This window comes from Rhamphochromis longiceps, linkage group LG17 (genome assembly GCF_057381845.1).
Source record: "Rhamphochromis longiceps isolate RC_006_pf linkage group LG17, R_longiceps_female_GT1.1, whole genome shotgun sequence".
NCBI lineage: Eukaryota > Metazoa > Chordata > Actinopteri > Cichliformes > Cichlidae > Rhamphochromis > Rhamphochromis longiceps.
Window position 1 is genome coordinate 12,831,641 of NC_140573.1, and position 72,089 is coordinate 12,903,729.

At 40.0% G+C, this 72,089-nt stretch overlaps 1 long non-coding RNA gene across 1 annotated transcript; it reads right to left on the minus strand.

Moving 5' to 3' along the window:
• Positions 1-22,811: 22,811 nt before the first annotated feature.
• On the minus strand, positions 22,812-23,755 carry LOC146649379 (uncharacterized). The gene is made up of 2 exons (XR_014908367.1): positions 23,664-23,755; positions 22,812-23,060 (listed from the first exon to the last, which is right to left on the minus strand). It is a non-coding gene; the product is annotated as an uncharacterized LOC146649379 (long non-coding RNA).
• Positions 23,756-72,089: the final 48,334 nt, after the last annotated feature.

Genomic DNA, 72,089 nt, shown 5'->3' on the forward strand with positions numbered 1-72,089 from the left:
GGCATGGTTGGCTGACACCGCGACTCTATGTGGTGGGAGCGTGATAGGGGTTCGGTGTCAGCAGTGTTACGTTGTTGTTGAAAAAGATGGTGAATAAATGCCTGTGGTGAACCACTACTGCCTCCTGCTGGATTATTCGGGGATTACCAGTCTGCTGCTGAGACGCTCGGGGTCATGCGGTGTACGAGGCACGAGCGCTCTCCATTCGTTGCGAAGTTTAGCGATAGCTGCTAGCGCCCCGCTAGCCGTTTAGCTAGTGAGCAGTTTAGCCAGTCAGCTCCCCAAACCCACAGTCGTTACAATATATATATATATATATATATATATATATATATATATATATATATATATATATATATATATATATATATATATATAAATATGTCACATGGAAAATCTTGCCATTTTTTCAATCTAGAATAACAGTTGCAGTGTTACTTACATTTATTTTTTTACCAAAGTTCACTCTTAAAAAAGCTGAGTCTCACACGATGTCTGTGGCAATTTAAAGCGGCTTGCTGGAGGGTTTAGTTTTTGTTTCTTCCTTTGACCAGACAGGAGTGTGTCAGCAGCAGACTCTGCATTTTTACTAAAACTCTTAACAGCTTATGTTACAACCCTCCAGAAAAATAATCACATAGGAATCCTGACTTCCAGTGTGGGGCAGCAAGGGCAAGCACCTGATTCAAACGTGCAGGTGACCAATTCTGTGCCTAGCAGAATTTCTATTTATCCCCTTCGTATATTTTATTTATATTGTCTCTGTATTTATATATATATATATGTGTGTGTGTGTGTGTGTGTGTATATGTATATATATATATAATATATATATATATATATAATATTCTGTAACTCTGAAACTTCTGTCGGTGCTGTGCTTTTTTGGAAATCGAATTTCCCAGAGGAACCCACCCGAGGGATTAATAAAGTTCTATCTAATCTAATCTAATCTAATCTAAGGGATAAGGCCTCTGGCTCTCAGCAATGCACCATTCTACTCTAGATCTGTTTAGGCAGCACTTGGCAGGCTAATCATGTTGGCATTTGAAAACAAGGGTTCACATCAGCAGCCATCTTTGAACTAAAGGGAGGGAGTTTGCTAAGGACTTTTTCAAATGGGAAAACTGCCATCCCTATTTTTCATATCGTGCCCAATAAAATACCAAAAAGCTAAAGCCATCTGTGGTGTCAACATTGCTGGCACTCACAATGGAGGCTAACTAACAGAAATGTTTTTAATTCCATCTAGAATAATATGAAAACAAAATCCATGAGTGTAGGATGCAAACAACAAGTGTTAAAAATCCCCACTATTATGTAAAAATTTAACACAATTTCAAGAAAACATGTAGAAAGAAAAACATTTTTTTGACACTGACAAAGTTTAAGTAATCATATTTCTCTAGTTTCCAGGTATCTGGGACAAGAAAGTCAGAAACTGTTAGATTATGATCTATAGTGATCTTAGAGAATAATGTTCGCACAGCACACAGAAGGACTGGTGTTTTCTTTAATGAACGAGGCAATGCCATTAGGAAAAAAAGAGACTTATGAGTCTCTTCATACAGTTGTGTTGAAAGTGACTTATCTTTTCAAAAGAAAAGAATGGATTGACTGGTGATTGAAAAGCGTAAGCATGAGCGAGCTCATTGGTAGAGATGTAGATAGCAGTGGTGAGTTACAATCCAAAGTCATTTTGAGGTCAGGCAATCAGTTCAATACATTATGGACGGGGTCAAAGAAGAGATCTAGGGCGTTCTTTTCATACATAGAGCGTGTTCACTTAAGCGGCTCTGGTGAGTAGGCCTATTCCAACATATCTAGGCTTTCACTGGTCCTATGCATGCTGGGAAAGGCTCATGCTGGCAAATTGCTGTAGCATCTTCTATGGAGAATCAAATATGAGTCATGCTTTTACTGTGACACTGACACAGAAAATGGTTGGAACATTTATGGGTGTAAGGCACATGTGGGAAAAGGACAAAAAAGATAAAAGGCATGCAGACTGTAGCCAGCAATCACATCTTCAGGTCCACACAATCCAACACACTTTCATAGTTACTGCTTGCGGGAAAAGAAGCAATAATACAAGTATAAATTGTGTAGTAATCTTTATAATACTTTTTAAATGAGTACAATGAGTGATTGACAGCTAAAAGGGGCAAAATAAGAGCGTTTAGAAAAGAACTTTGAGAGATATGGGGGAAAAAAAGAAAATCAAAGAAGGACGCTTAGAGAGAGGTTGGGTCATTGATCAAACAGCCATCAGTTTAATCATTTTTCTGACTTTTTCACCTATTCTATAGACTTCTTTCCTCTCATCATTTTCAGCATACCTAAGCCCACAAACATTCTCTCCTATCTCCTTTTCATCAGGGAATATCCTCTAAGTCTAATTGCCAAAACAGTTTCTTTTTTCCATCATAAGCTCTTAGCAGTCTAAATTTAAACAGATTCCAGCAGCAAACAGTTGGTATGTGGCCAAAAACCTTTGGTAGCACTAAGCTGTAGATACAAAAAAAAGTTGAGGGATTTGTTCAGTTTTCGAGATGAAACATTTCAGATTTGATGCCAGCAACATGCAGAACTGTGTCTGTTTTTAATGCCTTTAAAGATCACAGCCACAGGCTACTGGTTTTTTGAGCATATCCCTTGTATACAGATGTGTGAAAATACATAATATACTGCAGCTGTTGCAGTTCACAAACTACTTGCTATTTTAGAGGCACCGTTGCTAAATTGTTTGAAAACTTATTGATTTTTTATTTTATTCATTTTTCTATTTTTTCCATTAGTATTACACTAATGCTGTCCTTTTTTGTCACAGACTTTTATAATAAGCATTTTCTTTTAAGTTGTAATGTTTAATATGCTGTCTTCATACCATTTTCATATACGATTTATTGCATTCTGTGTTTACATTTTGCACAGTGTGCACACCGTGCACACTGTGCACACAATATTTTAGGAGGAAAATAACAGTGCCTAACTGAAAGTTATAATAATGAATTTGTTCTTATAGCCCTGTGTGATCCCACCTCTCTCCCTGTGGTAGATGGGATATGGATCCAGATCCTTGCAACCCAGAATTGGAAAAGCAGAGAAACTAGCTGGACGGATGATGGATAGATGGATAGATGTTTTCTGTTATGCTGATATTATCTATATCTAGTTGATAGCTTTTGTGTTTTGCTTTTCCACAACCGTCTGGATGATTAAAAGAAGGTACTGTGTGGATTTTTCTTCCCTTCTTTTTTGTGTGCGTTTTGTTATTTTACTCTTACACTAGCAGCATTATTTGTGTTTTTGTCACAGACCTGAGCGGAATGAAATGAAGTCGGTTGAGCATGAGCAGAGGCCTCCCGTAAATAATACAAATAAATTGATAACAACAAAAAGGTTACTTGTAAGTAAGATACATAGAGCGAAACAAGAGTGATGGAATATTTGTTAGGGCAGTACATTTGGTTTATACTGTGAATTGAACTGCAATTCTAACTTTAGTATAAATGGATACAAAACCTCTCATAATGACTTCAATTTAAAACACCAGCACTTTTCAGCAAACAAGCATTTAACACGGGAGCTCTGATGAAGTAATTTTCTGCATCGTTTGAGACAGAATAAATCACTGAGTGGAAGTTGTTGAGTTGCTGATGAGGACTGAGTCAAAACTGCAGCTCACCAACTATCATCGGGCTCATCTCACTTTCTGATTTGATCAAACTCTCTGTCAGCTGTTGTTGTTACTTTAAACACTTCTGATAGTCCCTTATATGTTAAGAGTATTAGTTGAATACTCTGACTTTATTAGGGCTTCTTAATTTTTTTTTATCAATAATTGTTTGCTGGCAAAAGAAATAAGTGCTGACATGTTTCAGACAGATGGGAGCAGATTCTAAAATTTCTTGATTAAAAACAGCATTGACAGACATTCTTCCCTGATTGCTCAATTTTTGAGGAGCAGATGGATGCAATAGAAGCCATAGCTCACTGTAGCTCTCACATAAAAATCATTTCAAAGGTAATTTTTTTACCCAGCAACCCAGTGAATCTAAAATTAGCATTTCTAACTTTTTGAACAATATTTTCCATAATATTAGATTGGTATTGTACACGTCTGCAAACCACAGATAAAAATCTTTGTCTTTTTCTCCACCTCAATGAATGAATGAATGGAAATCTTATTGATGATTCTCGTGTTTGGTTTGGCAAAGATTTTATGCCAGATGCCTTTCCTGATGCTAGCCCATCTATCTGGGCTTACAGCACTAGGAATACACTGGCGTGTGTTTGGTGGTGGTTGGTGTTTTTAATGAGTAAAGGAAAGCAGGGGTTCATTTTATATTGGAGTAATTCACTTTACGCTGAATTTCTTGTGCCAGCCGTATCTACTTATCTTCAAATCAAAGTCAGAGATTTGGTGGATTATATGTAACAGGAACCTAAACAACAGCAAAACAACAAAGGAATGTAGTCGCTACCATTAAAACAAAGCTACCAAATCTATCACACCCATGTACTGCACGCACCCTTTTTAAAAAAGTTTCATACACACATCTGTTGAATTACACTGTGTATCAAAAGGTCATGGCATGCTATATAGGAATAAAAAAACATGATGAAAGTTAAGTAAAAGGAAGCAGTGTCAGAAACCTGAGCAATATAACAATGAGGAGAATTTGCTCTGGTCCAACAGAATGGGACCTCTAGATCAGAACTGTACTCATTTATTTGTTTTTTCTTGTGGCACTTTGACCTACAACTTGCTGCACTAAATGGAAACAACGCACATAGAGTCACATTGTTTACATTATTAACCTCCTAAGACCCGAACTCTTCCACGAAATGCATTTTTAATTTCTCTTTGATATTTGGGCTGATTGGGGCCCAATAAATATAAAATCAAAGAATTACTAGATGTTTTTTAACCTTATTTTTGTTTTTAAGAAAAATAAGAGCCACATATGAGGATATCCGTTTAAAATTTTGATAGAATAGTAGCAGTATAATGTCCTCGTGAGTGGATATCGGGCCCATGTAGAGCAAAATTGAGTATTGTAGTATAAATAACCCAAAATGTGATGTCCACATATGTGGACACCAGGTCCTAGGAGGTTAACACACATAAGTAGTGTTAGTTAAAAAATAAAGATTCATTCGGAAGACTTTTATATCGTAGAGAGACATTAACTTGAGTAGACTATATAAATAATGTAGGTCCTATGATGTTCACTCTTGCATATTAAATGTAACCTACTCTGTTCAGAGGGCTCCACAGAGTGATCAGTGCCATTGGTTGGGTTATGTCCTTGGAAAGAACAAAGTGTCAGACATGTTATAAGGACAAGCCATCAAAGATCCTGACTAGAAATCCATGGGATTTGTTTTTGTTTTTTACAGTTTTTTTTGTTTAATGACACAGAATAATGCAAGGGATTTAAATATTTTCAGCATTAGGTTGAGTGTGTGTATATGTGTGAGAGGGGTGCTGATGATTACAAACATATGTTTTCAACATTGAAATAAAAGAGCTCTCTCTCTCTCAGTCTCTCTCTCTCTCTGTTAAACCATATTGCAAATATGGCTGCAGAGTGGCAAATCTTCCTTTTAGAAGGACTTCTAGAAGTTTAAAGGCTATTTTGTCAGATACAACCTATTTCATTGCATCAGTGTTCAGGTAATGGAGATTATTAACAATCTGGATTACTGACAATCTGGGTAGGAAGTATGACTTGGTGGTTTGATAGGGTTGCCAAAGCAGATCACCTGATTTCATCTCACCCTATCTCTAGCATCCTTCTCTGCTGCACCAACCCTCTGAATGGCCTCTTTCCCTACATCCTTGAATCTCTCATTCACACACATGTATTCTGTCTTTGTTTCTACTGACTTTCAATCCTCTTCTCTCTAAGGCATGCCTCCACCTGCCCAGGCTTGCTTCAACTGCTCCTTACTCTCATTGCATATTACAAAGTCGTCTATGAATATCATAGTCCATGTTGATTCCTGCCTGACCTCATCTGTCAGCATGTCCATCACCACTGCAGACAAGAAGGGACTCAGAGCCAAGCCCTGATCTAATCCTAACTCCACCTGAAACCCATCTGTCATTTCTACCCTAACCCACTGTCCTGTTACATGTTCTGCACATACTTCTCTGACACTCCAGACTTCCTCATGCTGTACCATAGCTCCTCTCTTGGTATCCTATGTCACGTTTCTGCTAGATCTAGAAAGACACAGCGCAACTCCTTTTAACCCCTCTACTTCTTCATCAATACTTTCATAGCAAACATCAGATCTGTAGTGCTCTTGATCAGCATGAAGCCATGCTACTGCTCACTGATAATCACTTCGGTTCACCTAGCTTCAACAATTCTTTCCAAAGGCTGGTGTGGCACATCAGCTTTATACATCTGTAGTTACTTCAGATTCAATTTAATTCAATTCAATTCAATTTATATAGCGCCAAATCACAACATAAGTCGCCTCAAGGCGCTTCATAGATACAGAGAAAAAAAAACAACAATCATATGACCCCCTATGAGCAAGCACTTTGGCAACAGTGGGAAGGAAAAACTCCCTTTTAACAGGAAGAAACCTCCGGCAGAACCAGGCTCAGGGAGGGGCGGCCATCTGCTGTGACCGGTTGGGGTGAGAGAAGGAAGACAGGATAAAAGACATGCTGTGGAAGAGAGACAGAGGTTAATAACAGATATGATTCAATGCAGAGAGGTCTGTTAATAAATAGTGAGTGAGAAAGGTGACTGGAAAGGGAAAACTCAATGCATCATGGGAATCCCCCGGCAGCCTATGTCTATTGCAGCATAACTAAGGGAGGATTCAGGGTCACCTGGTCCAGCCCTAACTATATGCTTTAGCAAAAAGGAAAGTTTTAAGCCTAATCTTAAAAGTAGAGATAGTGTCTGTCTCCTGAATCCAAACTGGAAGCTGGTTCCACAGAAGAGGGGCCTGAAAACTGAAGGCTCTCCCTCCCATTCTACTTTTAAATACTCTAGGAACAACAAGTAGGCCTGCAGAGCAAGAGCGAGGTGCTCTAATAGGGTGATATGGTACTACAAGATCTGCACATCATCCTTGTTCTTGAAAACATTTCTCAGGCATCCTCTAACTTCAAGTCCACTGCCCTCCGCTCTAAACATCTCCATACCTCAACAGGTACCTCATCTTGACCAACTGCTTTTCCACTCTTCATCTTCTTCATAGTTGATCTCACTTCCTCCTTACTAACCCTTTGCACTTTCTGATTGACTAACTCTCTTCTACTCATCCTTCTTTTTATCTCATTTTATCTAAATAGCTAATTTTCCATCATCTCAACACTCTCTCTTTACTTGTTAGCACATTTCCAATTCTGTCCTTAATCACCTAACCCACTGCACATTCTTTCCAGCTTGATCTCCCTTCCTAGCTAATTGTTCTAAGTCATTTTCTTCATCTAGAAGAACTACAGCACTTTCCCAGTCATCTGGTAAGTTCTTCCCTATTACCCAGAGCAGGTCTTGACTCCTTCCTTAACTGTGGGAAACATTCTTCCTATGTCCACCATTTAATTGTTATCTTTAGCATGAATTGCTTTTTCTTGTTGATTTCCAAATTTATCCTACAGACTACCATCTGAAGTTAGGCCCCAGTCACATAGGCCTAGAAACTGGTTGGTGACCAGTTGGTAGGAAAAGTAGGTATTACCCAGCTAGCTGCAGGCAGTTGCTGGAGATTGATGGTAGTCACTGTAAAATCGATTTTTAAAGCCTAAGTCATCCATGTCTACAGATTGGGCACCAATAACCAAGGAAAAAAATGTATTCCTCAACCACTTGGCGAGTGGCGTCTGGAGGTTTCTTGCTGTAAGAAGGTGAAAATGGTAAAAAAAATATGCTGCTGTTCCATTTGATTCAGTAACAGATTGCCATCATCACCTGTACTTTGCGTGTAACATGCTGATTTGTGTCCACAGACGTCTCACCTTTTAACTTTGCTAGGTAGTGAAATTGACTGGAAACAAAACATGTTATTTTTGGTGGTAAGGCACAATGTTAATTTGATGAATGTTCCCTCTTTTTAGTGTGTGGTGCACTTTACAATGTTCACACGCAGACAAAATGAGTGAAACTTATGAACTTGTTGGAAAAGTCACAGATTTCAAGTTGATAAGGGGTAATATTTTGCAATAATGCAGCTCTCAGACTAGTGCACGCCACCTGAGCTGTCAGATTTATAAACAAAATCGTTTTAAGAGTCTGTCTTTATATCAAAAAGATATTGAAACTGTACTTCAACTGATAGTACTTTCAAACAGTCATCAAATCTGTTATTTCAGTTAGCAGACTACTCACACCCTGTTACTGCTTAAATTTGACCTGCTAATTTGTTCATGGTTGAATGTTGGTCACTACTCCTTAAATTGGTGCATTGTTAGTAGGTCAACTACACAACTTTTCACTTCTATTGGCATATTTTCCTTATTACAACCAGTGTTGGTCAAGTTACTTGAAAAAAGTAATCAGTAACTAATTACTGATTACTTCCCCCAAAAAGTAATCCCGTTACTTTACTGATTACTTATTTTCAAAAGTAATTAATTACTTAGTTACTTTTTAAAAACACGATTTACAACCTGAATAGGTGATAAAGCGATAGATCTTTCAGCCCAATTCTACTTTTTCTACTTAATCCATCATACAAAATGTAATCAAATGGAAAAGTCTCTTTTTTTAAACTTGTTTTATCAGTTTTAATCTTTTAACTTTATGCATCAAGCAAAAATTTAATTATATGCAACATTCTCTGACTTGAATAAATTAGTTTAACATTTAAACCCTTTTTCCTGCACATTCCAGCACATAAAATAAAATATTTTTTGTGTTTACACTCACTCTTTCAAATAGATGCAAGTAAAACACAGCAGAAAATAAATAAAGTCAAAGACTCAGCGGTCCTGTTGCTCTATTTTCACCTGTAAAGCAGGACTGCGGTAGGCGGAGGTTTACGCTGGTGCAGGTGTGCCGCGGTCAATGGAAGAATCCGCGAGCTTCTCTGTGAATTTCCCATTACATCATAGCGCACTCGGTGCTTGCTTGGAGGTTTAGGGGTTTTTTTCACTGTAAAAAGAAGTTTTCTTCCCACGCACAGCGGACGCTAATGTTTTTGTCACTTTTTATGGAATCAAACTCAAAGTAAGGTCAGTACTTCCACGCTTTAAACGCTGCACGCTCATATTCTCTCCCACAATCGATATGTGATCCATTGTTGATCTGCACACAGCTGTTGTCACGAACGGCGCACTCGCTTACGTCACTGTCGTGAGACATTCTCGCAAAAAATCACAGTTTTAGTAACGCAGTAACGCAGCGTTCCTACGGGAAAGTAACGGTAATCTAATTACCGTTTTTGCAATAGTAATCCCTTACTTTACTCGTTACTTGAAAAAAGTAATCAGATTACAGTAACGCAGTAACGCGTTACTGCCCATCTCTGATTACAACATCATGCTAATTTAACCTGATTAGTAAATCTGGCTCTATGGGAGTGCAACATGTAGTATGTAGGGGTTAGTTGATGAGAAGTCCGGGATCTTTAAGAAGCCTGTCCAGTGGTGGTTTTAGCAAGATACACCAGTCTATGCTATGGTTTTTCTTTCTTCTAATTTTATGCATTTTGTCACACTAGTCATGAGCTATCTCTTTATTGGCCAGCTGCTGCTGAGAATGGTTATAGGCACAGTAGTCCTTTTTAGTGACCCCTCTATTCTGACCTAGATGCAAGGTCACAAAATATATTCCGTGTGGTCTCTACCAAAACAGGGTCAGGATAGGTAGTGGATGCAGGCTTTGTGTGCAGAATACAGCCAACAAACAGAGAGAGCGATAGTCCCTCTTGTCAGCAAACAACCCCAGAAATTGTGGACTGCATCACGATATACAACCCTCCTGGAAAGACTATATATGTTGAGATAAAAAGAACGACTTTTGTTCCTTTGTTTAATTATTTATTTTAATTGTATTTTTAAAATGATATTTTTACTAGGACTAATAATATGTTTGTTACCCACATGCAATAAAAATTTAGATAACTCACAAATTTACATACCCTTGTTTTGAACTTGCTTTTTTCGAAATATATTATCAATCTGGGTTTATGGTATACAGAGACCACATATTGTCTGGATAAACTTGAAACAAATCTACAGTTGCTTTAATGTTTAAACTTGGCAAGACTCACTTAAATGTAGATGAAAAGCCCGTTTTGGACAGCCTTTTTAAATTAAGGTTATTTCTGCACTTGTGATCCTTTTCTTGGCATGAAAGTGGTGAGCATAGACTCATGGGAGAAAATGATTTTCCTCATCCTGCTAAACTATCTTGTCTCTACTTGAGAAAATAAAAACATAAAGGATTTATGATGAGAAACCTCAGATGACATGTGGTTGGTTTGTTTGATCTGTTGTACCAAGTGTGAAATAAATAAATAAATGAAATGACATGCCTGTGTGTAGATTCAAGAAAAAACCTTGTTAACCCTTGAAACACCATCATTCTAAGTCACAGCTGCATACAAACAGAATTTGACTGCACTAAACAATCAAATGTCTCTTGCCTTTATTGAATCAGTCTTGTTCAACTGGAAAAGGAGAGCTTCTATGCTAATCAAATCTCCAAAAGCTACTTGGAGTTAATTGTTCCAATAGACGAGATGAGATTGGAAGTGTGGGTTGTAGGGTGCCCCTCCCTCCTGATAAAGGCATAAAAAGTCTGATTACTGACAAAGTTTTCTCTTGTCAACAAAGATCAGGAACCTTTCCTTGATCTTGAGAATTAGAAGATGCATCATAGCTTTGTTAAAAGGCTACAGTCACATTCCCAAATTCTGCTATGAGACAAACTCTACAAATGGATGAAATTCAGGACAGTTAGAGCTCTCTGTGGGAGTGGGCATCCTGCAAAGATCACACCAAGGACACACTGTATAACCTTGAAAGAGATGGAAAAACAACCCAAAGGCAGCAAAAAAAAAAAAAAAAAACACCTGCAAATAAATATCTACACAGTTCATGTGTAGATATTTCAAACACAAATGGTCTGAAATATGGTTTTGCATTATTTACTTGCACATTTTTCATACATGCTAACATATTTAATTATTTGACTAGAAAGTTTCTATTGTAGTGTGATATACGGTAGTTATGTCTTAATGATTTGGCAGTATTATTGAAAAGCTTAGGAATCTGGGCATTCATACACTGAAGGGTTACATCCCAGTTTTTGTATTTTGAATATTTTGAACATTTGTTTAGGACCGTACTTGTGAGAAATGTTCCTGCAGAACTCTTCATACAGAAGTGATAGCAAAACAATTTTGTTGTAAATGCCTTTTTCTCAGGTGTGGCAGAAAAGAAGTAATTTGTGAAATGTCTATCTATACTCAAAGTGACTAGTACCACAGAATATACACAGCTTCATGTTGTAAATCTTTTGTAAACTACACATTACCCAAGTTCTCCGGTGGGTTGTATCAGTAACATGACATGATGTGTCACATTTACTGGCGGCCAATTAAAATGTCAGGTTGTCGCAGCTTTGACGTTTTAAAAAAAGGGACTGGTTTTTCAGAAAGTCACCAAAAACCTGCAAAATATTTTAATGGAAACAGCTGTCATTGGGAAGTAACTTTCCACCACCTCAACAGACCTGAGCAGAGGTCTAATCACTCAGAATTACTGAAAATACCTGTGTGGGGGTGCAGTGCCCATTAGTACTGGAAGTCACTTTCTCAACTCAAGGCACAGTTCACTTTGTAAAGTGCATGCCACACTTTTTTTGATAGTTAGCTTAAACATTTAAAAGTGTGCTAGAAACTCAAAATCAATATTCAGACAGGCAATTTAAAATTTTGCCTAAGAGTTCAGGGGCTCTGCGCTTTGGTCTGCCATATTTTGACCCATTAGACAAGTTATTAAGAATATATAGGTATATATTTTGTCATGATTGCTGCACTATTTGTAGTTGTCATTTCAAAATGCTGTGGCAGATTCTAACTTCATAGTGTATGGGCTGATGTACTGTTATTATAAGATTTAAATCAATAAATGTGCAACTTTTTAAAATTGTGGTGTAGCTTTTTTATGTAACACGAGTTTACTCAAGTTTGTGAAAAGTTGAACTCCATCAGTAACCACAACCTACAGCTACAGTTTCTATGCTAATGTCAGCTGAAGGTGCTATAAATGTGTTTTTGTTCTAGTGTGGCGCTCTGCTGCTTTAGGAATTCACTTCTGTTTCCCTCTCTGCAAGTCTCCTGACAACAGAGTCCATTAGTACGACATGGCTGGTTGAGAGAGCCATGTCCAGATATTATGCAAAATGGCCAAATGGTTGATGTGATTACAGCAGTATAATGAAGGGCTTATCCATCTTGCGGCTTGAAGTTACTAGCATCCCACAGACTAGACATCTCGCAGAATTAAAATCTGAAATAAATTGCTTTCAACCTGGGAACCAATCAGTCAGTCTGCTGACTTAGCTAGTAGTGGCAATGGGTACTTTTTCTGTGCTTCCAGTGTAGCCAGTAGCTATCTGTGTCAAGATTTTCAGTTTTCTCTGCGGGTCATTGTAAACTCACTCTTTTCCTCTCCTCACTATATGCCTGAATGCAACCATAGCCAAATGAAATTGGTCTATAGAACTTTGACTACCAGCAGATTAGAAATGGAAACCAGAAATCGTCCAGTACCCTTACCAACAGATTCTGCAAATATCAATATAATGACAACAATACACTAAACTTTAGGAATCACCAGTTAAAAAAGTCCAGGTACAGCTTAGTAATAAAAAAATGAAAAGGAAACAGTGGATGAACCATTGATTTCTTGTAAGTACTTTGCAATATCAGAAAGAAAAAACCTTTAGACTAACATCAGTTCATCTATAGGAATTAAAAAGCAAATCCTTCTCCTCACTTACAAGGCTTTGTATAATCAGGCCTCAGCTTATCTTAAAGACTTCATAGTAGACCCTAACAGACCCCAATAGAGCACCATGTTTTCTTACTTGTTGCCCCTAGAATATTTGAAAGTAGAATGGGAGGGAGAGCCTTCAGCTTCCAGGCCTGTCTTCTGCAAAGCCAGCTCCCAGTTTGGACTCAGGAGATAAGCACTCTCAGTTCTTTCAAGATTATGCTTAAAACTTTCATTTTTAATAAAGTTTGTAGTTAGTGCATCATGGAAAGGTCCCAGCAGCCTATTGCAGCTAAAGGAGGTTTCACCTGATCCAGCCCTGAGTGTTTCTTCTTCAATCACCCTTTTTTACTCTCTCTGTGTTTATACTCCTCCACCCATAACCGGTCGCAGCAGATGGCTGCCCCTCCCTGAAGCTGGTCCTGCCAGAGGTTTGTTCCTTTTAAAAGAGATTTTTTCTTTCCCACTGTTGCTCTTGCGCATAAGAGGTCATCTGATTGTTGGTATTTTCTCTTTATTATTGTAAGGTTTTTACCTTACACGGTAAAGCTCTTTGAGGAAACAGCTGTTGAAATTTGGCGCTATATGACTGAAATTGAATTGAATTACTTTGAAAAATGTCATACCTGGAGAAAATATATTAGTTAATATAGTCTGTAATTAGTACATTTACCCTAATTATAACTGAGAGAATAAAATATTAACAAGTAAAACTCTTCCTCAACAAGCAGTTTTACATGGGTTTGTGCTACTGTTTAATTTTTTTTTTTTTTTTTGTGTCCCGTTTGGATCTTTAGCCATCAGAATTGTTGTCTTAAGGCCAAGAAAGATGCCAAGCGGATTTATTTTACCAAGTGGATCATCATGGCCTTGCCATATTGGTCCATTTGATTGACCTTTATTATAATTATGAATTTATTTTATTTTCAGTTGCTACAAACGGGACAGACATGACTGGGGGACAGGACAGGGAGAAAGAATGAAAGAAAGAGAGGGAGAGAAAGAAAACCAAAGGGGAGAAGAGACGGTGAGAAGGGGGGAAAGAAAGAAAAAAAAAAAAAACAAAACAAACAAAACACCTGGGTCACCTGTATGGAGAAAAAAAAGAAGAGAAAGCAAACAACAAAGAGCAACATAATAAAAAAAAAAACGGCACCATCACAATAAACTAGCTAGCAGTAGATATCAGTAGATACTAAATAATAAACGATATTGTGCAGCACGCAAGATAGACAGCGTACAATGTGCTTTGAGGCAGCAGCCAAGAAAGCTGTAGTCCGCGTCTGTGAATACCCGTGTGTACACCTGTGTGCATACCTGTGTGCATCAGCATGCTTGTATTCCAAAGGTTTGTCCATGTAATGATCTGCTAGAGGGTGTGGGGGAGCCACAGCCCCGTCCTCCAGGGTATGAAGCAGGTATGGAGGAGATCAAAACTCCAGACATCCAGAGGCCCCCAGAACACAAGAGACCAAGGAAGACCAACAGAGGGGCAGCCGCGCCACTGTCCCAGAAAGAGCTGAGGAGAGTCCCAGATGAGGGCTCACTCAGCAGCCGCGGAGCAGAAGCCAGGGGGAGTTGCAGTGACGCGCCCGTGAGCTCCACCGGCAGCCAGCTGTGCCTGAGTGACCGAGCCCCAGGCCGAGAGGCCGGGGGCACCCCACCTCCGAAGTGGCCCGAGCGAGCCCCAGGCTCCAGGCCCCGATAAGCGGCCGCCAAGGAGTGAGCCGGTGTGTACCCGGACGCCCACCCCCAGACACAAAGAACCACCAACGCACCGATGTCTGAGGGAGTCCGCCACTGGCAGGGGAAGTGGTGGTGGGTGGAGATAGGCCTCCAAACCTTGGAGGGCCCGAGATGTCCCCAGAGAGGTGGCGCCTGACACCCAACCTGACACATAGACACAGACATACAGGCACACACAGACACAAACATCCATTCCCACCCTCATGCTGTCATATGCACTTACTCCACACTCAACCAACGTGGAGACAGACATAAAGAGACGCTGTACACATGATCACACTCCCCAAGCGTACTCTACGAACCGGGTCTAGGTACCCTTGCCCCTGGAGGGGGGAACTGCACCCAGACCCAGGTGGTGTTACCCTTTTCCCTGCGGTGGGGAGAGGCAGACCGCCCCGACTCCGTAGCAGCAGGGAGGCCCCACACCCCAGACCGCAGTCGGACGGCCAACTCCTCCTAGCCCCCCCGCTCCAGCAGGCCGCAGAGAATGGGGGTGAGAGAAGACTCCAAACCTCCCTCCACCCGCTCATTGTAGTGTTGATGCATGTGTGTTCTAAGGTGCATTTAAAACCCAGGAGGGCATGGAGCTACCTGCCAGAGAGCAGCAGGTAAGCGCATAGTCCCTCCTGCTAGCCCTCAATGTCTACGTGTATTTAAAATTGAGAGGTGGGCAACGACGCCAGGGGTGAGGTGTACACCCTGATGGTAACTTGGATTCCGTGTATCGTGCCCACCCCCAAGATCCTATATGTATGTGTAATGAGAGTGTGAGTAATGTGAATGTCTAAGTTGTGGGATAAAATTGAGGCAGAGGCAGCCAGAAGGGGACGGGGGGGTGCTACTGTTTAATTGCGTGGCATTTGAAAAGCCAGACTGAAAGTGTGGGTCTTTAAAGCTTTGCTTAGTATATATGATGTATAATTTTCTGGCCAATTTGTTCTTTTTTGTTTTTCGGATGTGATTTGGAAGGAGCCCGTGCTTTTCTTCTACCCAAACATGTCAGCTGTTGTTGTTTTTCACTGATTTTTTACTGCATCTTGAAGAAGCAAGGGAGCAGCTAATCAGCAAAATCACCTGTTGTCATGACTGTTTGGAAGGAACCCCTTTCAGTCCATAGCTCGTTATTGGCCTCCACTGTGCTGTAACAACTGCCAGTGGAGAGCACCAAAACAGTCATTAATTTACAAAAATGCTACATAGTTTCCCTTCAAAGTCTCTTAAATATCCAGTCTGATATTATTATTGTAAAAAATGTATTCACATATTAATACTTCCATCTGTTAACTGCCATAATTTGTTCTTAATGAGTATCATCAGTCATGTACAAGCTTGAGTGAGTCACTTTTAAAATGATGGATCCCCTTTTGAATTTACACAAGATGAGAATCATATTGCTGTTTACTACACCACACAACAAATGAGGACATTTCATAACAAGAACCTTCTCAATACTCATTTCCTTGCAGTACATGTGGGCCTATTGAACATTTGTTGGGCATTTTCAGGAAGGATGAGTGTTTATAAAGATGTTCTTTAATAGCGTCTGAATCGGCACACGCTACGCTCTGCTGTCAGCATGTATGCACTTAAATTGTTGTTACATACTCTTTGGGATAAAACTCTAAACAGATTTCACCCTGTTTATTATATTCAGATGTCACTGACACACTTCACCAACCAATTACAACAAACATCAGCATTTTGAATAAAACTTTGACCTAAATGAAAACACTGAATTTATATACCATATAGTTTTCAGAAAAAAAAACTGCCAAAGAAAGGTGATGGCAATTGATATTACAGAGCACAGTATCTTGCGGCAATTTTCATCTAAACAGAGAAATAATTGAATTTCCCCTTTTCTTTGTGGGATGTGTGATGTCAGTGGCACTTAGAGTCAGTAAAATCAGATGCCAGAGATATATGCTTCACCTGGGGCGTCTTTAGTGATTCCTGTTACATCGTCCCAGTAACACAGGCATTGGAGTAGAAGGCTTGGCTGGTAGATTTATGCTGCTCCTCAGTCCATTAAAGTCTCCTTTTTATGTGTCCATTTGGCACAGCGGCCACTCTGCTCACCTCATTTAGACTGGATGCTGTTAGGACAGTGTGAGGCCCACACTGACTCAGGTAGACAAAGAGGGAGGCGGATGGATGGTATCGCAGTTAGAGAAATCAGCCTTGCACATAAGCAGACATAAGCATGGAAGATGCTGTAGCTGGACTTGGTATTATGCACGTCTTCATGCTGTTGAAAAATACAAGCTGTGTTTATGCATTTATATTATTTTAGTGCATGAATATTTTACAGCTTTGTTTATTTTTCTTGCCTGCTTAACAGTGTGTCATGCATTGCAAGAGTGTGTGCAGCTGCAGTGGAGCCCATATATTTTGATTAATGCTGTATGAGTTAATTTCACACATGGTAGCAAGAGAAGACTTTTTTAATTTCGTGGACTTGAAGCGACAGAAATCCTGTAATGTAACATCAATAAGCATGCTTGGTTCTACTAAAGTAGCTTCTCAAATGGTTTCCTGCAATTTCCCCTCTCTGATGGAGAAATGAACATTTTTAATGTTCTCAAGAACAAGAATGTTTGTGTTTATCTTTTTAACTTTACTGAAACATGGACAACATCCTTTTGCATGCCATTGACAGGACAGCAAAGAGAAAAACGGGCTTCGTAGTGATGTCCCCATTTCAGAGTCAATCAATAAACTTTATATAAAATATCAATGTTGCTACCCATGTGTTTCTGTCCTCTGTGGTCACTTATCAAGTCAGACGTGACCACATTTAAATGAGTGGGTAAAATTCACAAAGTTTGCAACTAACATAAGAAAGCTTTTTTAGCTGCAACAATAAAGTCTATTGGTGTACTGCACAGATACAGATGCCTGCTAATTAGTAGCAGACAAAAAACTTGTGTGCAGTTTGGAGTGCAAACATCTTTGATGGACTGTCTCATAAAGCAGGAGATATTATTTGTGAGGGAATTCCATTAAATATTACTCCACCAAAGCACACACATGCTAAAGAACTTCAGGTCAAACAAATGAATAAGTATATATATATATATATATATATATATATATATATATATATATATATGTGTGTGTGTGTGTGTGTGTGTGTGTGTGTGTGTGTGTGTGTGTATAAATATACACTAGGCTCTGAACTTGTTAAATTCTGAGCTGACACTGAAAAGAATAAATAAATCAAGCGTTGGATGCTCAAATGGCCATCTGAGGAGCTGCACTTAAAGGAATTTACACATTGCCTTTCAGCTGCAGAGGTTTAGTTATCTGCTGTATGAGCATTGTTCAGGCTTTTTGTTTTGTCAGCTCAGTACTTACGGCACCATATTGCTATGTTTGAATGAACCTTTCCAACACAAAATTTGACTGCACTGTTGACTTGAAAGCCTTCTCGTGCTTGAATAAATCTGATTCATTCAGCTTTGGTTCACTTTGTGTTTTGTTTTTTTCTTGCAGTCAATTACCTTCTCCAACAAATAGACCTACATTGCATTTTTCTACCAACCATGACAAAGGACTTCTCAGTGCCTCCTATTCACACACTCGCACATGCTGATTGGGCCAGCACAGAGCAATTTACGTTTCAGTGTTTTTGCTCACGAACACTTTGATGTGCAGTCAGCAGGAGCTTGGGATCGAACCACCAACTGCCGACCCAGTCCCTACCTTTCATACCTTTAGGAAGCCAGACGGTGTATTTGAGGACATCTGTGCTAAAGGATTCCAATAACAACAACAACAACTGGGAAATGCTCTAGCATTTATGTGGTTTTTTTTTCTAGACACAACCTTGGCTGCATTTAAAGTAAAAATTGGTTCTTCTGGTTTTTCACTCATCCTATTCGGCACCAGGATGTAGAATTGTTTAATGGATGGATGGATGCTTTTTCTCTGTAGCTTCTTAATTTATGGTTGATAATGAAGAAAAGCTTTGAGTCGTATCTATAAGTCCTGCCTAGTTCAGCTTTTAGGTTTAAGAATCCTCATTTTATCTGATGTCATGACCTGACCTGATGCCTCCGTGCCGTTCAGCAGGCTCCCCCCTCTACCCTAGTAACAAATCATACAATCTTGTCAAGTCAACACACCTCTCACCACACCTCCAGATGGGACAATCTACTATGGCTTCACTCTAAAGGCAGACCTCAAGCTGCTTTTTGTACACCACTCTCCTTTTCTTTCCCTCCTTTATTTCACTTTCTCTATCGTATTCTGGTGGTTTTTCAAAATAATTGTCAGCTTTAAACTTTCAATAATTGCAGTCATTATGCATATCTTTGCATCTACGCAGTAAACTGCCATAATCAATCCACATGAAAAGCTATAATCACTGCTGATATCTTTTAAAATGTGAATTTTGCCTCTACAGTTTGTCATTTGCATTTAAATAATAACAGTGACGCAGCTGCGCATTTGCCTCAGCAAGGAAGGTTGGACAAGCAACATCATTATTCTGTGTAAGTGGGATCCTATGGCAGCAAACACATCTTTGAGCTCCTGTGCTACACCCATTAGCCATTCAGTGACAGTTGCTTGTTTGTGCAGAATTTTCCATGCTCAAACAAGTCACGGAGCACACAGGAACAGCTCGAAGTGAAAAGGTGGAACTGCCATCTACAGTATGAATATAACATCTCGGTTTGTAAAGAAGCTATTGCGCACAGACAGTTTCATAAGGGTGAAATGATAGACATCCATAGCATAATTGCTTTTTAGAAGGGCACTTGGCAGTAGTAGTTTGGAAGGAAGGAGGCAGAAGTACAATAATGATGAAATATCAATGAGATGATGAAAAAGTAATCATTCTGCTGGAGAAGCACAGAGCTCAAAAGATCCAAGTGCCAACACTCAGAAATCAATAAGTCTGATCCAATGTGGGACAATTTACACACGACACATCACTCATCACTCCATATTGGAAAGCCCACTGCCAGATTGCCCTTCGGGAGAGATCATCACTGCTTGACAAGAATAATGCAGCACAATGTAGAGAGCCCAAAGTACATAGAAAGCCAACTTTTCATATTCAATTCATTCATGCTCCAAAGAGTGATCTAGCTTGTTTTATGCTTTGATTCATCTGGCCTGATTCTACAGTTGAGATGAATTCAGCCAATCTGCCATTTAACCCAAATTTAATTCACGTCAACAAAAAAGTCATTTATTGTTCCATCTGAAACTGAGAAATAGTACTCGTATGCTCGTTTACGTATTCACAACTTTATTTTTCCCAAAAACATATTTTTTCTTTGCTGAAAGACTTCTTTTTACCCTCACTTCATTTTCAATTGTGTCATCCACTTTTCAAAATCCAAGTCAGCTCTAAGTAGTCAGCTGGTAGTCAGCAAAAACACGGCATAAACCTTTCTAAGAACTGTGGGTGGCTACTGAAACCACACATACATTTGAACATAAATGGTGAACAGAAGAGATTCTTGTTCTTGATTTAAGGGCATGTCAGGCTATGTGGTAGCAGCCTGTGCCTAAGTGTTACAGTACATAGTGACATAGATATGTTATCAAGGAAAGCCTGGACTTACAGTATAACCTGGGAATAATAAAAATGCAACTCCCTTTGAAAATACAAATATTCTTGATTTAATAAAGCTGCATAAGCAACGCCAGCTGTGGGCTCAAGGCTGGAGCCAAACAAAAACTCCCTGATAACGACTGTGTTGAGTCTGTTCCTTCCCATTCCATGCAAGGCCACCAGGGTTGGCTGGAAGACTGTTGAACTATGGACATGCAAACACATACATCACATACATATACTGATACTGATAAGCACTCACTGACGCATCACCCTCCCTACCCCGGATCCTACCCGGGATCCAACACCACCTCCAACGCTTACCTCCTCTCTTATGTGGACATCGGGTCAGCTGGAAGCGCAGTCGAAGATTGCAGCCTTTCGATGTTTTTTTCCTCGCTACCTAGCCTGACCTGTCTCCCCAATGTGATGTTTGTGTATTGTATGTACGGACAAGGTCTGTCATCTCGGTTGTGGGCAAAAGACCTGCAACTGACAAATAAAGGCTATCTCATCTCATCTCAAAAAGACCCTGTGAGCACTATTGATTCATTAAATGACTCAGAAATGCATTTTAAAACAAGTTATTGAGCAGAAGGCGTCTGCTAAATAAGTAACTTCTTAGCTCTGTCTTCTGTCCTGTCATGGAATATTTCCCCAAATTAAAGTCAGGGAAGCCTAAGCTTATTGCTCTCAGAAGCTGAATACTAAAGGACTTAATACATCAAGACCACATTTGTTTCAATGCCAGAGTCAGAATCAAGACATCATGTTTCATACTGAATACAATTATTAGAATTGAGTGAAGTAGAATAGACTGAGTAAATACTCTGTATGTTTCTTTCATTTTTTAAATTATTCCATAAAAGTGAATGTGTTTAAACCTTTCCTCATTTTGAAATGGAGTTTGCACAGCCGATAATTTGAAGTATATGTTTTCAGTCTTATTTTTTATCTTAGTGTGCAGCAAAATCTCGAGTGTTAAATTGACACTAGAGAGTGTCTATATGGGTCCACTCTTCTGAGTGTTAAATACAACACTGTTGAGTGTTAAATGAACACTTTTGACAGTGTTATATTTTTAAAAGTAACCTAGTCAGTTTTGAAGATTAACAATGACTAACACTGAGCAGTGCTGATTTTCTAACACTGGAATAATTTTAACATTTTGAGTTATTTTCAAATTGAGCTTTCAACATCAGATAGTTTGTATTTTCACTTCAATATAAAGTTTAAATGACTTTCAAGTCATTGCATTCTGTCCTCCATTCTTGCATTAGCATTAACACAGCTTACCAAGTTTTTTTCTTTTTAAACTGAGTTGTACATTAATTAAATAAGTCCCTTGTGTGCGTGTATTGGCTACCCCAAAACTCATTATTGTAAGTACAATGCTCAGTGACATAAATCATCTTCTTGTAGGGTTAACAAGCAGTAGAAAAACAAGAACTGCAGACAATTTGCAGCAAAGCTTTTATTAGTTTGGCAATATAAGCAGAGCTGTACAGAAGTACTCTGTATACATATCTGCAGTGCCAAACTATTTCTGTCAGAATGTTCAACACAGCATTTTAGTATTTTAAAAACCTTTGCCAAAGACAGGGCCCTCTTCTCTGACAAGCCAACAACACGCAACATGCAAATTTCAGAACAGGAGAGCATGCTGAATATACATTTTCTCTTTGACTATACACAAATCTGCAACACCTGTCTTCACGGTGGAAAGTCTGAAAAGGCGGTCTTCCCCTAGTGACTACATGTGTCTCCTGTTTCATTGTCTGTAGCATTCACTCCGTAACACTCAGATCTCCCTTACACACATGCCTGCATACACGTACGCACACACACATGCATGGTTTTCTTCTGCTGAGCTCCCAAATACAGAGTGTGCTGGGGCTAGATGGCAATGCCAGTAACCAGGCCTGACAGATATTCCTCTGTGGCCATTTCAGAGAAGAGAATGGGCACAGAGCCCGAAGCACCTGCTAGCAGGCTGCTACGTCACAGCAGTTGTCACAAACAAACATATTTCCCGGCTGAATCCAAATGTATGTGGGAAGGCGTGTATTTGTGCTGACCTTCTTAACAAACCTTACCTAGCAAAATTGGCTCAGTGGCACTCTTCAGTGGAGGGACAGTAATTGCGTCACAAATGTCCCAGCAATTGGAGCTTATTTATTTGGTTAACTACACAGCAAATCCATCATGTCCAAATTAACACTGTCGGATTTGATTTCAACACTATTAAAGTGTCTATATGGGTCCACACCAGAGAGTGTTAATTTAACTCTTTTTGGAGAGTTGGTACGTTAACTCTGATTTAGTGTTAAACACCAAATCTGTCTGGAGTTGATAATTTAACACTTGGTGTTAAGAGTTTATATATTAACTCTCAAAGAGTATTTTAGTTTAACTACGTAAGAGTTATCTTCTAATTCATTCTAAAAAGTGGGAATTTTACTGTTCTGAACTTCTAGAAATTTCTTTTGGAAATAAACATTTACTAAAAAGATGCAATGGTTTTTGAAAAACATTTATTCTGAACTGTGCACCACAATTTCAAAACATTTTCTGAAAGATGTAACAGTATACATGTTCTCACTTTCATTAGAATTTTGTTTATCAAAAGGTCTGACATGGTAAATGCAAATAACAGCATTCTCATCACTTATTTCTTCAATACAATATGCATGTCCTTCATTCATCCCTTTGTGGAACTTCAACGCACTTCTGCTCTCCCCCATATTCCATCTTCACAAGCATATCCTGTGCGGAGATCGAATAAAAATGAGTTGACACTAATTAATGGCACAAATAATCCAGTAAACAATTGCAGCACAGTAAAAAAAAGAAAAAAAGAAAAAAAAAAGGAATCCTTTTTGAGCCATTACTTGTGTAAAGTATTTTCCCAAAAGACAAGGACGCAGGCAACAGGTAATACTGAACTAAATGTAAAACCTCAACCTTTTTCATTTTTACCTAAACCGTGTGCACAAAACTCTGGAGGGATCTATGCTAACGTAGAATCCAGTCAGGACGTCAGCTACTGCTGTTTGCTCGGTTTTTTTTTTTATTTTTATGGGCGATCGTTTTCAGGCTTCAAGTAGCACCATTATACCAACATTTCACATTCTAGACATTGTTTTAGGTGTATTTGACCAAAAGTTTGACTGAAAATTCACATGCAAGCTTTTTTTCAAGGCTGTGGTATTTGCCCGCAAACAATACCTTTCAGCTAGCTAAAACAGAATATTATGCTATCACCGAGCAACATGGCTAATGCCTTTCACACAGCTTTGTCTCAACTCCAAAGAGCCACAGAAGTAAAAGCTAATAACAATTGAAACAATCTTTGAAAAAGTGACTTACCAAGCATGGCAAACAACTCAAATATGTAGCAAATGTTCTGAAACGGCTTCACTTCAGCTTCGATTGGAGCCGTGCTGGGGGCGGAGTCTGTGAATTTACTCTGTTGGTGTCATAGCCCCTGTAGGAGTTCAGAGTTAAGAGGTCAAGAGTTAATGTTTCCATTGTAACACCTCCAGATTTGACAGAGAAACACTCCTTTTTAACACTCGATTTTAACTACTATCATTTTACACCTCAGAGTTACATTAAAAGAATGTGACTCTGCTTAGAGTAAAATTAACTCTACTTTTGCAAGGAGACTATTAACACCAAAACATTTAACACTTTTGAATTTGCTGTGTACTTGCACAAATAACAAGTTAAGGATGGTGTCATTTTGCTCCTAATGAAATGGGGTTGCAGATGGGCACAAGTTTCTCAGATCTTTTAATAAAGTCTAAATTTACCAAAATGCATCCTAGCCAATCGATAATTTAATCTCTCAAAGTTAGGCAATGCACCAAAACACTTCATATATCTCTCAAAATAAGCTTGTTTGACCATAACGCAGGCAAAAACGATCAGTCAGATAACTTAAGGATGACTCACTTGCTTGGTCATATACCCCATGACATAAACTTTATTATATCAGTTACTACTTATGGCATCCAGTAAAGCAACCATGAAAATATTTCAAATATCTGTAGTGCATGCAAATGCAGGGCTATGGTGATAGCCCTGCAAGATAATCAGCATCAGTAAAATAATCGTGATAACAATTAATTAAATAGTCATGATAATCATTATCATGAATATTTTAATAACCACTGGAATCATCTTTGTCACAATATCTTTTTTTAAATTGCACTGCCACTTAAACAGAACACTGCTTTTACATCTTTGAATATGGGTGAATAAGGAAAGCGAGTTTAGTTTTTTGTACGAGCATTTACAGTGGATCTCTCAGAGAACAATAAAAAAACATTGTTTAAAAAAAACTGTGCCAAAACAAAAACATTAGATTGGCGGGTTACAGTCTTCAACTTTAAATTCCACTTCATCCTATAAATGAATCTTTAAACAGAAATCTTTGCAGACTCAAAGATCACCAACCCTGGCCTGCTTAAAAAAAGTTTATCGTCAATATTGGCTCAAGAGTTTATACATAATGTATTATTTTTTAAAGCGGAAATAAACCAAATTTGGTTTCATTCTTTTTTAAAGAGTTTTTTAACAGGTTTTAAGAGAAGTGTTGAATAAATATGTTGTTTTGCAGGTGGTGGAGAATAAACCAGAATTTTATTTATGCATTCTGGAAAAAGTGGCTATTGCAATTTGTGTTAACAGTAATACAAAAATATTCAGTTTTGGTCCATATATACTTATGTATTGTGGACTATTCTGAGTCATAAACTTACCCTTCTACTAATCCATTTACTTAAGAGGAGATTTTTGTGTGATTATGTAAGATCTATACTGCTGAAAGAAAGTGATGAGCTAAATATTAAATGTACCGTACATTGAATTAGACTATTATATTCCAACTTTCCTCTAATTTCAAAGATTCATCAAAAAGTAAAAACAGCTGGGTGATCATTTGCAAAGGAATGATCTATTTGAAGAGTTTCTTTCAGAGTTCAGAATTCATCATAGTACAGAAACAGCACTAATTAAGGTTACAAATGACATTTTTATTGCCTCTGACACTGAAATCACTTATGTGCTTGGCCTGTTAGACCTCAGTGCAGTATTCAGTACAGAGATTAGAGTACACTGTGGGTATTAAAGGAAATGTGCTGCAGCAGTTTGAATTGTATTTATCTGATAGATTCCAGTTTGTGCATGTGACTCTTCTTCATACACAAACGTTTGTTCCACGGGGTTCTGTGCTCGGTCATTATACATGCTTCTATTAGGCAATACAAAGACTGCATACATTTTTATTTATTAATTCATTTTCTTTGCTGGGCTACAAAGTCCACAAAGTACATCTAGAATGGTTGGGCAAACATCCAACCCCATTAAAATATTTTCCAATTGATAAAGAGGATAGACAAGCATAAAACTGGCTTGTTGTGTAGATATTCCCGGAAACCTTCCCAGGAAGTCTGAGTAGCGTGATCTTCATATAAATGGAACACATCCTCTGGTCCACAACAGTCTACCAATCCAGAGTTTCTAAAAGTACAATGGGAGCCACAGCCTTCATCCATCAGGCTCCTGTCCTGTGGAACCAGCTTTCCGTTTGGATTCGGGAGATAAGACATTCTGTCTCTCGTAAAGATTAGACTTAAAACTTCACTTTTTGATAAAGCTTATAGTCAAGGCTAGATCAAGTGACCCTTCACCATCCCACAGTTATGTTGCTATAGTTCAGACCTGCTGTTGGACTTTATGTGACACACTCTGATGCATTGGGCCTTTCTTTTTCACTCCCTTCTTTACACTCCCCACATGTTTATATACCACTGCACCATGTCATAAAATGTTTTTCATCTCACCCCCTAAGTCTGAATTGAAACAGAATTTAAATTTTTTTTTTTTAAAAAGTATTTAAGTTTAGAGAAATATCAATTCTCACAAGATGAGGATGTTCTGCCCGTGTTTGCATGGGTAGAACTCTCTCTTTTGGTACTTTGGTGTCCTCTCATAGGCCAAAGATATGCAATTAGTTAGGTCAGGTTAATTAGGGTCAGGTTAACTGGTTATTCTAAATTGCCCATAGGTGTGAATGATTGTCTGTTTTTCTGTGTTAGCCCTCCACAAAACTGGCGACCTGTCTAGCCTGTACCCTGCCCCTCACCCTGTGATAGCTGGGATAGTCCCCAGCCCTGCTGCAACCCTGATAAGGATGAGCCGAAGAGAATCGATGGATGGACAAGACAATCACAAATATATGCATGGGTTAATTAAACTGGCTGCTTTACAGATTTCACTTTAACATGGTAAATCATGTGTCAAAGTTCAACTTTCAGTAGAAGATTACACTAAACATTTCGTCTTTCCTTTATGACTAGCTAGCTAAAATGTTGTTGAGAATGAAGTTTTAGCTCTTTTTAGCCTTTATTTAGTTTGAGTATACTTTTGTCTTTTAAATCATGGAGTTGCAACTTCAGGTGAGTTGTGTGGGCTGAAATAAATGGTTCTTGGCCTTTTAGTTTCTTACAACTCATTCTCAGACCTTGTCATCTGACTTACTTATCGATGAAACGCATGGTATTTACATGGAATTAAAGAGTGTTCAAAGCCAAAGACTTGTCTTTGAACACATACACAAGTCTATATGTGTATACTTGATTGTATGTGAGTGCGTGTGGTCTGCTATGTGTGTCTACGTCATTCTGTATTTGTTTTCTAATCTATGCACACAGCCTGGGAGTGTGTGTTTATGTGTATGTATTTGAAGCTGCAAGCTTTGGGAATTTGCAGAGAGGGCTGTCTCAGCAGAGTCACACAAGTGGAAAATAAGATCATCATTCCCTACAATGCATCTTTAACCACAGCAAATATGAACAAGAGTAAGAGTACCACAGAGAGACTTTAAGAAAAACAAGAACGACTGGATAACAACTAGAACATTTTATGCTTTTCTTTCTTGGTGTTGTTATGACTAAGCACGGCATATTTAGACAAAAAAAAAAAAAGAAATTCTCTTTGCACTCTTTTGCATCACGTTAAGTGCACAAACACCTTGAAGAGAACTGACAAACAGATAAATTAAAGTACAAATAGATATTTTATCCAAGAATACAAGCAGGACATGTGGTTCTTCCTGACTGAGACAGATTGGAATTGTGCAGAGGGAGGAATGAAATCCAAACTTCATCAGGATGAGCCAACAAGCAGAGTGCTTTAAAGTGAAATGAGGAATGAAAGGACATTGCCGCCATGGCACACATTACCTTCACACGCGAGGAGCTCATCAAACGGACCTGATGGCTGCTGATAGAACAGCTCTGGAGTGATGCTGATGACCATTCACACAGAGTCCATATCAGCATTTCTATGTGATTTCAAAGTCATTCAGGTTTTCCCAGGTGTATTATTACCACTATGTTATAATGGCAAGAACTATTTGACTGTGGGGTCAGTGTGTATACTTCTGCACAGCAGTGGCAATATAATATCCATTCATTATTCACACATCTTGAGAAAGAAACTTCATGTATCTTAGATGCATTTGAGGTAACCATGCAATTAAATTCAGCTTTAACGCTGATATTTCAGGGGAAAATGTCAGTGACTGTTTAATTGCACTAACTGAAACCCTGATGTTTGTTTCTCTAATCTTTTGTGTGTCCTTTTTTCCCATGTGAAATATTAGCAAAGCCTATCGTACCTCAGTTTGAATTCTGCATTAGGGCTGGGCCATATTATACCGTTCACGGTAATACCGGTATAATGTTAGGCAACGATAGGAAAATGAAATATCGCGATAGAATATGAGTAAAACGCGCATGCGCAGTGCCTTTGTTTTCATACACACATGGCCGATTGTTGAGTGAAACAGATGAACCAGAACTGGTTTGTAAAAATTGTGCAACTTCCGTGATGTATAACTGGTTTGGTGTTTGTCCGTCAGATACACGACAAAGCACATTTTTTTGCAGAACATGCAAGCGGCCGTCGTTATTGCCGTATTTGTCGGACTAAGATGCTCTTAAATCTGGGAGTAATCTGGGTCCTAAACTCCGTATGCTTCAGGTCAAACAACACTGCAGCATCACTGAGCGTTAAAAACTGTCTCAATTCTTTCATCTTTAATAAAACGATCAGCATTGCTGCTTTACCAGGTGTAACTATGAAGTTTAACTTCCAGGCATCCATGAAAACAAAATTTATTACATTTAACGGAGTTAGAAGTTAGCAGGAAGCTAGCGGAAGTTAGCTCGCTAGTTTCGCTAGTTACCTAAGCATGATATAGCATGTTCTGACTGAGAGATTTCTGAAAAAATTCAAACGTACAGCTCTGTTATCACTTCCAACATAAATGAAGACAGGAAACTAAACAGCAGTGACGTTTGTAGGGTTACTGAAGTTGGGCTAATTGGTATATAATGATGTGCTACGTGATCGCTAGCGACACAGCTACGTTAGCATAACATAAACAGTGAAGCTGGAGGACGAACACTAACACTTTTCCACTTATAAAAGTTAACGTGAACGTTCCTCATGGTTAGAGACAAATGCAATCGCATGGCAGGATGCTGTAAACGGACCAAACTTCAGTCAGGAGAACAACTGAGATAATCCATCCACAATACGAGGTTAGTCATTAATATACTGCAACAACATGGGAATAGAGCAGCTGCCAGAGAATTCAACATTAATGAATCAATGGTACAGAAGTGGAGGAAGCAAGAAGAATGAGTTTAATAAAGTTTGATTTATCTGACTGCTTTGTTTCGCTTAATGCGCCTTATAATCCCGTGCACCTTATGGTCCGAAAAATACGTACTGCACACTGCAGTTTAATGTTGCAAAGCACCTCTTTTTAACTTCAGTGGATATTATACATGGTTATGCTCAGGATATGTCAGCCCATTTCTACTGGAAATGCCTTTGGGTTAAACTTTCAGCAAGGAATTTGCATTTGCACTGTTACATTTTTATAAAGCTTTAATGTACATAAAAACCAGCTTCTTGTTTAAGTGAAAATAAATGGAAGGTTGTCTTTTTGCGCTAGTAATGTTGTGGAGTTGTATTTTGTCTCGCATCAATTATGTCGTCAGTTATATCGTTATCGCAAATTTTCAAATATATATCGTGATAAATATTTTTGGCCATATCGCCCTGCTCTATTCTGCATTATTTACATTCATGTTTGCCTGCTGCCAAGTTCCTTTGTTACCTTTTGCTGTGGATTAGCATATGTCCTGCACACAGTTAAGTGGAAAAATGTGAGCAGACTATTAATCATGTGAAAAAAAACAAAAACAAACTTGGCCATCCTTAAGCAAGTGCATGAGACAAGCAAAACTGACACACATTCAAAAAACAACAGTAAAACTAAAAATAATTCTCCACTGATAGCCTTAAAATATTCTTATTAGAAGTCACATTTCATGCTTTGACTATATAGTTATCATTTACCTAAACTCTTATGGCTATTAAAGATTCAGCACTTAGAGGCATAGAAGCAGCGGTATTACCTACAATGAAAATGAAAATGTCTATACACCCCAAACTTCTTCTGGTATAAAACCTGCTTCGGGAGTCGTTTGCGAGGTTACCTGTCAAGCAACCAGGCATATGGGCTTCCTCAGAAACACTGGTCTCCTGCTCCGAGTTTGAAAAGTGCTGCTGCATTTATTCAGACAGCTGTGGCTACTTTTGCTTGCCTACAGAACACGGCCCCCACTTCCCCAGCAACTGTGAAGGAGGGAGACAATTATGGAGATTCATCACTGCAGTTTGTCTTCAGGGCACAACTCATCTCTGGAGAGGGAGAGAGATAATTCTGCAATGTGTCGAATGACTTGCAGATGTTATGTGTCACACAGCACAAAGGAGCAGCCTTTCAATAGGCATTTACTGCAGTCTCAGCATTGTTTTATATGAGTGATATGTATGTTTTTGTAGCAGCAGGGAAGTTTGCAGATGCTCGGTCTAAGCACAATGAGGTCAGATGTTCATATATTTTGGAGACCTCAATACCATGATGCAGAATCAGTAGTACATGTAACACCAAGCATAGAAAACAGCTTTGCATTTAGAGTTGTTAATGTCTGTCATCACATGTATGAATTCCAGTTAAAGGGGGCTATAAGGAAGACCTGTTCAAGGGTAAGAGCAAGAGCTACTTTCTACCAATCCTTGTAAAAGTTTCGCCTATTTAGCAAACCCAAACAGGAAAGCTTAAAAAGAACTGCAAGGCAAAACTGCATGTATGAGATTGCGGTCTTCTGAAAATGTACCTACTTAGCATACGGCTAAAACACACCCAATTGCTCTGTGAAAGAAAACTCAAACTTGCAGAATAAGATCTGCAATCATTCCCTGCATCTGTACTCGTTAGTGGTGTGTTCATATTTAGTGAGCAAAACATGCTTTAGCAGTTGAAATGAACAAGTCAACAAATTATTCAGCTTTTTTAAAACACAGCCCAGATGGGACTTTAACCGTTTGAGATTGCAAACACAGTCGTCACTAATGCACCAGCAAACATTGGCCAGACAGAAGTGCAGCATCATAGCCAGGCGCCTGCCTGAACTGAAACTGTTAAAATCCTACGCTTGCTGGCCAGTTCAGAGATAGGGCAAGCAGTTTCTGAACCAACAGAATACCAGATATGGAAATTCTCTCTGGCACAGATTACAGTTTTTCAATTTAAAAAAAAAAAAAACTCCCACTGTGCTTCTTTAGAAGCTTAGTGGAATATGGAGCTGAAGCGACTATTCAATAATAGTGAAAAAAAAGCAACCAACTGGACTCAGTGATGTGTTAAAGCCTCAGCCAGAAAGACAAGTACATTATGCCTGTGAGCTAATTAGAATGGAATCGTAGATTGCACAAGCAGCTCCATTGTTGGAATATAGCTTCTCTTATGTGGCTGTAGCGTTTAGAAGGAATTATCAAGTCTTTATAAGTCTGTTGTAATTGTTAGAATTCCAAATAGATAATAAACGCATACATTATACAAGGTAATTGTGTACCAACACCTGAAGATGCTTCTTTTAGTAATTAATGTGATGCAGAAATTGACAAAGGTGAGTCAGATTCAGTAAATTATTTAAAATAAAATGTAAATTAGTATGCGGATGGATGGATAGATAGATATTGATCAGTCATAATGTCAGTCCAAGGACTCCACTAGACCCTTGAAGGTGTTCAGTGTTACCGTGCATCACAATGTTGGCAATAAATGAAGTTCCATAATTTGTGAGGTGGAGCCTCCATGGATCGAACTTCTTTGTCCATCACATCACACAGATGCTCAACTGGATTGACATCTGGAGAATTTGGAAGCCAAATCAACACCTTAAATTCAATGTGTATATGTTGTAAATGTCTCAGTCTTTGAATGCCACTTTGATTCCTTTACAAGAATGACTCGGAGAGTCAATCAGTCACCCAAAACCCGATTTCACTCCATTTTTGTCCAATGACAATTGGAAGCAGCGTGAGTGATTTCAAAGAGTTTGCTCCTTCCAATAAACTCCCACATAAGACAGAGCAGAATATCTGCAATCAGTAAATGAGACAGATGCTCCAGTATATTGGATTAATGTTTGAGCTGCACAAAACTAAAACGATCATTTCCATGGTGCAGTCTGGAAAATTCCTGGGTGTGGATGAACCAAATCCTTTATAATCCTATGAAGTCTCATTGCTATCGCACATCAGTACTGTTTTTTAAGAGAAAAGTTTCTGGCTGAGCACACTTTCTTTAACTAACCATGAAACACTAAGGCGTTTAAAGTGTGACTATGAGACTGATGCATTTAAATGTAATTTTAACCACTGGGATGCGAGGATTATGATGACTCCCATTAGTTGAAAAATTCTGAATTTAAGTATAGAAGTTTACCTGTTTTTACTTTGAGTAAAACTTTCTCAACAGAAAGCAGCTGTTATCTGGTGCACTCAGCAGCAGGCTGCCCTGACACAACATAGCACATTTTAGTAATCATTTCCTGTCCTTTGAAACATTTTCTGTGGACAGCACACCTTGGCCTGTATTCAATATGGTCTTCATAATATGAAATGTACTCATTTTTGATTGAATAACTTCAAGACTGGCGGGCTCAGCTCTGAGTTCTTTTGCACTCATTCCCCCAGCACATCCTGTCCTCTTTTATAAAAACCCTCTTTGCACATGACAGCAGGCAGGCTTGAGTATGAATCGGATTACGGCTCTGATTGACTGGGAAAAAAAAAAGTTTAATCTTTATTTAAATGCATTCATTAACCCCCCTCCAATGTTGGTTGCAGTGCACTGACAAATGTCTTCACCTTGAATCCTTTGCAGGCTGGAATTGCAGATGGTGTACAGAGAGCATTCCATGTAGCATCTAAGTACCTCAGCAGGAGGGGCAAAATGACTGTCAAGGAGCATCAGTGTGGATGGGGTGATAACGCTGTCCCACTGCTCTGCTCCCACCTCTTTTCTTTCCTTCCTGGCCGAACAGCATCCATTCTTCCTCATGTAAATGTCACCATGTTGCCTTATAGACCCCACAACATCCATCTCCTTGTGGAAATGCCACAGCATCAGCACCACTGTGCATCGATCCAGTGCCGAGGCTGAAAAGGGGTCAAGAAGCATGGTGCTCTTCCAGGAAGAGGTATTTCGGTTTTAGACTGCTTAAAAGATCCGGGCGCACAAGCATGTCAGATTCAAATGGCCTCGTAGAAGCAGAAAGAGGAGGTGGCTGACAAAAATAGGGCCCGTGAAGAGAGAGGGAACAGAGACAAATGCAGCAGAAAAAAAAATAAAATCTGATATCTATTTTTCATTCTCTGTACACAGTGTGAGAGTACCTGTCGCTCTGCGCGATAAGGAGTGGTCCAGGTTTAGATTAATGACCTGCTTACGGAGCAGCACAAAATCAGTACAGATGTTGTGCATGGAGAAGATGACTTTGCTGACAAGCACTGTGTCCTTTCTGTCAACAGCAGAGACTCCCAGCCCCTACTATTACACTGACACCCCCACTGAGTTGTATCACGCTGATGAAAATCTCTCACCTCTGAATTTAATCAAAGTATTTTCAGTTATTTCTGGCTCAAACAACCCATCCCCTCCTCCGGACTGTCCCTTCATCCCCCACAGAGCTGCACTAGATGATTTCATCAGCTATATCAAAGTGGTGCCTTAACAATAGCCTTTTTATTAGTTAACATTAGCTTCCTTTGCTAGGTTTGTGTCTCTGTGTGTGTGGGTGGCAGTATTGGCAGCTTAATCACCTACATGACGGGACATTAGAATCGAGGCAATTCAGTCTCAGATTAATTGAAGGACAAATGGTCGAATTTCACACTTAATGCGGACACAGTAAAGAGCGCCTACCATGTAAATATAGCACTGTGTGGTTCTTCAACTCTTTTGTCTACGTCCTGTCTCCCATAATTCTGAAATCCATCATTTCTCATGTGTCTCCCACCCTATGAAGGTTCGGTTTATTACACACATTATAATAAGGGGCAGCTATTCTAAGATCCTTGACAGAGGGTGTGGTGGGAAATCTTTACAAAACTAATTGGCGCTTGGGTTATATAAGGATTTGAATTGCATCTGGCACTAGTGCGGTTTCAGTGCTGGGTTTGATTAAATAGCTGGACCTCCTGTTAGACACAGTTGGGTTGGCACCACTTGTCTGCGCTTACTGGCGCTTCTCCTGGGCAGCTCTTTCCTCTCCCATCTGGCACCACCATCACTGCCAGTAAGCTTCTCACACTGTTTCACTCTGTTCCCCTGTCTGTCTATCCCCCACTATGAACTTTCCTGCAAAGGATTGCCTTGATCTATTGTTTGATGCTGAAACACAAAGTGTGCAAAGTCTGCATATCACACAGAGCTGCTGAAATAACCTGTATACTTATCGTGATTTGCTTCATTTATTTCAGTAAACCTACAGTCATTGTGGAGATCTTAGTATACAACTTTGTTTGCTTAATTCTCTTTCTTTTGGCTTTATTTATATATATTTTTAGAGGACTCACCACACTATTAATTCAGTAACTAGAGAAGCTTTGAATACAGTTATAGTTAGCTTTGCTAGTGTGTTGATTGCAAATCTACCTTTTTTCTCCTCAAATCTAACCTAGTAGTAATCATAACAGTGACAACAGTAACAAAACCAAACATTAAAATGCAAACAAAATTAATCAGAGAGAGAAAACAAAAGGCCAAAAGTGGCAAAGTGGTGCAATGGCTAGTCCTGTCACCTTACAGCAAGATGTCATTGTGTCCACTGGCTGGCATGTCCATCAATCATGCAATGGATTGATAAACATGTGGCCCCTCCAGGGTGCACCCCGCCTCTCACTCTATGGCAGCTGGGATAGGCTTCAGCCCCCTACGACCTTGAATTGGATGGATGGATAGGTGTCAAATCCTTGCTTCCTGGATGACAACCTTATGAACTCTTGTGGTCCCTTCCTGATTTCTTACTTTCTTGCATATTTGTCACACTTGTGTCACACAATATTTCAGATCATCAAACAAATGTGCATACAATTTACAGACAAAGATACCCCAAGTAAATAAAAAATGCCCATATTATGATTTACTTATTCAAGGCAAAAAACTATCCATACAATCCAGTTATCAAAACTTGGAACAGTTGTGAACTTTCCAAGGAGTGGCCAGTCTACTAATATTGCTCCAAGAGTGCATCAACGACTCATCCAGGAGGTCAAAAAAGAACCCAGAACAACATCCAAAGAACTTTAGGCCTCATTTGCCTCAGTTATTCAACAACAATACAGAGACTGGGCAAAAAAAGGGCCTAGATGGAAGAGTAATAAGGAGAAAATCACTGCTGACCAAAGAGAACCCAAAGACTCATCTCACATTTGTAAAAAAAAAATAAAAAATTGATGATAAGATCCTTAAGATCTTTGGGAAAATGTTATATGGAATGACAAAATAAATAAATAGATAAAAGTCTAGGGTAAAACTAACAGTATGTCATTTTTTTTTTTCTCTGACTTGTATTTTCATCCGTTTATTATCTTTTACTCAATCATGTGGATTGAGAGTTTTTGTTCTTCTGGTGGCCGTGGAACTATTACTTTTATCAAGGAACGGGACTGGGGCACATCTCCTACACTCACGGACTGTTTACTCCAGAGATCAGCTGGTCGCCCTGATGCCGGCCGGCTCGCTGGCTAGACCTGCAGAAGCACCAGCTGAAATTTGGAGGAAAACACATCGGGGATGCAGAGGTCAAGGACAGAAGAGAAGAAAGAAGGAGACGGTGAGACAGCGGAGGCTCAAAGCGAGGAGGAGGTATAAACCGTGTCTGCCGTCTATCGTAATGGGAAATAATAATGGATTGGATTTATATAGCGCTTTTCAAGGCACCCAAAGCGCTTTACAATGCCACTATTCATTCACTCTCACATTCACACACTGGTGGAGGCAAGCTACGGTTGTAGCCACAGCTGCCCTGGGGCAGACTGACAGAAGCGAGGCTGCCATATCGCGCCATCGGCCCCTCTGGCCAACACCAGTAGGCAAGTAAGGTAAAGTGTCTTGCCCAAGGACACAACGACCAGGACAGAGAGCCCAGGGATCGAACCGGCGACCTTCCGGTTACAGATACGCTTCCCAACCCCCTGAGCCACGGTCGCCCGATGTGAAATCGTTATCGAATAAAATCGACGAGCTCTCAGCACTGGTACGGAGTCAGAGGGAATACCGAGAGTGTAGCCTGATGTGTTTCATTGAATCATGGATGCACCAGGACATTCCCAACGAGAATGCTTCCGTGGAAGGCTTCCACACTGTTCGGGCGGACAGGGACAGCATTGCTAGCGGTAAGCGGAAAGGAGGTGGGCTTGCTGTTTTAGTTAACAACCGGTGGTGTAACCCTGCCAACATAACAATCAAAGAAAGGATTTGTTGCCCGGACATTCAACTGTGTGCTGTTGGACTCAGGCCGTATTATTTGCCCATGGAATTCTCTCACGTCATCTTGATGGCTGTTTATGTTCCTCCCTCTGCTAACCCCACAGCTGCATGTGACACTATCCACTTTGCCGTAGGCCGGTTACAGACTCAGCACCCGAGTGCCTATATTGTAATCTCGGGTGACTTCAACCATGTATCACTGGACAATACACTACCAACATTCAGACAATATGTGGACTGTCCGACCAGGGGAGAAAAAAATTCTAGACCTACTGTATGCTAATGTCAAGGATGCATACAGCTCCTCCTCCCTCCCCCCCACTTGGTAGGTCAGATCATAACCTGATTCACCTCACCCCCCGCTATGTGCCAATTGTGAGGAGGGAACCTGTGACCACAAGGAGCGTTAGGAGGTGGTCAGAGGAAGCCTTAGCGGAACTACAGGGCTGTTTCGAGGTGACCAACTGGGAAACACTCTGTGAGCCTCACGCCGAGTACATCAATGGGCTTACTGAGTGTATCACAGACTACATAACTTTCTGCACAGACTCCATTGTTCCAGCTCAGACTGTTCATTGTTACCCAAATAACAAGCCGTGGGTGACTAAGGACATCAAAGCCCTCCTCAACAACAAGAAGAGGGCTTTCAGAGGGGGCAATAAAGAGGAGGTGAGGAAGGTCCAGGTGTTACTAAAGGACAAGATCAGAGAGGCTAAGGACAATTACAGGAGGAAGCTGGAGTGGAAACTCCAGCAGAACAGCATGAGAGAGGTGTGGAGGGGCATGAAGACCATCACTGGATTCAGGCCAACCAACAGCAGGGGAGCTGAGGGAGGTGAGAATAGAGCTAACGAGTTGAATCTGTTTTTCAATAGATTCGACACCACAGTGTCTGCTCCCATCCCCACAACCTCACCTGTAGTCAGCCTGGAATCCAGAGCCACACCACTGTGCCAGCCTCTCTCTTCACATGGCGCTGTTGCCTCCTGTGAGATTCCTGACACCGCTCCCCCACCCATCACCTTCACTCAATACCAGGTTGAGATGCAAATGAGGAGACTTCACTCAGGCAAGTCTGCTGGACCAGATGGAGTGAGTCCCCTCGTCCTCAAGACCTGTGCCCCCCAGCTGTGTGGAGTCTTTCATAAACTGTTTATGCTGACTGTGAGTCTGCAAAGGGTACCAGTGATGTGGAAGACATCATGCCTCGTCCCTGTACCAAAGACACCACGTCCCAGTGGCGCCCAGGATTACTGACCTCCCACATCATGAAGACCCTGGAAAGGCTCATCCTGGACCAGCTGCGACCCATAGTACGACCACATCTGGATCCCCTTCAATTCGCTTATCAGCCTCGTCTCGGAACTGAGGACGCCATCATCTACCTGCTCAATCGTGTCTACACCCATCTGGACCAACCGACGAGCACTGTGAGGGTCATGTTTTTTGACTTTTCTAGTGCTTTCAATACCATCAGGCCGACCCTCCTGGGTGATAAGTTAGCAGCGATGCAGGTGGATGCTTCTCTGGTGTCCTGGATTGTTGATTACCTGACAGGAAGACCACAATATGTACGTCTCCCACAGTGTGTGTCTGACAAGGTAATCAGCAACACAGGAGCACCACAGGGGACTGTCCTCTCCCCCTTCCTCTTCACCCGCTACACCACAGACTTCAGCCACTGCACAGAGACCTCCATCTTCAGATGTTTTCTGATGACTCTGCGGTGGTTGGATGCATCAGCAGGGATGATGAGACAGAGTACCGGGCTGTGGTCGACTCCTTTGTCATGTGGTGTGAGCAGAATCATCTGCAGCTCAACGTGGCAAAGACCAAGGAATTGATAGTGGACTTCAGGAAGACCAGGAAACACTTGACCCCTGTTTCAATCCAGGGGGTCAGTGTTGACATTGTGGAGGACTATAAATACCTTGGAGTACACACTGACAGTAAACTGGACTGGGCTAAAAACACCACAGCACTTTACAGAAAGGGCCAGAGTCTTCTCTATTTTTTGAGGCGACTGAGGTCCTTCAACATCTCCCAGAAAATGCTCAGGATATTCTATGAGTCTGTTGTGGCCAGTGCTATCCTCTATGCTGTTGCATGCTGGGGGAACAGGCTGAGGGTCACAGATGCCAACAGACTTAATAAACTAATCCGTAAGGCCAGTAATGTTGTGGGGATGGAGCTGGACTCCCTCAAAGTGGTGTCGGAGAGGCGGATGTTGTCCAAGATAAAGACAATGTTGGATAACACCTCCCACCCACTCCATGACATGCTGGTCAGTCACAGGAGCACGTTCAGTGAGAGACTGAGATTACCAAAAAGCACCACTGAACGACACAGGAAATCTCTCCTGCCTGTGGCCATCTCCCTGTACAACGCATCCACTTAACACACTGTTCACTGCTACAGCTACACTTTCTTTTTCAGCTATTTATTAATAAGCGACTTTATGTATGTATATATATATATGTATATATTGTACTATTCTTAGTTAGCGTATTGTCTGTCTTGTTAATGTTTGTTTATAATGGAGCACTGTAACAAAAAAATAATTTCCCCCAGGGATCAACAAAGTATTCTGATTTCTGATAAAAAAAGAACATCATACCCACAGTCAAACATGGAGGTGGTAGTGTGATTGCCTGGGACAATTTTGCTGCTTAACGCCTTGCTGTAATCGATGGAACCATGAATTTTAGTCTCTACCAGAAAATCCTGAAGGATAATGTACAGCAATCAGTGAGTGTGCTGAAACCTAAGCACACTTGGGTTATGCAACAAGGCAATGGTCTGAAACAAAGCGGCAACTGCTGTGAATTGCTAATAAAAGAAAAGTAAGAAAAAAAGTGGCCTACTGAAAGTCCAGACTTAAATCAGATTGAAATGCTTTGGCATGACTTTAAACAGGCTGTTCATACTTGAAACTGCTCCAAAGTAGCTGAATTAAAACAATTCTGAAAAGAAGTGGAGGCCAAAATTCCTCCACAGCGTTGTGAGAGACTCATTGCTACTTATCGCAAATGCTTGATTGCAGTTGTTGCTGCCAAGGGTGACACAACAAGTTATTGGGTGTAAGGGTCAATTAATTTTCCAGACAGGATCTGGTAGGTTTAAAAATCTTTTTTTCTCTTAAAAAAATTACATCATACATTTGATAGGACTGCACTTTGTATTTACTCTGGTTATCTTTGTTTAATATTACATTTGTCTGATGATCTGAAATTTAAGTGTGAAAAATATGCAAAAATCTTATAAATCAAGAAAATGACAAATACTCTTTCACAGCCGAGTAAGAGGTACAATCATAAAATCCAGTGACACTGACTATAAAAATCAGAATCCATACCTGATTTAAATTTGGCTGATCTACCCTTTAAGTTTACGTGTCGAAGTGCTGCAAAGCTTTCATCACGTCCCTTTCTGTCTAGTTCTGATCACTTGCACATATGAGTCTGTGATGTGTGCTGGATCTTCTTCAATGCGCCCAAATCGTGTACCTTTCACTTGAATTCCATTTTGAGGAAACAGAGCGCAAAATTCACCAGAAAGAAATAAGGCTGGAGGTGAGGAAAGACCGCATTCGTGTACACACATTCAGGTTGTCAAAACAGAACTTCCAGGGTGCAATCTAAATGTAGCAGGTGGAAACAAGTGCACAAAGATACAAATTTGAAAGTTGGATCAGAATCATTTAAATTAGATTTGTTTTTGGTTGCTGTTTGTTCATTGATTCTTTTATGGGCCAGGTTACCAAACCCTTTTTGCCAGTGAGAAAATAAATTTACCTTGAAATGTAATTGTCTTTGCAATTTAGTTGCATGGTGAGATATCTTTTTATGAGACAGGATAGGATAGTTCTGAGAGAGCTAGACATATTCTTTTCAATGCTTTTTTCCCTCCCTGTTCCCCAAGAAGATAAAAGTGACTAATAGAGACTCATGCTGAGACTGCAGGCATTCAGGAATTCAGAGAGGCATCGGGGGGCTTGTAGGAAAGGACACCTAATGGCACATATTACTGTGATTTTCATCGGTAAAGTCTGTCTGTGTCAATGTGCTATGGTAAGGGTGCATGTGAAAAGGTATGCTGTCTTAAAAAAAAAGACACAAAAGATTGCCTCTACAAAAAAGAACACAATGTAAGAACCTAGTATATAAACCAGCAATGGTCCAGCATAACATCTAATTTTTCCCCCCACTTTTAAATAAAATAGCAAGTACATCTCATCATGTTCTTCACAGTTGTCCAGCAGCGCTGTTGCATTTCCCCAGACTTTCGCTCTTCGGGCATTAGTGTCTGGTGCTTCACAAGCGTGTGCACACACATGATAGGTGCTGCAAGCTGCTCTTTTCTCTCAAGTACTTTGGCACAAGAACAGTGGAAAACAAAATATGTTTCACATTTGTGCTGTGAGATCTCTCATGACTTAATCCAAATAAAAGATTTTTTTTAATGTGCAGTGACTTGTCATCCGTGTCACATCAGTTAGTGTACCCAGAGCTGTGTTGGCTGGACAAGAATTCACGAGAGAGAAGCTCGCTTAAAGTGAGAGAGACAGAAAAATGACAGTCGTGACAGCTGTGTACACGACCAGCTTCAGGAGGAGAGGATGAATAAAAAGTGAGTGGCACCATTTTTTGGAGCAAAGTAACCTCCGTGATTGCTTGCTACAGAACTAGGAAGTTATGCAGCCAGTCAGTGAAGGCAGGTGTCAGAACAGTGAGTGCTCAAAAGAAAGACAGGTACAGTAAATGTAAGGGACGATTCAAGTTTTATACATTTAACCCTTAAAACTCAAAAGGTGGTTTCATTAACTTATAACAGCCAACTGAGGGTCACAATAGCTTGTGAAATAATGGAAAAATTGAATCAGTTGATTTGTGTTACTAGACATCAATGCTCATTTCATCACAGTTTTAGTCAGTGACCTTTATTTCTGCAGAAAACAAGATGGTGACTAAATAAAAACTGATGCACTAGAAAAAAAAACAGTGATGAAACGTAATTGCACTTTTGTCAACAAATAAAAACTAGATGAAATTATTTTAGACATCTAGATAAGTTGTGTAGAAAGTCGAGATAAGTTCAAGATGAGAGTCCCGGGGGTAGAGACACTGTCTTTTACATTTTATATGTTAGTTCATTGAATCAACTTTAGATTTAGTCTGCTATAATCTTTTGATATTTAGTTGCCTAAATTATGACATTAAAATCTTTGTGGTTGTGGTTAGGGTTCAGATTGGAAAGGGGTCATGGTTTGGTTAAAGTAAATCAACTGCCATGAAGATGAGACGCAGCAGTAACAGCCCACTGACTGTGTCAGAGTGAAATATGCAGCCTTCCTGAACAGAATTTATGACCTATGAACTAGTGTGTTAAGTGTGACCAATTAAACAAAGATAGCGGAGGGCATTATGCAGCAGTTGTTTTGTTTGCTCTCAATTTTCACAGCCCTATTAAAGATTACTATCAGTCTGTACATGCTCCAGATAGCTTTTCTTCAAATTCTTTAATTCTCACTCGCTTTTGCAACTTTGTACTTTTGTGTTACTCGCAGCAACAACCTCATTGTTAGTCCATTTAAAAAATTCGATGCTTTTCCTCAACATTTTGCCGTGGCATTTCAAAGAGCTGGAAAGTAAATAAATGGCAGAAAGAAATGAGGCAGGCTGAATCTTCTTGCGTTTCGCGCATGCACAGTACTGGAACATAAGCGTTTTCAGCCGTTTCAATGTGGATGCACAACTCTGTGAAAATGACTGAATACGCTAGTGTGGACGTGGAGTGTTTTCAGACAAAAACACAATTTTCATATCTATCCGGGCTAGTGTGGACGTAGCCACAGAGAGACATGCAGTCATTACACACCTACATAGAATCACCAGTTAACCTAACACACATCTTTGGACTGTAGAAAGAAACCAAGATACAATAAGAGGAAACCCATGTAGGAAAAGGCATGGAAACCTCACACAGGAAACTAGGATTTATTTAGTGTCAAGTCATTAATTGGATACTTCCTGAGAAAACAACATACTGTGCTATAGTACAACACGATCAAAGAGACTGTTGTTTCAACGTTTCCAAGCAGATGTTTCAAGAATGTAAAATCTATTATAAATGAGTAGTAAACAGCACAATCCAGATATTATCTTAATTGGGACTTTGCAGACTTGGAATTGCATTGCCTTTGTTCATTAGACAGCATTAATGAAGTCATTCCATTCGGCTAAAAATTAAAATGGAAGTTGGCTATTAGAAAAAAAGAAGAAAAAACGTAATAGGATAGCTTTGAAGTCTGCAGCACCACAGTAATGAAGAAAGAGCAGTCTCTTAAAATGTATGCAGTAATAGCAGGAATTTAAACTTGTGCAATTACTCGTTCCCACCTTTGGCCTTGGTTCAAATCTTGCCTCGGCCTCTCATTACGTGAATCCTCCTGCACAAATTCAGTCAATATAAACGAAATCAATTCATTTAAAACAGACGTTCTGTTTTCCTGCCATTCCTAGAGCAACAGATCTCAGTTTTGCATTATGACTCAGCAATACAAAACGACTCCCAGGAGGAGATGCTTCGGAGACAAGAGAATGCCTGCGTTTACCGATAAAGAGAACTTGACTGCTTTGCCGCACCTTTGTCGTTCTTGGCTGTCAGCAGAGCTTTCCCTCTGTATGAAAATCTAAGAAGAGAGTCCCCCACAAAAATGTGCACGCAGCACAACAATCACAATTCGAGATGAGCGCCAATCATGACAGCTTTCATGTGTGCAGGAGGGATGAAAAAATAAAATCTCTGCTCTAACCTATCATACCAGAGAGCCTGACAGGCAGACATAATCTTCCCAGGAGTCTGAGCTCTATGCTGTGGATGAAGGATAAAGGGAGGAGGAGAGTGATGGAGTGCTTGTGGTGGTTAGATGGATGGGTGGAAGGATGGATGAATGGAAGGGAAAAGTAACATGGGAGGGCTGGTGTAGTGAAGGGTACTCTAATGCCCTCATGCTCTTGATTTGAGATAACTAGTGCCTGTGCAGTCATCCACAGTGATGAACACACCCTGTATTCACAAATATATGTGCACAAAAACATATACTTGGTTAAAAAAAAAAATACGGATACACCACCGTATACACTGCACGGTTGTCAGATAAGACGGCTTTGCATCAGAGATCGTTGCTCACAAGCCTGAGACCAGTAAAATCCCGTTCGAAAATCCTGTTGCTATTGATGCCAGCGGGGAGTCCTGTGAACACCGCGGCATGTGCCTACACTTTGTGTTTGATAGAACAAGCAAGAACTGTCATGGCTGATAAGGAGAGGCACTTTATCTCTGGATCAAGCCTTATCCTGATGAAAACCAGTCATCTATGAGGGCATGCTGACATTTCACAGGCAGCAGTGACTCTATACTGCACATCGAGGGACAGATGCTGTTTCACAGCAGCATTCCAGAGTTCATTTTGCCCTTGTTGCTGATGACAGCAAATTATCCCAGGAGGGCTGTTTGATATGCACATCTAAAACAATGTGTGATATGCATTTTTTTTCATCCTCCAAAATACCACTAAGCTTGTAGTGTTTACTTAAGGTTATTGAACTTGAAGAGTGCCATCTCTGTTCAAATCCAACTCATAGCCTTTGCTGTTTGAGTTAACCTTGGTCAGACCCTTATGACTTTGGACTCTGTTGTACCGTTAAACTAAAAACAAGGATATCCAAAAAAAATAATTAATTAATGAAAAATAAGGGCAAGCACAGTGGTTAGCAGTGTCAAAGCAAGCATGTCCTAGGGGTTGAATCCACCACCTAGCCGAGGCCTTTCTATGTGGAGTTTGCATGTTCTCCCCATGTCTGCATGCATTCTCTCTGGGTGCACTGGCTTCCTGCAACAGTCCAAAGACATGGGTTTAGTGGGATTAGGTTAATTGATGATTCTGAATTGCCTCTCTGTCTTAGCCCAGTGACCGACTGGTGACCTGTCCAGGGTGTCTTGCCTCTTACCCTATGCCAGCTGATATGGAAAAGCACAAGACAATTAGATGGGAGGATGTAAATTCTCTTATTCAGCAAAGGCTGAAATATATAGTTAGTGCAGAAGTATGAAAAAGTCCTCCGATGGCCAGTTGTACAGTAACAATAGATTCCCACTAGACAAGAACAAAAAAGTTTTGTTGTTGCTGCAGCGGGGTTCAGCCTGACCCTGGTAAGCCTTTATTCAGTTGATAGTTGGATGCCAGCACAGGTGTTAGTAAACAGTAGATTTCTGCCAGGCTTTCTCCTTAAGCAATTGGAGTCACTGAATTGGAAAAATGATCCATGAAGACTGTGATGCATTCAGTTAGGGGGCAGGGATAGCTCAGTAGGTAAAGTAGGTAAAGTGGTCGCCCCATGATCGGAAGGTCGGCGGTTCGAATCCACTTAACGGCTACCCTGAGGTACCCCTGAGCAAGGTACCGTCCCTACACACTGCTCCCCGGGTGCCTGCTTAGTGGGCTGCCCACTGCTTCACTGAGTGAATGGGTCAAATGCAGAGAAAAACAAGTAATTTCCCCATGGGGATCAATAAAGTATCCATTATTATTATTAGTTAGTGTCCTGATGCGGCTTGTTTAACACGATGCTGATTATTTGCCATTCTGCCTTTTCTCTCAAATAAAACAAAAAACTAAATACTTCATCCTTTAATACTAAAACTGAGCCTTTAAAACAAACCACAAGATTTGAAAAAAGGAAGCAGCCGAAAGAAGATGCCCTATGTGTAAATGGTCCAAATACTTGAAAGCAGTATTTTGGTGATCTTTTTTAATTGACCATCAAGAAGTACAAGCAAGACAAGCAGTGCTTGCTCAGTGAAATCTGAAAATACGCTTAAATTAAAAAATACTAAAAGGAAAGTGATCACCGTCGTAATGTCTTAAAAATGCATTCTGTTCTCATAATGCCTGTTTTAGCATCCTGTTAAATACTGCCATCTTGTTGGTCATTGTCTTTGAAAGTAGCTTGATTTGAAGCTTTGAAATCTAAAAATCTGTCATTTTGATGGCCATGGGCATGTCTCATTAACAGAGGCCGGAGCTTGGCGAGCTGAGAGGCAGCTGCTTTGCCAGAGCTCTCTGACAGGACATTCAAGACACAAGTTTGCTAGGAAAGGACCCCTTTCAACACTCTGCAATCAGCTGTGATCAGTGAGGTATTACACGCATGCACAGATACGCATGAAAACAGAGCGATACAAGCTAATTAGACTATGATTTATCATTTTGTGTGTGACAGGTGCTGCCTCCTCAAGACATTTTTAGATTTGCACAAATAAGAAATCACACCTCCTTGATTTAGAATTAATATTTGTAGTCAGTCTGTAGATTTTCAGAGTTAACCATGCCAGACTGTGATTAAGACTTCTAATTCTTCTTGGATTTTTTTCTTTTTAATGTTAAGTTAATACATTTTAATGTATTGTACTTTTTAAATCAAGGTGTATGCCTGTTTAATGAGCAGGCCTACACCTTGAGTATAGTTTTTAGTCCTCATAGTACAGTCACAATACAAACATATTTTTTTATATTATTATTATTATTTTTATATTAAAATGAGTTTCAACTTCAAATTTAAATATTAATGGTAATACAGTGGCATTTTCTGCAGTATAAGTACTTTCACTTTTAGTTTCAGTAACACCCCATAACTCAACATGTGTATGATAATATATACATGTACAGGGTGTATCAAAAAGAATAATCCAATTTTAAAAGTCTCTATTTTACAGTAATGGACTTAGAAATTTGGAATACATTTTGAAAAATACAGGGATGAACACAAAGTTTTATACAAAACATTTACAATGTCCACAAGAGCTCAATTCCCCCTCTGGAAGCACAGCATAAATCTCTGACTACAAGGTTAGAGGCTTCTCTTCAGACAAGTCACAACAACAGGAGAGGAAAATGGTGGGTAAACAAAAACAGAAAAGCTTTGTACAAGGGATTTATTTTAGGCAGGGTTTATTCTTTACAAGACCTGTGGTTATGTTTCAGGATATTCAACATAAGGGCAACTTGACCTGAGAAAAAGAGGAGCACACAAGCAAAATTACACTGACTGAAAGTTACTGTTTTTTCAAACTTTGTGAATTTTATCCATAACCACAGATGAACAAGAATTTAAATTGAACCCCTGGTATTATTCTGCACCCTCTCCAAAGACAAATTGGTTAACACATTAAGAGGTAGATCATCCAAGTTCATTCTCACAGGATCCTGTTTTCCAGAGAAGGACACTCGACCTGTAGCCTTCATTCCCCAGACACGCCACCAAGCACAGCTGTGGCAATCAGGAGAGTTTAAAAATGCAATTTCCAGAAATAATGAACCAATTAAAGTTAAATGCCATCCATAAACACAGACTAATCTTCTTCTTATTTGCATTTTGTAATTTATTATTTCAAAGCACTCATCTTAGCATGACAGAATGGTTCCTGTGCTTAATAATAAAGAGTAACTCATGATATCTATCTAGCAACCTTTTACCAACTTTATTTAGAAAATATGTTGCTCTTTCGAGAAAGTGAGTGAATTTTCGCAGAGAAACATCATTATAGGAATGTTGGCATCGTAACAACTATGAAAATATGCCTGAAAAAAATTTAATCTTCACAGGTATGCCAGGAATTGCTAAAATGCCAAACCTGCATTAGACCTTAAATCTGTTTTCCTTCAATTAACCTTTTCATTGAATAAATGGCTTTGATAATTAGGTAAAGTATATATCCACCCTTTCAATATGGACATAGCAATGAGTAAAACTGAATAAACACTAGGGATGGGTACCGGTTCTGACATAAACGGTGTTAACCAGACCGAAAAGAAGCGCACATGTCAGTGCTTCATTTCGGTGCTTTTTTTTACTGAGATGTCATACACTTTGGATTCTAGCCAATCATTTTACCTTTGCAAGCGTAGTAGGCGGGCCCAGGTACGTACGTTCTTTAGAGCATGTAAGTGGAACTAGCATTAGTCCATCAGTTCTGTGGCCTTAAGCATGGGTTTTAACCCCCATATGGTCAATGGAAAATAGATAAGACTATTTGTAATTGATAGCTTCCAAGTTTTGTGTATGTGAAAAAATGTGGTGAGTGCTCCTTGAAAGAGAACCTTGCTCTCAGGGATATCGTCCCCTTAATAAGCTAAACTGACTTAATCTTTGTGTCAGAGAAATTTACACATGTAGGAGAAAACTGCTATGGTTCAGTTCTTGATGATTTTAGGATCCTGATCAATATCTTGTTGTAGTAAACGTGCCTTTTAGTGATGTGCGGATTGATCCTGAAATATCGAGTCCTCCGATACCAGTCATTTATGTTCTAGAATCGATTCTCACATTAAAATATCGATATTCTAGTAATTTAGAGTAAATTTGTAGTTTATCATTAACAGGAACACAGTGGAAAGAAACTATAACATTCGGATTGTCTACATTCAAAGGAACTACTTCCTCTTCCGCCTTTCATAGTCATGTGCGAAATACGGCTGTCTGTCTCGCAGCCCCTTGGCGTGCGCACTCACAACAATGGCTGAGCGTAATCGGAGTCATGTGTGAACGTATTTTACGTCCACAAAAGCTGAGACGTGGTTTGTGATAGTGATGGGATTTCCGGCTCCTTTTAGAGAACCGGCTCTTTTGGCTCGGCTCACTAAAAAGAGCAAGCTCTTTCGGCTCCCAAACGGCTCTTCAGGTTGTTTTGTTGCTTTAATTACCGAATTTCCCGGACTACAAAGCACACCTGAATATTAGCCGCATAAGCTAAAATCAGGGGAAAATCCTGTTTTGTACATACATTAGCCGCACCTGACTAAAAGCCGCAGGTGTTTCAATGTTGACTTATCATATGTAAGAGAATATGCAAAAGGAATATGCAAGGGAATTGTCAGGAAAGAGATGACTGTTTGGAGACACATCCCTTTTATTAATATTTTGAAAAACAAGTTATGGGTACATATTTGCATAACTTTTTAGGTATATGTACAAGTACCGGTAATTACAAGTAGGAAACATGTACTGTGCTTCATAAATGAGTAACAAATGTAGTACATAACAATAACCTACAGCACACCAGAAAAATAGATTCGGGCTACCTTTTAGGCTCACGTGCAGTGACACGGCTTTAACAAGAAGAAAAGTCATTCACCACCATCTTTCTCTTCTTCCTGCGCACTGAAACCACCAAAGTCCTCTCCTCCAGTGTCGGATACAAACAGGCTCAGGATGGCTTCGTCATCCACTCTCAGCTTCTTTCCTTCGTTGTCACTTTCAAAACCAAACAAATCCTCGTTGTCAGTGTCAGAGTCGAACACCCTCAGAAGGGCCGTGGCGGTGTCCTCCTGTCCATCATGCAGCAGTCCAGCCCTTCGAAATCCGTTGGTGATCATGGATGTTTTCACACTTTTCCACGCTGTCAGATTCCACCGGTGGAGTTGAGCCTAACTTGCTTTTCGCAAGTTTATTGCCGCTCGTCATCCACGCCTCCCGCTGAACACGTAGCGTTAATTTGAAGTTTGTTTTTCGCGCTACTTGTACAGCACTATGTTGCCTGGCGGATGGACATGTGACCAACATACCACTCTCGAACCCCGATACTGTGTGTCTGATCACATGCCCTTCCGCCAGGCAACGTAGTGCCGTACAACAGTGGAACAAACAAAACAAATCGTCTTACGATATCACAAAAATTATGGACAATCCATAGAAAAGCCGCACCTGACTAAAAGCCGCAGGGTTCAAAGCTTGTGCAAAAAGTAGCGGCTTATAGCCCGACAATTACGGTAATTTATTATTAACAATAACTCCAAAACACATTTCTAGAGTTAACTGAACTTGAAAGCATATGCGTATTGTTTGTGTATTTATACACAAGCATATATATTCAAATAATTTAAAAAAAATGTTCGTTTACCTTTTACTACCACACACCAAATCCAGATGTTGGTACTTCCTGGCAGTGTTGCCAACTTAGCGACTTTGTCGCTATATTTAGCGAGTTTTCAGACCCCTTTGCTAAAAAAAGATGTGAAAGGGCGTATCGCTTTTACTCTCAACAAGCAGCGGGTGCTGTAACGCAGTCAGTTCTTCTTTTACTCTTATGCTGTTTTGTGGATCACAAGGTTTAAAACTACTTATAAACACACACACACAAAGTAACTCCACCAGAGTGCCTATTTCGGGTCACTTTTGCCGGTCCAAGCCCGGGTAAAGGAGCAGGGTTGGAATTGTGACATTAAGAAAAAACAATAATTGGTAAAAGAAATTTAATATGGTGTTGTCATTGGGTTTCATCGGGTTCGTTGGTTTGCAGATATTTTGAACAGTCGGAGATCTTTTTCACCTGACTGGCACTGAGACTCTCAGAGCACATGGGACACGATGTCTCCCTCTCCAGCAACCTGGAACAAAGTTCAGTTTACACGTGAACATTTAAAATTTCTATTAATTACACTTGTTGATTCTACCTCTCTGTAGTGAGAAAGAATACAGCCAGGGGACTTTTAACATTATTTAGCACAAAGACATGGCGAAGTGGTAAAATGGGTTTTTCCTGTTTGTGTGCAAAGATAAAAAAGTTGTTATAAAAAGGGCATTGAAAACTCTGTTATTCTAGTTTATGTGATAGAAATTCAAAGTGACCATTCAATGGTTTTATGTCCTGTTCTGCAAACGCAATGTAGATGCCAACAACAGCTCGAGCTCATTTAATTTGGGTGAGAATCAGGCGAAGATCAAGGAAATCTGTAAAAACTTTATATTGCCCACCATTTGTTATGGATCGTCTTAAATTTCAATTTGTTAGATCATAACATAAACAATTTAAAAAGGCACTTTAGATTTTTATGAACGCATCAAAACTGGAAATAAAACGCCGCTTGTGTTGGAGTCTGTCCCATATGAGTCAGACTGTTAAACATCAATGAAATGCTGACAGTAGAGCAGGGCGATATAACCAAAAACATTTATCACAATATACATTTGAAAATTTGCGATAACGATATAACTGACGATATAATTAACACTAGACAAAATACTTTACAACTCCACAACTTTATTCGTCCAAAAAACCCTCATCAATGTATTTTCACTTAAACAAGCAGTTTTTTTATGTGCATTAAAGTTATATAAAAAATTAACAGTGCAAATGCAAATTCCTTGCTGACAGTTGAACCAAAAGGCATTTCCAGTGGAAATTGGCCAACATATCCTCAGCATAACCATGTATAATATCCACAAAACTTAAAAAGAGGTTATACACACACAATACGGTAATATTATGTTGAAGCACAGTACATATCACTCCGCGAGGCGCCTGCCTACGGTAGCCGTAATGCTCCGACAATCCATCAAGCGGTGCGGGTTCGTAGCTTAGCAAAGTACTAAAACATTTGACAGATTTTCAAGCACCGTGTACGACATAAAATCGTTTCGAGGTCAGTAAACACAACCAGAATTCATACATAAGGCACACGGGATTATAAGGGGCACTGTCGATTTTCAGAAAAATCAAAGGATTGATTGTGTGCCGTATTTTCCAAAAAACACGGTAATAACGTCGGCCTGCTAGCATGTGCTACTAAAATTAGTGCTTTGTTGTGTATCTGACAGATGAAAGCCAAACTAGTTCCACTCCAATGAAGTTGCAGTATTTTTACAAACCAATTCTGGTTCATCCGTTTCATTCAACGATCCACTTTCGCTCTTCTCATTCTGCGTCGCCGCCATGTGCGTATGTAAACAAAGGCACTGCGCATGTGCGTTTTGCCCATATTCTATCGCGATATTTCATTTTCCTATCGTTGCCCAACATTACACCGGTATTACCGTGAACGGTATGATATAGCCCAGCCCTAGCTGACAGTGTAGATGGCTTCACTCTCAGGAGGTGAGCCGTCCTGTGTACCGTGGCAATGCAGTAGGGCAGGTTGTTCTTGCAGGAGATACACAGCAGTTCATTCTGCGGCAGCTGGAAGCCACAGAAGGGACACGGAGTAGTTTCCTCCTCCAGCTCCGACTTATCCGGGCGACTAAGGTGCAGATGGGAATTAAAATGAGGAGTCAGGGGCAGAATGGGCAAGAGGAGATGATAAAGCAGAGGATGAATGAAGAGGGTAAGGATCACACGGACTCACTTGAACCATCGCCTCAATCTTCTTCCTGTACTTTGGGTCGATGTCATTTCGGTACTCTGGTCTCATCAACATGGCAGCGAAGCTGAAGGCCGAGTTCTTCAATCCGGCGCGGTGACATTAGATTACTGCTGCTGTCAGAATGGTAACAACATCTACACACACGCAAACACACAACGATGAGTTTTTGGCTTTTCACCAGCGTTTAGGTTTTATCAGCTATCACGTGACAAGTTGACTCACGTGCAGGAAACTTGTTGATGTTGTTGCTGACGCGGATAAGCATCCGTGCCCCCTTTAAATGGTCTCCTCTCTTTACATGGATCTAAAAGTAAAGAAATCAGACCCCAACCTTACCTACGGCTTCAGATACAGGCCGGGTTTTTTAGAAAAGTGACTGCAAAAAGCCAGTGAAAGCACTGGTTTTATATAATGAGAAAAAGGCAACTTCAGGCATTGTCTGTGTTCATTTTGCTTAAAGACTGGTAAACATTGACAGGCAGGAGTCAAAAAGGCGCTTGTGTGAGCTTTGACGATCCTGGTTACCCTTTGGTCATCTTTTCCTAGTATTCCTTGAAACAAAAGTGAAAGCCTAGAGTGCTTTCCAGGGGATTTAAATTATTAAGTAGCAACATGAAATCTAATTCAGAGTAATAAATGAAAGCACATTAACTTAGAGTTCGAGCCTATGCAACCCAATCGTTGCTGGGAGGGTATAGAGGTAATGGTGTGTGTGAGTAAGTGAATGTGTGTGGGTGTGTTTTGATGAATATACTGTATGCCTCTCTCCAGCTGTGGCTGTAGGCCTGAGTGTGCTCCAGAACATCAACAACTACCTGTCATTGACTCTCTGCTACCACAGCTGGTTGTTTAAAGGTCTATCAAAAACCTGTAATTTCATCTTCTTTTAAAGGACAGATATTCTCCTTGAAATGTAAAAATTCCAGACTCTATTTATGTGAGAATAAAAGGGCCCATAGAGATGTACCATAGTTTCTCACTGCTGAGGATATGAGCATGCGCTACGCCAGTGGTCCCCAAACTTTTTTCGCTGGGCCCCCCTTTGTTTTACAGAAAAATGTTCGCGCCCCAGCCCCTCGCGCGCGCACACACGCACGCACTAACGCATCCTCCAACCACACACACCCATATTTTGCTCCATTGCGGTTTATTTCACACCTCAAACATTTAGTAAACAATTAAAGCAAATACAAGTAATCTGCAGGTAGTAAGAAAATAAACTACTAACTCTTTTACGCTACGCCCGCACCTACACGGGTATTTTTGAAAACGCAGCTGTGTCGTCCACACGTAAATGGCGTTTGGAATCACCGAAAAATGAGATTTTTTAAAACTCCTTTTTTGCGTTTACGTGTGGACGAGGAATACAGAGTTTGTCATGCAATGTCAAAGGTCTGTGCCTTTTTTCACGTCAGCTATGCGCCATGTTATTGCTTACATGAGAGGAATTGCAGAATAGCAGATAGTCAGATTAACAGTATTTTGTCTCTATCTTCAGGTTTTACACGCTTACATACATGTAAGCGTGTTAATGTCCCTCTATTTAGAAAGGCAGAGGCGTACCGGTGTAATTATTTTACATGTAGTTGTTTTTTTCCTGTGTAATAATATTCAACATTGCTATCAATACATTTAAAAAAAAAATGCCTCTCTGTGCAAAATGGGTTGAAAAACATAAACAGCTGTGGGATACTGTTAGTCTGTGATTTAGACAGGGGGAACAAATCCTGGCAGGATCAGCCTGATATTATTTGTATCCCACTGTAACTTTACTGTATAAAGAGCTAACATCTCCAAAATGTCAGGAGTAGTTAGTCATTACAACAAGTGTTTGTGAACTAAAAATCAAGAATGTGGGATACTGTTTGTCCGTGATTTGAACAGCCCAGCGCTGCTCCCGACGAAGGGAAAACCAATCCTGCAAGGGAGACCTACCTTGGCACTTGTGCAGGTGAAACCAAAGGGAAGACATGCTTCACCATATTTTCTAGTCTTTGGCTTAGAATGAAGTTGGTTTGGAAACATATTCAGCGATGCTTCATTTCCTGCTTTGCGTTTGTGTGGGCGCCGTGCAATGTCCAATAGTGAGTGATGTGTCGGTGCGAACGAAACGGCTCTTAGAGCCGGATTTTTGAAGTGAACGACGCGAGCAGACTCCTTATGGCGAGCCGTGGGGTTTTTCTTTCTTTCTCTCACCCTCTCTCGCACTTTTTTCCCGCTTCACTCTGCATGCGAGTCTTGTGCTTTGCACTGGGAAGAGGGGGGAGGGGCGGTAGTTACACTCTCAGTAACACAGGAACAGAGCAGCAGTGTTGCCAACTCCTCAGTAAGGAAAATCGCTATTGGCTGTCCTAAAAGTCGCTAGAAGTCGCTAAATGACGTCATCGCCTAATTTTGCATAATTGATCATGCTAATCTAATTGTAACCTATGTTGTTGGAGAGAGAAATAACATTGTGGAAGAGACATAAAGTCAGTAAAAAAACGTCCTAAATGCATTTAGAGTTTATTTAGAACTACAAATTAAATTTCTTTTAGCAATTATTGTTTTTTTTAATGTCACAATTCCAACCCTGCTCCTTTAGCCGGGCTTGGACCGGCAAAAGTGACCCGAAATAGGCACTCTGGTGGAGTTACTTTGTGTGTGTTTATAAGTAGTTTTAAACCTTGTGATCCACAAAACAGCATAAGAGTAAAAGAAGAACTGACAGCGTTACAGCACCCGCTGCTTGTTGAGAGTAAAAGCGATACGCGCTTTCACGTCTTTTTTTAGCGACTTTTTTAAAAAGTCGCTAAGGGGTCTGAAAACTCGCTAAATATAGCGACAAAGTCGCTAAGTTGGCAACACTGCAGAGCAGGAGGGAGAGAGAGAGAAGGAGTGCCAGGGACAACAATGTCACATTAAGAAGGGGTCACAAAATAAACTTTTAAGTTATTTTCAAGCGAGAATGTAGCTGTGTAAACTTCAAATATCTGCTCGATTTATCAAGATATCATATATTTCCAAACGCGCTCCGACGTTAGGGTTAGGAGACGTCTGTGACCCGCCAGCTCCATAGCAGACAGTGAGGTCGAGGATTATTACAGCCGGCGTGAACAGCGGACTCCCGGTACATCGTTTTCAACCGATTTTCTTTTCGCTACTCAGATTAAACAAACCCCAAACCCCAGTAGCTGTCTATTGTATTGAGTGTCCACTAAAATAAAAATAAAAGTGTTCTAATAGCTCACCTGCTTGTTTTTATTAAGGTATGTACACGTATGTACATGCACACTATTTTTATTAAGAGATTTCACTACTGAGGTTAAACATGATATATAAGTCACTTAGATCACTTCTAAATGTTAATGTTTGGTTTATTTCAGTGTTTTATTTGTTCCTGAGTAAACCGGTTTGGCTGTGATTAAAGTTAAGCTTCATAACATATTACTCACAGTTAAATTAAGAGGGGACGGCAGTAAAAACTCCGGACCTGTGACATCATCAGGTACGCTGGTGTTCCAATTGTACAAATCGCGAGTCCGTGCTCGCGTTCTTGGCAAGTCCGTACTCCCGTGCGTTCTCGGCGAGTACGTACTCACGTACTTGAGAATTGAGAAAGGGCCATTGTCTTCACTTTAATCAGCTGTTTCCCCAGGTGTTTCCACTTCCCCCATTACCCTTTTGTGTATTTAAGTCCTCTGTCCTCCTTTGTTCAGTGTCAGGTCAACTGTTGTCCTTTGTGCCATGTCTCCATCTTCCAGGTATCTTTGTATCTGCACCAAGTTTCATGTTTAGGGTTTTTCATGTTTATCTTTAATTTTCCCGGTTTAGGTTATGTTTATTCTTGTCTTTGTTTGCCTTTTGCATTGCTTTGTATTTCTCCATCAACCATATTAAATGCCTCGCTTTTAGTTAATTCAAGTTTGGTTCCACATTTCTTAGTCTGCATTTGGTGATTCACAATATATACAGCCTGTTTCTGCATACTGCGACAGTGACTGGTGAAATGCACTCCAACTTAAAAAAAAATCAAATAGAAAAAAACAACAAAATTTTAATAAAATACAGTCAAAACAGGGGAAAAAAAGCGGTCAGCAGCATCCAACTACTGAATTGTTTTTGGGAAGGCAATAATGTGAGGAATAGCTGTGGAAGTGACAAGCTAATGGTAAATAGGTAATATTAAACATGCATGTACATTATTATATGATTCATGTAATTAAAACACACATTACCGTATAATAATGAAGAGCCCTCTACTTCTTTAGAGCACATCTCTGTGCTGTCTAAGATATTTTGGTTTCTGTATTCAACCTCTCAGGGCCAGCAAACAAAGAGGAGTTAAAAGTGGACAAAATAATTCCTCGTTTACAGCACTGACTAGTGTCAATTTTGAAAATGGCTTTTCATTAGAGCCATTAAGATGCCATTGATCACGCTAGGGTGTTAAGTGATGAGAAAAACAACTCATTATAAAAGTTTTGCATTACTAAAATTAAACCCCTTTAAATTAAGTTTGCACATATTGGTCATATTGTTAAGAGGGTTTGCAGTCTATTGTGCTTTTACCTCTGTGTATAATTTCATAGTGATTGATATCGATATAGCTAAAACTGACTATTATGTTGAGTTCTGCAGCTGTATTGGCTTGCAGGTTTTCTTCTTCTTTCAGCTGCTCCCTTAAAGGATCACCACAGTGGATCTGCCTCCACCTCGCCCTATTCCTAGCATCCACCTTTGTCACACCAGCCTTCACTGCACCCATAAATCTTCTCTGTGGTCTTTTTTCTACCTGCCCAACAGCTCCTCCCGCAAGATCCTTGGTCCAGCATATCCACTGTCCACTCTCCGCATGTCCAAACCATCTCAGTCTTTGTCTCCAGACCATTCAACCTGAGCTGTCCCTCTAATGTACTTATTTTGACACCAATCCCTCTTGTTTACTCCAAACAGAATTCTTACCACCTTCAACTCTACCAACACCACCTCCTGTTTTTTTTGTCAGTGCCACAGTCTCCAAACAACCATAGCAGGTCTCAGCGTCCTCTTGTAAACCTTCTCTTTAATTCTTCCTTCTGTCGCATATCATCCCTGACACTCATGTCCAACTACTCCATCCTGCCTGCACTCTCTTCTTCATCAATCTTGTGGACTGTCCATTGCTTTAGATGGTTCACATCAGGTTTTCAAACGTATCCAATGTCATTACCTCTTCTCCTTGTATCCGTTATACTTGCCTCCCTTTCATTCTGTCGTGCTTATACTGCCTTGAATTCCTTGTCTCTTCAATGCAACAAAACATCATACTCCACGAAAGACTCCTGCCTATCAATATTTTATCACCACTGCAAACAAGAAGGAACTACATCTATGATGTACTCCTCTATCCACACTGAACCCATCTGGCACTCACTCGTGAACAAAACCCTGTGATACTTACGTTCCTCTGCTTGGGGCTTCGACTCATCCCAGACCAGGAGTGGGCACTCCACTTTTTCGATGTGAGAACGATGTCTTAGACTTGGAGGTGCTGATTCTCAATCCTGCCGCTTCCATCGCTGTAGGCATGACAGTGGGATTGAGGAGATGAGGAGATCCACTGCCTGACTCTATCCTTAGTTGCGGTCAGCAGCATCCAACTACCACTGTATAACACTGAGTGTGAGTAGAGGGCAGCTTCCCAGAGTTATCTGATGATTTGTCAGAATTGCTTTGAGGCTGAGCCTTGTTCCATGATCTCACTGAACTCCATCCACAATCAAGTTTTTGCATCTGTCAGTACCAGAGCCGCGCTCCGCTCCACAGTTCCACTGGCTAACCAAGCCTGATAAGACTCCTGCTTCACTCTGACTGCTCCCTTCACCTCTGGCCAAATCAAACCAAGTGGCCAATTTTCTTTTTTTTTTTTTTTTTTTTTTTTTTTCTTTTTTTTAAATGACATCAGAAACAGCAGTATGCGACATTACGTGATGGCAGAGCTTCAGTTCATCCTTTGTCATTTTTTTTTTTTTTTAAATAAATAGGACAGGGGGAATGAATGAGAGAAAGAGGGGGAGAGAAAGAAAGAAAACCAAAGGGGAGAAGAGACGGTGAGAAGGGGGGGGAAGAGAGAGAGAAAAAAAAAAAAGAACTCCTGGGTCACCTGTATGGAGAAAAAAAAAAAAACAAACAAAAAAAACAAACAGAGGAGACAGCAAACAACAAAGAGTAACATAATAATAGAGAAAACAAAGCACCATCACAATAAACTAGCTAGTCATAGATATCAATATTTACTAAATAATAAACGATATTGTGCAGCACGCAAGATAGACAGCGCACAGTGTGCTTTGAGGCAGCAGCCAAGAAAGCTTTAGTCCGTGTCTGTGAATACCCATGTGTGCATACCTGTGTGGATCAGCATGCTTGCATTCCAAAGGTTTCTCCATGTAATGATCTGCTAGGGAGTGTGGGGGGGCCACAGCCCCGTCCTCCAGGGTGTGAAGCGGGTATGGAGGAGATCAAAACTCCAGACATCCAGAGGCCCCCAGAACACAAGAGACCATGGAAGACCAACAGAGGGGCAGCCGTGCCACTGTCTCAGTAAGAGCTGAGGAGAGTCCCAGATGAGGGCTCGCCCAGCAGCCGCGGAGCAGAAGCCAGGGGGAGTTGCAGTGACGCGCCCGTGAGCTCCGCCGGCCCCCAGCTGTGCCTGAGTGACCGAGCCCCAGGCCGAGAGGCCGGGGGCACCCCACCTCCAAAGGGGCCCGAGCGAGCCCCAGGCCCCGACAAGCGGCCGCCAAGGAGTGAGCCGGTGTGTACCCGGACGCCCACCCCCAGACACAAAGAACCACCAACACACCGACACCTGAGGGAGTCCGCTACCGGCAGGGGAAGTGGTGGTGGGTGGAGATAGGCCTCCAAACCAATTTTCTTGCTTGACCAAACTAAACAACATGTGCAAAAGAAAGTAAACACCAGGTAAAACAAAATAAACTTTAAGAAAGCTGCATAATGAAACTTAAATTCAAAATTTGGGTCTGGGACCTGTGTGTCAAAGCTAAAAGTTGATCTTTGATATAAAGTACCAGTCAAAAGTTTGGACACACCTTATCATTTTATGTTTTTTCTTTATTTTCATGAATATTTACATTGTAGATTCTCACTAAAGGCATCAAAACTATGAATGAACACATATGGAATTATGTAGCAAAGAAAAAGAGATAAATAACTCTAAATAAGTTTTATATTTATATTCCTCAGTGTAGCCACACTTTGCTTTGTTGACAGTACTTCAAATTCTTGGCCTTCTCTCAATGAGCTGATGTAGTCACCTGAAATCGTTTTCACGGGTGTGCCTTGTCAGGGTTCATTTGTGAAATTTCTTGTCTTCTTAACGGGGTCGGGACCATCAGTTGTGTTGTGCGGCAGTCTGGTTGGTACACAACTGACAGCCCTATTTGACAACTGTTAGAATTCATATTATGTCAAAAACCAATCAGTTAAGTAAAAAGAAAAGATAGTCCATCATTACTTTAAGAGCTGAAGGCCAGTCAGTTTGAAAGATTGCAAAAACTTTGAATGTGTCCTCAAGTACAGTTGCAAAAAAACATCAAGTGCTATGAAGGAAAACCAAGAGTCACCTCTGCTGCTGAGGATAAATTCATCCGAGTCACCAGCCTCAGAAAGTAACAGCACTTTATATTAGAGCCCAGATAAATGCTTCACAGAGTTCCAGTAGCAGACACATCTCTACCTGAACTGTTCAGAGGAGACTGTGCGAATCAGGCCTTTATGGTCAAATAGCTGCTAAGAAACCACTACCAAGGAAAAGCAACAAGTAGAAGAGATTTGTTTGGGCCAAGAATGGATGGTCTCTACATGCATGGTTCCCACTGTGATGCATGGGGGAGGAGGTGTGATGGTGTGGGGGTGCTTTGCTGGTGCCATTTCAGGTGATTACCTCACGAAGCTCATCGAGAGAGTGCTGAGAGTGTGCAGAGCAATAATCAAAGTAAAGAGTGGCTATTTTAAAAGTTCTAAAATAATAAAAGAAAATGTGTTATTTCACACTTTTGTTTACTACATAATTCCATGTGTGTTTATTCATAGTTTTGATGCCTTCAGTGAGAATCTACAATATAAATAGTCATGAAAATATAGAAAACTGACTGGTAGTGTATCTATGAACTGACAGAAGCCAAATGATTAGCTATAACATCCAAAACTGGTTTATAAAAATACTAAAAGTGAACAAAGTAACAAAAGAGACTTTAGACTCAAAGCTGGGGACACAAACTACAATGTTCCAGAAAGGACTTTATGTGCTGCACATGATTGTGTTGGATAAAGAAACAGTTTCAGGAGTAGAGAAAGCAATGTGTAATACACCACAGGGTTGCTAAAAGGTTGGATTTGTCTGTTTGTAAGAGGCAGCATTCTGCACTTTCATTCTGTTATACAACAACACATATGATGAAAACAATATTTTTTTTCCATCTTATTGTCACTGAAGACACTTCAGTGTCAGTGTCTGTAATCAGCAGGTATCTCAGACAATTGAATAGATCTGTGGCAAAAACAAAAAACAACTACAAGAGAAACAGTTGACAGGAGAAGCCTCATTTTAAAAATATTGTCTAAGATGCAATACAGAAAATACTACTGTGGGGTGGTTCATCAGTTATTCTGGCAGTTTTATGTATCATCACCTAAAAGGTAAGGTGGAGGCCTTTCCAACATCCACAGCACTTTCTGCATCTTTAGTTGGCTTTGATTTATTTCTTTTCAGGAATCCATTTCATATAAAATATTATCCTTTTAAATTATACTGCTAAAAGCAAAATAACAGCCTAAGCACTTTGTGACAGCCCACCTGACAAGCCAAATAATAACTGCTTGATTTTTTTGCTTTGTTAATTAGTACCTCCACTTCTTTGTCAGTAAAGTTGTTGTCATGACCTTTTTCTTTATTCAGTACTGTCACCCACAACCGTGGGAAGCTGTTAACCATACATGGTTCATTAGGATTGTTTCTTCTTGTGAATGTCGTTGATTATGAAAGCATTCAGTTCAGCCTCTGTCACAATGGCCAGGGGATACACAATAAATGGAAAACATCATGTAATGGATGCATCAAGAGGTAACTAAATGTGAGGAGGTGGTCTTTCACTATGGAATGTTTGTTTGCAAATTCAGTGTAGTTTGCAAATTCACCGCTGCATTGTTTTTATTTTCACTGTCAGCTTGTGCATTTGCCAAGTAATTGTATTCAGTATATTGTCATATTCTTTTTGCAAGAAGGCAAAGTAGTGACTCAATTTGAGAGCTTGTAAGAAATGTCAGGTAAGAGATGAGCTAAAATTGCCTGCCCATGCAGCACTGTAACATAAAAAGGGGTTGGTGGGATTTTCTTGTAGAATCTGCCTGTGCTACCAGGATGAAAATATAATGTGCTGCATAGATAACATGGAACATGTGCATGCAATATGTACAATGCACACAATGTTTTTATATAGAGTCAGACAGTCCTTGAAATATTTCTAAACAACTAATACTTTGTTCTCAATGTTCTTTCAAAATCGTTGACGGTACACTGCAGTATTTACTGACTGTGTGGGCTGGCTGTGATCGGACAGTGTAGTTAAATTTTTCATGCCATTAAGCCACTGGAGAGAGTTGGTGGAATCTACTTTGGAAAGTTTTGAATGTATTTCCAGCACACTCACTTTTGAGATTTGCTGTGCTACATAAAGAAAAAATGAAGTGTGAAATATTGACCAGCAGTACCTTCTAGTGTAAACAGAATAGGGTGCTGTTTAACAAAAGAAAATAATAAACCTCAGGAGTTCTATATTTATTTATTTTTGTTGATGACCTTCGACCCTTTGCCCTTGCTGGTTTTGTTCCGTCGTTCGGAGAGAGCTAATGTAGCCCGGAGTCCTTGCAGCTGAAATGATGAATTGGAGATGGAGTACTTTTCCCTTGAGCTGCTGTCTGATTTTATATGCTTCACTTGTTCTCAACCTGCAATTTCACTGCATCATGCACAGCTAAACATATCAAAACATATTTCCACAGTTTGATTTAGCATTGCCAAATACACTCTCAATTGGAACCGGTCAGCGATGTCTTGTGACTGCTTGCACACTGTCGACTGTACATGTGTTCTGCAGACTGTGTGTTTACAGTTTTAACACCACAGTCTTCTTCCACAAGCTGCTCCATCTGCTCCGGACCCCATTAAACAAACAGACCATATTAATTGCATAGATCCAACAGCAATTTGACTGCTCTTGAGAGCATACCACATTTGATTTCCTTTGGACTACACCACCATCCCAACACACCAGTACATGTACATCCAAGTTGCTGACTCTTTTGATCTTTGCCGCTCTTCCTGGAGGGCAGGTGAGTCATTCAGCACTACTTTTGTATTTCTGTGTCTGGCTCCTGTGTAGATTTATTTATTTTTTTTTAGATTTTTTGTAATGCCCTGTCTCTTCAACCTTCATATGCCCACCTGAGGGGAGAGGCCTTACCACAGGGTGGGGATCAATGAACTGCTGTGTTGTGCTCAGCCAGTGTAGGATCTTATTTAGAAGCCCTCCAGGTGGGGAGGATCAGTGGTGCACAGAGGGAGAGGGAGGCAAAGCCGGCATCCATTATTTATTTCCTCATTTAACACTGGCAGCAGAATCCTCGCCTACTTTCATTTGTTCAAAAAGTAGTGCTGCGTGGGGTTAATTCTCTAAAGGGGTTAATATTAGGAACATAATTGGATTCAGGCACCAGGACAGATGGGAGTTTGAAAGATAAGGGATGCGTTGTAAACACACTGAGCCTTGTCGCTGATAAAAGATCTATTTGTTCTGCCTGCTCTTTTGCTATAACATCAGTACATGCCAGAACAGGGCAGTCCGGTGAAGCCTATTGATCTACCCTCGCGTCCTCTAATAGAGGAATGAAGAATTAGTCCTTGCCAATAAAACATAACTTATTGTCTGCACCATCCCACCCATCCGTCCCTCTATCCATTGTTCTTCTTCACCGTTTATCAGACCAAATCCCAGACGCTCTTCTAATGAGGGCTTAAGAGCAAGCTGCTTTGCGCTGTAAGTGATAAAACTCCTCAGAAGAAAAATAAGACTTTTTGAAGGTAAAATGCAGAACTTTAGTATCATGAATGGTTCTATGAACAACTTTTTGTCTGATAGTTGAAGGAGAACTAGAGGTAAAACAGTTTTAAAAGGAAACTTTAAAGGGAGCTTTATGCTCTCATAACCACAGCAGTGAATAATTGCTGGCAATGTTGTGATTTCTTTTCAAAAATCCCATTTCTGTTATGTTTAAAAGTCAGACTTCAAACGCAGCAGATCAGAAATCGATCTCAAATCAGACTTATTGAATATACCATTGACTGTGCATTAACCTTGTAAATACCTTAGCTTAACTGTGGAGCTGCCCACCACCAAAATTTTAAGACGGTACAAAACTTACAAGGTGAAAAAAAAATACCAGACTAAAACATAACGTAAACGTACACACTAAAGAACTGCAATTGTATTTTATATAAAATAAAAATCAACATTAACCCTTTAAAACCGATCGGAGCGGGCACGCTCTGTTTTGCGTAACTATTTTTAAATCCCGGTAGATCTGCAACCCCGTAAACTAGCGCAAAAAAATATTTTGCATATGAAACCGGAGGAGTTGTACTTACATCTTGTGCTATCAGCTTGTCCTAGGTCACGGTTTCCTTCCACATATAGCTTTGCAAAAACTGCATAAACAGCGCTTGCAGCAACAAAAACATAATATTCCAGAAACAGACTTCGCCGATCCGATCAGCTGTTCATAACACTTCCTGTGTTGGAATAGACGTCAGCGCAAACTTTCGCATGTCCGCTATGAGCTGCCCGAAACCGGAAGTGACGTCATTTTTGCAGAAATGTAGTTTTTTACCATCAGGGCCTCATGAGCCTATACTGGTGTTTTTAAAAGTTATGTTTGACTTTATGACTTTCTGTGTCGTTTCTGGGATGCTTAGGACTCATATTGCACTGCTGGAAATAGTTTATTTTGATGCATATGCTGCTTTTTTGCAAATTTGCATTATAATATTTTTGTTTTTTGTTTTTCCTGCAGTATATAAAAATTGGTGTATTTCAAAAATGTTGTTTCAAAACTATGAAGACACTCAAAATAAATTTCCTGTGGTGGGAAACTATTTTGTGCAACTTTTTTGTATTTACAGTTTTGAGGGATAAGCCTCTTAACCCTTTACAGCCGATCGGAGCGGGCACGCTCTGTTTTGCGTAACTATTTTTAAATCCCGGTAGCACTGCAACCACGTAAGCTAGCGCAAAATTTTTTTTTGCATATGAAACCGGAGGAGTTGTACTTACATCTTATGCCATCAGCTTGTCCTAGGTCACGGTTTCCTTCCACATAAAGCTTTGCAAAAACTGCATAAAAAGCGCTTGCAGGAACAAAAACATAATATTCCAGAAACACGCTTTACCGATCCAATCAGCTGGTCATAACACTTCCTACGTTGGAATAGACGTCAGCGCGAACTTTCGCATTTCCGCCATTACCTGCCCGAAACCGGAAGTGACTGTCACATCAACACCGTGGTGAAAAAGGCCCGACAGCGTCTCTACCACCTCAGACGCTTGAGAGACTTCCAACTGCCCTCCAAGGTGCTCAGGAACTTTTACTCGTGCACCATAGAGAGCATCCTGGCGGGAAACATCTTAACCTGGTTCGGGAACAGCACCATGCAGGACAGACGAGCTCTACAGAGGGTTGTGCGGTCAGCTGAGCGCACCATCCGCTCCGAGCTCCCTGACCTGCACTCAATCTACAGCAGGCGGTGCTGGACCAAGGCCAGGAAGATCGTGAAGGACCTCAGCCATCCCAACAACAGACTGTTCTCTCTGTTGAGGTCAGGAAAGCGATTCCGCTCCCTGAAGACCAACACAGAGAGACTGAGGAGGAGCTTCTTCCCGCAGGCGATACGGTCTCTCAATCACACCACCACACAGTACTGACCCACACATATGGTTCTTACACACACACTGGACTTTCTGGACATTGTTTTTGCACAACACTGGTCACTATATTCTTCATTTCCGGTTAATACTTGTACAGCTGCTGTTATTGTGTATATATTTATTTATATTTAGATTTCTTCATACATTCTTATATAGTTCTATATTGTGTATTTTGTTGTACAGTTATTTTATTTTCAACTTTAATTTATATATTTTATCTTATTCTCCCAGTTAAATTTACCCTTCATTCTAATTTGTGTTGTACAGTTATTTCATTTTTAACCTTAATTTATATTCTATTCCTTCTTAGTTAAATTTACCCTTTTTAATTTTTCATATTTATTTCCTATCTTATTCATAGCCTTTTCCTTTTTTGTTTTCTTTAGGTCACGAGCAGTTGTCCAAGCATTTCACTACATATCGTACTGTGTATGACTGTGTACGTGACAAATAAAATTTGAATTTGAATTTGAAATTTGAATTTTCGCGGAAATGTAGTCTTTTTTACTATCAGGGCCTCAGGGCCTATACTCGTCTTTTTAAAAGTTATCTTTGACTTTATGACTTTCTGTGTCGTTTCTGGGATGCTTAGGACTCATATTGCACTGCTGGAAATAGTTTATTTTGATGCATATGCTGCTTTTTTGCAAATTTGCAGTATAATATTTATTTTCGTTTTTCCTGCAGTGTATAGAAATTGGTGTATTTCAAAAATAAAACTATGAAGACACTCAAAATAAATTTCCTGTGGTGGGAAACTATTTTGTGCAACTTTTTTGTATTTACAGTTTTGAGGGATAAGCCTCTTAAATTTCTCTAACTACAAATATATGTTAAAAAAGCAAAAACGATTTTCAATTTTTTTGTAGTTTATTGCACTTTTTTGCAATTTATGTAATTACTATGCACTTAATGAATACATATTATTAAAATCTGGGCTATAATGGTTGTATTGATGTATAGCAACTTCAAATGCTCCCAAAAATGGCTCCACAGCATGTAAAAATATGATATAAGCTCTGGCGGACTTGGTTCTATGGTAGGTCTTAAAGGGTTAAATTTCTCTAACTAGAAATATATGTTAAAAAAAACAAAAATGATTTTCAATTCTTTTGTAGTTTATTGCACTTTTTTGCAATTTATTCATAGTTCATAGTAATTACTATGAACTTAATGCATACATATTATTAAAATCTGGGCTATAATGGTTGTATTGATGTATAGCAACTTGAAATGCTCCCAAAAGTGGCACTACAACATGTAAAAATATAATATAAGCTCTGGCGGACTTGGTTCTATGGTAGGTCTTAAAGGGTTAACTTATAACACACATTCACTATTAATTAAGTTTAGCCATTTGAAACTATGCAAAGCCTCTGAATAATTGTATTACGATTTAAACAGCTGCTTTGGTCGAAAGGTATTCCTCTAAACACACAAGTATTTATATCCTTTTAATAGGATCCTGCATGTGAAAATGCTAAATGATCTGTTATTAAAATACTCTACCCATGATAATAACCACGACTGCCCCAAATGCTGAAGCACTTACCGTTAAACTTTTAAGCTCTAATTAAAAAACAGAAAAGAAGAAGAAGAAGAAGAAGAAATGCATTCAGCTGCTGAACCCTGGAGGATGAAATCTGTCTTCTATTCTGTTGTAAATTGAGCACACCTAGCAGCTCACTGCAGTATAATCAGGAATTAGAGGATAAATGCAGCAACTGTGAAGAGTAATACGTGCTTGCATTGCTCCTGCACCCTGAGTTTATAAAGCTAACCCCCCCCCCCCCCATTCACCTCCCCCAAGCTTGTGGCTATGCTTCTCTGTTTGAATGTGGGATTTAAAAGTCTCTGGAGGAGCACAGTGGGTGAGTAAGAAGTGTTTTTATGTCATGCTATAAGCTTTCCACTCAAGATATTTTCTACCCTTTTAGATTCCTTCTTTTTTTCATCTCTGAATGCATGCGAATTGTGCTTTGAAATAGCACAGAGGGAGTATGAAGTTGTGATTGCTGTGTAATAAATGAGAGAGAGAAACACTTGCAGCCCCTCAAGCTTTGACAAGTAATTAAGGGCAACTGTGCCACAGCAGAGGCTGAGTGGTGACCAGATATTATAAATAAACAAATTTAAGCACAAGGTGTTCTTAAATCACCTTATTTGCAGTTGTTGCCTCCTTCTTTCTGTTAATGAAGAACAAGTACGCATGGTAAAGGGTAAATGATGCATTGTGATGTGCATTATATCGATATTGAAAGTACTGTCGCCTTTGTGGATTTCAGCACTTTTCGCAGCCTTTGTCCTTTATTTGATGCATTTCATGAGCAGCATGAAGCCCCGGTCAGCAGGTGAAGGACACCAAAGAGGCCATAGCCTCCTCATCACCCTTGCACGTCCTTCAGCAGATGGAGTTAACCCACGGTGTTAACAACAGACGTCATAGTAGATCTGGAAGGCCTTGGTGAAAATTGAGGGTCAGGTATTTACTTGAACAGATTAAGCAGTGTCCCAGAGATTGTACGAGGCATTTCTTTAATCCTTTCAATTCTGCTACTACTTTCGCTGTCGTTCACCACCACCACGTAAACACGAGCACAGGCTGTTCGGACAACCCAATGTGTTTTGTACTGTGGTTGTTATTTCAGAGCTGTAGACATGGCCAGACATGTAAGGCTCCTTTTTTCAGTTTGTTATTTCACATTGTTATAGCAGAGTCTGTCAGTATCACCACACATCATGTCTGGCTTGTTGAGCCAGCTTTTTACAAAACGGGAACACACCATACGTCCCATAATAAACATGGATATGTGCGTGAGGGTCAGTATTAGTTTGCTCTCTTCTGAAACACCATCTGCGATTGTTTTGATTTATATCTTTAAGACTTAATAACTGCTTCATGCATTTTGGGGGGAAATTAAAGGTCAAATTTAAACCAATAGTGTTTAGGAAACACAATTTGCAGGTCTCAGTCTAATCCTGCAGTTGTCTGAGTCATCACATTATGCATTCAGTCTTCACTTTATATAACACACACACACACACACACACACACACACACACACACACACACACACACACACACACACACACACACACACAGACACATATATCCTATATGTCCAGTAGAAGAAAGTGAATATACTATACCCATATCCATTGCCAAGTTATCATGGCCACTGGGAGGTCAGCAGTGTCATACTAGAGATTGTTCTTGCTGTGGTGGTTGGCAGAAAAATGATTTGGATTCATACCATAAAAGCTGTGACACACAGTCCTGCTGACCAACAGTATGTGTGCAACCTAATTAAGCCTTAAAAATATATATATACATTAAGTCCTTACATCAAACACTGTTATTTACATCAGAAGCTTAGCGTATTTGAAGGATTTGCCAGCTCAGTCCATGAAAGATCAAACCAGAAATTACAGCTGAACTTCTCTAACTTTTGGATGGATTTTATCAAAGGCTTTAGTTATTGGCTTGTATTCGTTTACGTAATGTATCAAACTACATTACAAGACTGGTTAAACTTGATTGAGTTATCCAATCCATCCATCACAGAGGACATCACATCTGCATTATTACCACATTGCCATTAATCTTGCTGGATAAAATAGCGCCACAGAGGTTTGTTGTAATGCACTGTGTACACCTTTGGTGTCATTTTTCAAAAGTCAGGGTTACCTGAGAGGGCTCAGTAGACAGAAAAATGCAAAGTGAGATGGGAAAAAAGGTTTGCACCTTATAGTATATGTTTAAAGGGCCTAGGCGGCGTGGTTTAACTCCTAACCATGATTTTTCTTAAACAAATCATTTGCCTAATTTAACTTATGGCAACAACAGAGAAAGAGAAGTCAAGCACAAGACCAGAATTCCTGTTTCCTCATTAGAGGTTGCTTGATTAGACTTTTATTGGCTGCTGTTCTTCTTCGCAGGGCAAGATGGTATGCTCCAACAATGCCCTGCACGTCAGATAGAGTGAGATTGTGTTGAGAGGACGGAGGAGGGCGTCCCTATACTCTGAAACACTATGTGGGCAAATATTTAAACATTTTGGCACTTTCAATATAAAAGTTCTCAAAAAATAGGGGATTCTTTCCCCGAATTTCATCATCTATGGCTCATATTATAATTAAAGATTCAGAGAATCCTCTGGAAACTTCTGCACATGGGACACAGCTAAAAATCAATACTGAATGGTCATGATCTTTGTGCCGTTGGGCAGCACTGCTTTAAAAACAGACACAATTCTGCAATGAAAATCACTACAGGAGCTACGGAGCACTTTCAAAAATCACTATCAGTGAACACAGTTCATAGCGTCTTCTACAAATACAAGTTAAAGGTCTGTGTGAATAGAAAAAAGAAAAAACAACAAGATTGAGAAACACCACGGCCTTCTCTGGGCCCAAGCTCATTTAAAATGGACTAATACCAAAAAGAAAACCACCCTGTGGTCTAGCCAGAATTTGGAATTCTATTTGAAAGTCGGGGAAGTAGTACCTTCTCTTCTCTTAAGCCTCTGGAATAAAAAGAAGAGGACGAATCAAAAAGATTTAAAAAAGTGACATTTTTAGCAAAGTTTGAGTTTTTGATATCTTTGTCTTTATACCATTTTGAATAAATGTAGGATTTATACAATTTGCAAATAACTGCTTTCTGTGTTTATTTGTAACATATAAAGCACTCTGACCTTTTTCTACTAGTAGTAATACAAATAATGCAATACAGTTTTTCACTCCTGACTCTTTTTAAAACAGTGCAAAGTGCACCAGTACTTCCTGTTTACCATGCTGCTCGATGAACCCATACTTGCAAAGATGAAAAGCTCATATGCATATCATGCATTTCTAATGTACTTTACTGGGTATTATCTGAATGGCTTTTCTCAGCCCTGCCCACATAATGAGCCACTCTTTCAATCACACAAACAATGTTTTAGATGACTACAAAGGTGTAATGCTCATTAGCTGCACACTTGTGGATGCAGGAGCAACCCTGGGTCATCGCTGACAGTTCAGTGATTCATTGTAGTCCTCCCCCCTTTTATTAGCTGTATTTCTGGCTTGCAGTTTCACTTGCACAAAAACCAACTTCAGCAGATAACCCATACTTGGGAGGTAGAGGCAGTAAAGTACATATGTAACACAGTCACAGCATTGGGGTAAAAACTCAGCTATGGAAACAAACTTCACTTCAACCCCTCACAACAGAACATACAGAATAAATATCAGGTTTCATATCCATCCACATTGAGAGTTAAGCAAGATAATAGGAAAAAGCAAAATGAGACTGATGTTTTTATTTGTTAGTTTTCTTTTTTGTGATTTTCAAATGCAAATGCATGTAGCCAAGTTCCTCTTGGTCTTTGGGGCATAGCGAATAATTGAGAACTGTGTATACTTTCATTCCCGCATTGCACATTAACAAGAAGGATGGCAGCTGATGCATTTGAAAAGAAATGTAATTGAGACTGGGTGCAGTGGACACTGAGATATTAATTTCTCAGAGGGCAAGGCCTGCTGTGGGGCATCAGATAAAATGTAATTAGGCCCACATTTCATTTCAGAGCTTCACCACTGCAAACAGAGACCTGAGGTGAACTCAGGTCACTGCTTTGATGTTAAGTAATATTGGATGCCAAATGATGTATCAATCATGCCTGTGGGCTATGTAAGTAGAATTTGCAATTATTATTCCCTGTTGTAGACTGTTTATAGGGATAAGTAAATGTTCTGACATCTTGTAGGCATATAAGCACAAACCATTATAAAAACGTTAACAAGGGAAAACTGAATGTCTTCATTGCAGTACTTGATCTTTATTGAGTTCTATTGATTTGAAAGTTCAACAAATTGTTGTGACTGGCCTTCATAAATGACCTTCATCAACTTTGAATAATTCTCAGTACTTCTTAGTCTTTTTATCTGGGCAGAGTAAGTAAAAGAATGAGTGAAAAGTTGAGCTTGATAGTTCATCAATTCAGCAACAGTCTAACACATCCTCGTTAGCTTTGTTTAATACCTCCTGCAACTCCCTGTTATGCATAGGATGCTCTTTAGAATCAGCTCTAGTAATACTGGTTGTCAACTGTATTGCTTCACAGACATAAACCACTGTTTCATCCCGACAGAGAATTTTTTAATCTTCTTCACTCACTCTGTACTTTTTCTGCACCAAAAAAGGGGAAATACCAAGGTTTCAGGGTAAAATGACGATACTGACCCCAGCACAAAATGATGAGTTGGTAGTGACAGACTAATCCTATAACCCGGTGCGTCAGGACACCCATGCCAAAGGACAAATTGTGCATGCATGCAGAGGCTGTAACAAAATGGCACTAATCGATGCCCCGGGGATGAGAACAGGCTGATCTACTCCCACGGAGCATACATGTCAATGGTGGTGCAAAAAAGAGTGAGATAATAACGTTTTGGACACTTATAGGAGAACTGAAAAAAGGAACTGAACTGAAAAACAAAATAACATCTCAAACAAAGAAGAAAAGAGAGAATATCTTCAGTTTTCAGATCGTATACCTAATATGAAGCAAATGAAATGAGGACGTATTAAAATGAAATGAAACCTTGTCATCAACGTGATCTGGCAGACACTTCTAATGGTCTCGATGGCCTTTCTGGTATTTAGGACTATAGCTTTCCAGGAAAAGTGTTTTCTTCAAACCTTTTAAGATGTTCTCACTAACGGAAGCAAGAGGAAACTTAAAGTATCTCCTGATCATGTTCACAAGCCAGGGAAGGATTGAGTTGGAAGGCTTGGCGCAGTGTCTACAGTAATGCAGATGCTGCACCAGCCTTCTGAGGTAAAAAGGGACTGTGTGCAAAGACAATCTACATTTACTGGTCAATCTACATTCCTACTCTCACCCCTGGCCACTAGCTATAGATAGAAAAACAAGTCTGCGGATACAAGGGGCACAAGTAGGCAAGGGTCTTATTTACTAAGGGTGTCTGGGCTCATCGGTCATTCAGGAGTGGCTAACCTCAAAGACGCTACTCATCCACTTTGAAAGAAGTCAGTTGAGGTAGTTATTGAAGCTGACTGGGAATTCTGCGGTGTTTTGGGCATTTTTTAACTTTGAGGAGTCCCTGGGGCAGAATGTCTGAGAGACAAGTATGTTTCTCTTAAAGTCTTTCAATACAGACCCTGACAAGTAGTGAAAAATGGATGAATGGATAGATGGATGTCTACTATTGTGTGAAAGCCTACCACAACCTTTCTCCAACCAAGCAGTTTTGGCACCAAAATGTCCAAAAGAGGATTGGTTAATGTATTTCTTAATCATAGTTGGAAAATTATTTTCACAAATGAGGAAACAAGAGTCCAGCTGCCTGCCACCTACTGGCAATATCTATGCAAGTGATATCAACTGATAAAAGCCATTCGGTGGGCTGATTACATTAAAATTTGGTCATTTCACCTCTTTTTTATCTCATCCTCTTTATCACTAGATCAGTCTGTCTGTCTAGGACATATGCGATAAAAATTCTATTGAAGATTTCCATTAAAATTGTTTGCAGAGCTCTGTCATATTGGCAGTTACCAGCCTGCACCACCTGTCCGAAATGTGTGAGGCCCTCTGTGCTTCAGAGACTTCGCAGTCTAAGCCAAAGTCAATTAGTTT